The 72,089-nt window shown below is 32.9% G+C and overlaps 3 protein-coding genes, 2 long non-coding RNA genes and 1 pseudogene across 7 annotated transcripts; 4 read left to right on the top strand and 2 right to left on the bottom strand.

Moving 5' to 3' along the window:
- Window positions 1-12,008: 12,008 nt before the first annotated feature.
- Window positions 12,009-15,254, top strand: LOC115983192. 3 transcript variants are annotated; one of them, XR_004089904.1, is made up of 3 exons: window positions 12,009-12,160; window positions 13,817-13,871; window positions 15,080-15,254. It is a non-coding gene; the product is annotated as an uncharacterized LOC115983192 (long non-coding RNA). The 3 variants fall into 3 exon arrangements; XR_004089903.1 differs by lacking the exon at window positions 12,009-12,160 and adding an exon at window positions 12,572-12,607; XR_004089902.1 differs by lacking the exon at window positions 12,009-12,160 and adding an exon at window positions 12,684-12,735.
- A 2,228-nt stretch (window positions 15,255-17,482) lies between these two features.
- Window positions 17,483-21,520, bottom strand: LOC115984715 (annotated as a pseudogene).
- A 13,368-nt stretch (window positions 21,521-34,888) lies between these two features.
- LOC115984714 (probable LRR receptor-like serine/threonine-protein kinase At3g47570) lies at window positions 34,889-36,707 on the bottom strand. The gene is made up of 2 exons (XM_031107729.1): window positions 35,705-36,707; window positions 34,889-35,271 (listed from the first exon to the last, which is right to left on the bottom strand). Exons 1-2 carry the CDS (start codon window positions 36,705-36,707, stop codon window positions 34,889-34,891), a joined length of 1,386 nt encoding a protein of 461 aa, XP_030963589.1.
- A 140-nt stretch (window positions 36,708-36,847) lies between these two features.
- LOC115983191 lies at window positions 36,848-38,672 on the top strand. Its single transcript, XR_004089901.1, has 2 exons — window positions 36,848-37,050; window positions 38,469-38,672. It is a non-coding gene; the product is annotated as an uncharacterized LOC115983191 (long non-coding RNA).
- Window positions 38,673-58,309: 19,637 nt separating this feature from the next.
- On the top strand, window positions 58,310-61,048 carry LOC115984713 (receptor-like protein EIX1). The gene has a single exon (XM_031107728.1). The coding sequence runs from the start codon at window positions 58,310-58,312 to the stop codon at window positions 61,046-61,048; it is 2,739 nt and encodes a 912-aa protein (XP_030963588.1).
- A 3,515-nt stretch (window positions 61,049-64,563) lies between these two features.
- Window positions 64,564-68,856, top strand: LOC115984712 (pentatricopeptide repeat-containing protein At2g27610-like). Its single transcript, XM_031107726.1, has 2 exons — window positions 64,564-65,444; window positions 68,796-68,856. Exons 1-2 carry the CDS (start codon window positions 64,564-64,566, stop codon window positions 68,854-68,856), a joined length of 942 nt encoding a protein of 313 aa, XP_030963586.1.
- Window positions 68,857-72,089: the final 3,233 nt, after the last annotated feature.

Genomic DNA, 72,089 nt, shown 5'->3' with positions numbered 1-72,089 from the left:
TTTGAAGTTTTGGATTCCAACGCTCAATAAAAGATGATATGTATTCTTGTTAATTGCAATATACATGACTCACATAATCTAACTAACCGAGTAAGTCATATGTATTATACATAAGAGGGACACACAAATATCATCTTCTTATTGGGAATTAAAATCCAAGACTCCAAACATTTTTAGAGACAAACTTTCTCCGCCCCACGAACCCACCCCGACCCACATTTGACCAAATTCCATTTCTCATCAACCCACCAATGCGATAGGTAAATTCTTACCCCCATCAACTCCCCACATAGTGTCAAATTATAAATAGTATTAGTAGATCTAGTATTGCGTATTAGAAGTCAAAAGACCGATTTAAGAACCAAGTGTGGTTAGTACCTTACAATTCCTATCTCGTAATTAACTTGATTTATGAATCAAAATCAAGGAATGTAGATAGAGGTTTCCATTGTGTTTGAATCATATATTATAATTTTTATTTCTTCTAGATTGTAATTAAGGCCAATAACTATATAATTGATTTTTAAAAAATTTTATTTGTGATAATTTTTTTTAAAAAAAATTATTAAAATTTTTTATTTATTAATATTCTCTCTATTTAATATCCCAGCAAATTTTCCATCATAAGAGTTGCAATTGAGGATCCAAATATTTGCAGTCCATTGAGCAATATTCTCATAATATAAGATAAGATACTTGGATTGTCCTGTCTTTAAGCTTTACTCATAGCATGGCAATTCTCGAAAAGAAATACTAACGGCATGACCAAGAATAGCATATGTTTGTTTGTTTAGACCCCTTAAAGCAAATTGTTTAATCTAATATATTAGCTAAGTGATTACTTAGGTTAATTATGAGATCTAGGTTAAACAAGAACAGATTATATCATGCACAGCTGAGGAAAATAAAGAATACAATGATATGATGACCCAGGGAAACCAATGAAACCAACAGTTTCAACGTAAAAACCTGGGGATAATTTGACCTAGTTATCCTCAAGGTAAAACAAATCCACTATAGAGAATCAAAGTTTTTACAATCAGTTTTAACCCTAAATCTATTACTATCTCTAGTAACTTAACTGACACGACCACGTGCAAGAATCGACTCCATGAACTCCTTTCTTGGATTTGCACCACACAAGCACCCACGCTTGTAACTTTGAGATCCCGCTCAAAGGTTTCATATCAAGGCTTGTTGATCTTTGCTGCAACTAGATTCCACCAACACTTGATTGTAGATCTTGTTCTGGTAAATGCTTGTATAGTTAGAAAGTACAAAATCTCTCAGATCTCATAGGAGTAACTCACAAGTCTTCCAAGAGCCTTCAAAACATAGCTAGGGCTTTCTTTTATCCATAAGAGTGTTGGATTGAAACTCTAAACGTTTTCGCGGGCTTGAGCCTGTATAAAATTCTGTAGAAATTCTTTTTCTTCAATTTTCGATCGATTGAGCTTCACCATTCAATCAATCGAGCTTCATAGAAAAAATAATCTTATTTCTTGTAGTTTGTACATTCTTGAGTCTTGGCCTTTACAAGTTTGAGCAATGTCTAACATCCATGATTGTCAAAATCGCAATCCGGATTGTAAAATCGCACGATTTTACGATCCCACCTCACCAAAAAGTTTAAAATCATAGAAGGATCGCAAAAATGGTAGGATCGTGTAAGATCACATAGGATCGTAGGATCGTACGGGATCCTACCGATCTTACTGATCCTACCATTTGGATTGATTTTTTTTTTTTTTTTTTTTTTAAGTGGGATTCATTTGGGTAAGATAATCCACCTAAACCCACAAGCCCAACGGATTATCAAAAGCTCAATAATGAATTGAAGTCCCAAATTTACCCCTATGTCAACATAAAATATCAAAAAAACCTATAGTACTTAAGTTTAACGTTTTCAAAAACAAAACCTAAAATATTTAGATGATGAAATGGGATATGACAATGGCAGTGATTAGATTATAAGAACCTTAGAATGAGAATTCTCTTTTGGATTTCATATTTGTAATTAGCTAGTTTACCTTAGATTGAGAATTCTCTTTTGGATTACATATTGTAAATTTGTAGTTAGTTAGTTTTTATATGCTAACTAGCCTAACTTATTTTGGATTTGGAACTTAGAATTTGGAAAACATTTTCCATATGTGTAGATAATATTTTGGTACTTAGTTGCTACTTAAACATGTACTAAATTTTTTATGATGCAATTTTTTTTTAATGACTGGATTCATATTTTAAGTGATTATATAACATATAAAGTCGCTATCAATATATTTTTTGCTTAAAATATGAAAATAGGTAGGATCTTACGATCCACAATCCGATCCTACGATCCACGATCCTACCTACCTCCCACGATCCTACGTAGGATCCCGATTTTGACAACCTTGCTAACACCTATCCTAGACATTTTTTTTTTTCCCGGTTTGCCAACACATACAAGTTGAAATTCTAAACATTCAATCCTAAATATTTAGAACCTAACAGCATAGAACCGCATGGAATATAACATTGGCTGCATAGAAAAATCAATCTTTGGGTGTACTTGTTTTCATGCATAACTTTAGCCTTCATGTATCAACTTAAAATTTTCTTGAGCATGTAAATTCTATAGGTCTTGATTGTGAATAGCTTTGGATATAAACTTATTTAATAGTACATTAAAACATAAAGTTAATTATTTAAGAAGATATTACATACTTGATACAGGAGGGGAAAAAACAACATACATGAATCATGACTAGTCAATATATATATATATATATATATAACCGAAGCTTTTGAAGCTCCCATAAATTTCCACGTCAGCATAATATTAAAAAAATAAAAAAATAAAAAACATAATAAAACTATAAAAAAAAACATCCTTTCACGCCGGTTATCCACAAAAAAAAAAAAAAAAAAAAAAAAAAAAACGCAGATCCTAAACCCAAATCGACTCAAACGTAATAAAACTACAAAAGACACCCTTTCACGCCACTTATCCACAAAACAAAAAAAAAAAAAAAAAAAAAAAAAAAAAAAAAAAAAAAAAAACGCAGACCCTAAAACCCAAATCGACTCAAACTTGCGATTCTTCGCTGCACCTCCATATACACACAGATCGAAATAGAGAGGCGATGAAAGAGAGAGAGAGGCGACGAGGAAACGACAAAAGAAGCAGAGAAAGAGAGATGGAAATAGAGGGAGGTGATGAGGCTTGGGACACGGAGAGAGAAACTGAGAAGAGAAAGAGGCAAAACACGATTACTGTCAGATTTTCCGCCGCCATCCGTTCCCTCGCCAGACTCAGAACACCGAAACCGCAGGCACACACAGGAATTGAGATTGAGGAAGAGAAATCTAAGTGCCATTAACTCCGTTCAGGCCATTTACCTGCCATCATCAGATCGTCGAAATTGCCATCGGTTATTTTTTTCCCCTTTCTTATATCTGGGTTTTTAATATGACTTAGTTTTTGGGTATTTTGGTTGGATAGGTATAGATTTAGATATTTGCTTAGATGTTTTGGGATTTTCTGTTACGATTTGTAGATTTCAGATTTTGATATTGTTTGTTTGGTTCTTTCCTTCTTGCCCTAACTCACCTTTTCTCTCTTGCTTTCCATCTCTGTTTCTTTCCCAAGAAAGCTGTGATTATATATACTTTTTTATTTGTTATTTTTCTTTAAAGAGTATAACTCAAGGGATTATTCAGTTTGCGTAATTAGAAACAATGAGGTTTTTGATTGGTTGTTGAGAAAATGGAGGATTAAGTGAGGGAATGATGAGGGAAATTGGAATTTGTTTTTGGTTCAATTGGGGACTGATTGAATGAGCAAAGTTTGAGTTTTTGGTTTTGTTAGAAACTAAACAGTAAAAAATGTGTGAAAGGTTATTAATTTGATGCTTCATTTGTTGCTGGAATTGTACTGGAAAAGAAATAAATGTGAACAATATTAAGGCTTTTACTGTTGTTCTTATTTTGAATTTTATGCTTGGTATTTGATGCGACCTTTTTTTTTTTTAATTCAAATACTTATCTCTGTTGCCTATGACATTCACATCAAATGGTATTTCCTCATCCATCTATCATCCGCTTCTCTCATCTATATCTCCAGTCACGCTTCACTGCTCCTCCAATTTTCTCTCTCTCTCTCTCTCTTTTTTTTTTTTTTTTTTTTTTTTTTTTTTTTTTTTTTTTTTTTCCGCAAATCAAGCATAGATTGTTTCATTAGCTTCGAAATTCCTATCCACAATCCATCTTTTCTGAGTGAGTTATTTTCTTAAACAATGCTTACTCCTAAATCAGTTTTATATATGTTCATGATTATTGATATGCAGATTATTTATCAGTTTTAGTCTTGGTCCTATGAGCATTCGACATTACAAGCTTTTTTTTTTTTTTTTTTTTTTTTTTGCTTCTCACCAAATTCTGCACATGCATGTTTTTGCTGCATTTTTCAAAATTTTAAAAAGTGAAAGATACAGAGTTGTAGATATAAAGGGAAGGAACCAAATTGATTCAATAATGCCCCCCTGTTATAATACTAACAGTTAAGCTGATGGTTTATTAAAATGTTTCATGTTATGCCACGTAGGATAAAAACCCACTGAAACTTATACCTCATGTACAGTTAAAAAAGAAAAAACATGTTATTCTGCTTAATGTAATAGTAAGTTAACAGGTATTTCCTATTAGCGTAGGGAGCAGAGAGTATTTTTGGAAATGGTTATTTTGAATTCGTGTCTTTTGGAAATCCAAATTCTTATATGTGATTATTATTAATAAATATTTTTTTTGTCAATGGGTATCTTTGATCACTTGGTTTTTGTTAAATTTCTTATTCAAAATCTTGGTTTCTTTGTTTATGCTTACCTTTTTGTTAGGGCTTCCAAATTTCCATAGACATTGATTTCATGTCTAACATTGAAAATTTCATTGCAATGTGGCAACTGTGGAATGACAATGGTTAAACACACATGCAAATGTGGGTTTAGCCCTATAGATTTTTTTTTTCTTTTTTAAATGCTTGATGTAATTATTTCCCACCCCCTTATTTATGATGCTTTGATATTGAGTATTTTTTTTCCTGTTATCTGTTATTATATGCCTAGATAGCAAAGAGTAGATGAGAGAATCAAAAGCGTGTCCAACAAAAGTTACTAGAAGATCTAGGAAGCAAAAAACTCATTCCAAGTTCGCTGTATTGGACAAGGGAATCGAAATCTATTCTAATTTAAAAGAGATCAGTGACTCAAATATGTTGGCTCCACACCAAATCCAAGATAAGGTTCTAAAGGATGGCTAGAAGAAGAACGAGAAGACTATATCTAGGTAATACTAACTGTTATGCATGCTCGCATCTGAATTGGTTATGAATAAATAGTTTAGAAGAAGCTATAATTTTCGTATATATTAATAATTTTTTTTTTATAAATAAACCTGAGTGGTTCTATCATCTGTCACTTAGATTTGGAAACTTGATCCTATTGATACAGTTTACTGAATACATTTGACTACATTTGTTTCTCCTAAGTGGTACTGTTTGAAAATGTATGAAGGATTTGTCACTTTGTTAAAACTGTGAAATTTGAAAGTATAATGTTATTTACTTTTACGTTTTGATAGAGATTTATTTCTTAAAATATTTTTAACTGTTGATTTGATTGTTTACAATGCTCGATTTTATAGTTTTTTAAAGTTGTATTTCATTCTTAAAATTAGATTGGCAATTTGTTTGGTGCTAAGAATTAAAAAGTAAAACAAAGCTAACCAGTTCTCAAGTTTGTTTCATCGTACCCTTTTGTTATTTACTTTATTTTTTGTTTTCTTTCAGATTATGAGAGATTTAATATTCTATATTTAGGTTATGGTTTTATAATTGTTGGAGGATTTGTTTTAGTTTATTTATACCATATTTTTCATTAAATTTTCGGTTTTGTCATAGGATATTCCGAGTATCCTAAGACTTATATCAACATGAAATTCAAGTGATGTAATATTTGTGATTCCAGTTTTGAACTCAGTTGTAATTTAACCTAATTTTGTTTGCTTAATTGTAGTTATGGTTAGGGGGTTTTTAGGTAGATCTTGCTTGCATCTCAATGTGTTAATGCACTACAACAAAAGTGGGCTATGGTGACGAAATCTAGTGAGGATAAACAATTTCGTCACCAAATGATAACATTTAGTGAGGAAAAGAAGAATTCGTCACCAAATATTATTAAAATTTTAAAATTGGTGACGAAATCAATATTTCGTCACCAAAGATGTACAAATTGGTGACAAAATATTTATTTCGTCACTATAGGTCATTAAAAAAAGGCAAACTAAGGGTGACGAAATATTTGCATCACCAAAGACTTGCCAGAGGTGACGAAATTCTAAATTCGTCACTCAATATTAGGACGTAGGTGTTTTTGGTGACGAAATAAGTGTTCGTCACCTATTGTTTACAAATAATTAAGGATGACCATGGGCAGGATATACTCATATATACCTGACCCAATTAATTTATCCATGGATATCTGATTACCTTACCCAATTAGTATTCATACTCAATTGTTACCCAGTCTGTTTATCCATAGATATCTATACCCTACCCAAAGCCGATTTTTATAAAATCACTAAATATGCTCAAAAACCACTAAAATGACCAATATATCCTCAAAATCTCTAAAATAAGCAAAATACCCATGAAACCTTTAAAATGACCTAAAATACTTCTACAATCTCTAAAATCACCAATTATGCTAAAAAACCACTAAAATGACCAAAATATCCCAAAATCTCTAAAATGAGCAAAATACCTATGAAATAACCTTAAAAATGATCAAAATACCTCCAAAATCACCAACTATGCCCAAAAACCACTAAACATTACCAAAATATCCCCTAAACCTAATAAATGACCAAAACCCCCAAATCCTAAAAAATGACCAAAGTACACACAAAACCTAAAAAATGACCAAAATACCCCTGAAACAAAAAATTACCAAAATAACCCCTAAACCTAAAAAATAACCGAAATACCTCCGAAACCTAAAAACTTATCGAAATAGCCTTGATGCTTGAAAATTACCAAAATACCCCTAATCCTAAAAAAATGACCAAAATACCCCCAAAAACCTAAAAAATGACTAAAATATCCCTAAAACCTATAAAATGAAAAAAAAAATGGCCCTAAAACCTATATGATGATAAAAATACACCCTAAACCTAAAAGATGATCGAAATACCCTCAAACCTAAAAATGACCAAAATACCCCTAAATGACCAAATACTCATTTTTATAATTTTGGGCTATTTTGGGTTATTTTTTAGGTTTAGGGGGTATTTTGGTTATTTTATAAGTTTCAGGGGTATTTTGGTCATTTTTTAAGGTTTCGAGAGTATTTTCGGTTATTTTTTAGGTTTAGGGGGGTATTTTGGTAATTTTCATATTTCAAGGGTATTTTGGTCATTTTTAGGTTTCACAGGTATTTCAGTAATTTTTAGGTTTTGGGGAGTATTTCGGTCATTTCTTAGGTTTAGGACGTATTTTTGTCATTTTTAAGTCTCAAGGGGTATTTTGGTCATTTTAAAGGTTTCGAGAGTATTTCGGTTATTTTTTAGGTTTAAGGCGTATTTTGGTATTTTTTTTGTTTCTTACATCCGATTGGCATGAAAATTGGCATGCATGTTAAGACCATATAAAAGATGTAATCCAACGGTTGGATTTTAAAAATATGATTTCAATAATAAGTTATTGGATGGTGTAACATTTTTTTGAGTTACATCAAGTGTAGCTTGAACCCAACCCTATATTTCTTAATTCAATGTGAATTTTGAAAAATATACCATTACATTACATTATCTTCATATATTTCTTAGGATTACAAAATTTCAAGGTGATCAAAGATTAATAGTCATGTTATCAATCAATTGTTTAAATTCAAGTTTTTATAGTTTAAAATAATGCATAGAAGATGAGTTTATAGATGAAATGGTAAATTACATCCGATTGTCATGAAACTTAGCATGCATGTTAAGAACATATAGAACATGTAATCCAACGGTTGGATTTTCAAAATATGAATTCAATAATAAGTTATTGGGTGGTGTAACATTTTTAGAGTTACAAAAATGTGTAACTTGAACCCAACCCTATATTTCTCAATTCAATGTGAATTTTGACAAATCTACCGTTAGATTACATTATCTTCATATATTTTTCATGATTAAAAAATTTTAAGGTGATCAAAGATTAATTGTCATGTTATCAATCAATTGTTTAAATTCAAGTTTTTATAGTTTAAAATAATGCATAGAAGATGAGTTTATAGATCAAATGGTAAATTACAACCAATTTTCATGAAAATTAGCATGCATTTTAAGAACATATAGAATATGTAATCCAACGGTTGGATTTTAAAAATATGAATTCAATAATAAGTTATTGGATGGTGTAACATTTTTTTGAGTTACATCAAGTATAGCTTGAACTCAACCCTATATTTCTTAATTCAATGTGAATTTTGAAAAATCTACCGTTAGATTACATTATCTTCATATATTTTTCATGATTACAAAATTTCAAGGTGATCAAAGATTAATAGCCATGTCCTCAATCAATTATTTAAATTCAAGTTTTTATAGTTTAAAATAATGCATAGAAGATGAGTTTATAGATCAAATCGTAAATTACATCCGATTGTCATGAAACTTAGTATACATGTTAAGAACATATAGAACATGTAATCCAACGGTTGGATTTTCAAAATATGAATTCAATAATAAGTTATTGGGTGGTGTAACATTTTTAGAGTTACAAAATGTGTAACTTGAACCCAACCCTATATTTCTCAATTCAATATGAATTTTGACAAATCTACCGTTAGATTACATTATCTTCATATATTTTTCATGATTACAAAATTTCAAGGTGATCAAAGATTAATAGTCATGTCATCAATCAATTATTTAAATTCAAGTTTTTATAGTTTAAAATAATGCATAGAAGATGAGTTTATAGATGAAATGGTAAATTACATCCGATTGTCATGAAACTTAGCATGCATGTTAAGAACATATAGAACATGTAATCCAACGGTTGGATTTTCAAAATATGAATTCAATAATAAGTTATTGGGTGGTGTAACATTTTTAGAGTTACAAAATGTGTAACTTGAACCCAACCCTATTTTTTCTCAATTCGATGTGAATTTTGACAAATCTACCGTTAGATTACATTATCTTCATATATTTTTTATGCATACAAAGTTTCAAGGTGATCAAAGATTAATAGCTATGTCATCAATCAATTGTTTAAATTCAACTTTTTATATTTTAAAATAATGCATAGAAGATGAGTTTATAGATCAAATGGTAAATTACATCAAATTGTCATGAAAATTGACATGAATGTTAAGAATATATAGAACAAGTAATCCAACGGTTGAATTTTTAAAATATGAATTCAATAATAAGTTATTGGGTGGTGTAACATTTTTTTGAGTTACATCAGGTGTAACTTGAACCCAACCCTATATTTTTTAATTCAATGTGAATTTTGACAAATCTACCGTTAGATTACATTATCTTCATATATTTTTCATGCTTGCAAAATTTTAAGGTGATCAAAATTTAATAACTATGTCATCAATCAATTGTTTAAATTTAAGTTTTTTTATAGTTTAAAATAATGCATAAAAGATGAGTTTATAGATCAAATGGTAAATTACATCTGATTGTCATGAAAATTGGCATGCATGTTAAGACCATATAGAACATGTAATCCAACAGTTGGATTTTCAAAATATGAATTCAGTAATAAATTATTAGGTGGTGAAACATTTTTTTGAGTTACATCATGTGTAACTTGAACCCAATCCTATATTTCTTAATTCAATGTGAATTTTAACAAATCTACCTTTAGATTACATTATCTTCATATATTTTTCGTGATTACAAAATTTTAAGGTGATCAAAGATTAATAGCCATGTCATCAATCAATTGTTTAAATTCAAGTTTTTATAGATTAAAATAATGCATAGAAGATGAGTTTATAGATCAAATGGTAAATTATATCCTATTGTCATGAAAATTGGCATGCATGTTAAGAACATATAGAAGATGTAATCCAACAGTTGGATTTTCAAAATATGAATTCAATTATAAGTTATTGGGTGGTGTAATATTTTTTAGAGTTACATTAGGTGTAACTTGAAACGAACCCTATATTTTTTAATTCAATATGAATTTTGACAAATCTACTGTTAGATTACATTATCTTCATATATTTTTCATGCTTACAAAATTTTAAGGTGATTAAAGATTAATTGGTTTGTCATCAATCAATTGTTTAAATTCAGGTTTTAGTATTTAAAATAACGTATAAAAGATGAGTTTAAAGATCAAATGGTAAATTACATCCGATTGGTATGAAAATTGGCATGCATGTTAAGAACATATAGAACATGTAATCCAACGGTTGGATTTTCAAAATATGATCAATAATAAATTATTGGGTACTGTAACATATTTTTGAGTTCCATCGGTATAACTTGAACCGAACTCTATATTTTTTAATTCAATATGAATTTTGACAAATCTATTGTTAGATTACATTATCTTCATATATTTTTCCTGCATACAAAATTTCAAGATGATCAAAGATTAATAGTCATGTCATCAATCAATTATTTAAATTCAAGTTTTTGTAATTTAAAATAATGCATAGAAGATGAGTTTATAGATCGAATAGTAAATTACATCCGATTGTCATAAAAATTGGTATGCATGTTAAAAACATATAGAACATGTAATCCAACGGTTAGATTTTCAAAATATGTATTCAATAATAAGTTATTAGGTGGTGTAACATTTTTTAGAGTTACATCAGGTGTAACTTGAACCCAACCCTCAATGTGAATTTTGACAAATCTACCGTTAAATTACATTATCTTCATATATTTTTCATGATTACAAAATTTCAAGGTGGTTAAAGATTAATAGCCATGTCATAAACAGTTGTTCAAATTCAAGTTTTTGTAGTTTAAAATGTAACATTTAGTGACACTTTTCGTTTAAATTTATTTAATTTTCCTTAGAATGGACAATCACATATGTTTAATTGTAATCCTAAAAATAAATAAATTATTATATATAATTAATCAATTAATGTTTTATAAAAATTAAGTAACTTTTTAAGTTTATTCATTTAATTAACTAAAATTACTATTTTTTTCTAGTCATAATTATCACAAAAAGGAAAAAGAAAAAGAAAAAAGCTTAATTAAGGTGACTTTTAACAAAATATAGTATATAATAACGTTTTTGAGGACAAAGAAGTTTTATTTGTACACTCTACAATGTACAGTCATGGTGAACCTTGGTTGGACACGTAATAATTATTTTAATAATTTATTAATATAAAAATAATAAAATACATGTACAAAATTTAACAATTTTAATTAAAATTATACGTAAAGAGATTAAAACATATTTTAATTAAAGAAAATATGATATTTTTTGTAATTTATTACAAATATGATAAAATATCTTTTATATTATTTAAAAATTTTCAGAAAATTTGGACAAGATAATGAATTTTTTAACGAATTATGCTATGGGTACAATTTTTGGCACAATTTTGTATCACAACTTGATATATAACGAGTTGTGATTAGTAAGGATGTGTCATGTCCCTACATGACCCACTGACATAACTTTACTAATCATAACTCACAATTTGACAAATTATGGTATAAAATTGTACAAAAAATTGTGTTCCAAACATAATTCTTTTTTTTTAAGGATGTGTCATCTCCCTACATGACCCACTCCCCAAAACTTTTTCTCCTCATTCTTATCTCATTCACGTGTTCCCTTGTCTTGCCTTTTATTCTCTTTAGTTTTTTTTTCTTTTGGTTTTTTTAATTTAAATTGTACTCTCTAGTCTTATCAATTAACAAATCCCAAAATTCTCACGTACAAAACTTCATTCTCACCGTCAATTCAAAATGATCTCTTTAGATCTCTATCTTCTTTCTTCTTGTCTTTCTAATAGTCTGATATTTTTCTCCTTTTTCGTCTCTTTCTTCATTTTGGTTAGCTCCAAGAATGCCTACAAAATAGCTCTTCGAAAATGCATGATTCAACTTCTATTTCAGAAAATCTAATGCCAGCGTAAGTTTGCTCTCTACTTTCCATTACTATATTACTTCATTCTCTCTAATCTCTAATCTCTATCAAATGTGTGTGGTTCTCATTGATTCTAGATTAAAAACTATATATAAAAAAAAAGGGGTGTGGTTGTCATTGTTTTGTTTGGTATATTTTCACAATATTTTTATAATTAAGTGGTAGGTTGTTATTAGTTGTTATTGTTAAAGTAAAAAAATAATCTTTATATTATGATTTATTGTGAAAATATTGTAAAAATATTATAAACATGACATCCTAAATTTTTTTTAATTTCTTTTTGCGCGGTGCCCAATTTTCAGGCGCGTTCTAAATTTGTTTGATTTCCTTTTTTTTTTTACATTATTTTTTATTTGTGCAAACAAAACACTGTTACTCTCTCTTTCTCCTCCCACGTACAGACCCACGCCTCTCTACCTCCCAAAAAGACCGGTAAGCTCTCTCTCATCGTTGTCATCGATCCTCTCTCTCTCATCACTCTTTTTTCTTCTTTTAGGATTAGCATGATATTGATTTCAGGAGGTGTTGGTGTTAGGACATAAATTTTGGGATTGGAGAAGGTAATAGAGTCTTTCCCTTTTGTTTCATGGTTATGCGCAAGAAAAAATAACACAAATTAAAGTTTTTGACTTTGTCTTTGTATGAAACTTACATGTAAAAGTTAATTCCTTTGTGGGTTTGTCTAATCTTTTAGTCAAGTTTTTACATACCCAGTTGGATTTTCTCTTATGGGTCTTTTTTATTTGGATAGATTTAGTGTGTTTCTATGGATTCCCTAAAATTTATTAGGAAAGTGAAATAGAATTGTTTTTTTTATTTATTTTAATTTTGTTGGCATTGTGTTTTTAAGACTGAGGCTTTCTTGCATGTGTTTGTTACATTGTTCAATTGGCAGTGTGTAACCTAGGTTTCTTGTCCAAAGGGGTTGAATTGGGGTGAATTTGCATTGGATGGTTTTAGAGTCCATCTATTTCTCTTTATGCATTCAAGTTCAAGCATGCCTTTGTGTTAGAATGTAATGTAATCTCTCTCAATTTATGTCTTTAATAAAACTTATTGAACTTCGAGCTATATTGTATTATTAACAAATTCATTCATAAAAAACTAAAAACAGACAGGAATAAAGTTTCTCTTCCTTTATAGGTGTCAAATCCTTTCATAGGTGTGTATAAAGGATATCGTTTGTCTAAAGATGCTGAGGAGCACCTTGTACTGATGTGGGCTACCATATATATATATATATATATATATATATATATATATATATATATTTGTGTTTTAAAATTATTTAGCTTTTAGGGGCAACATGTTTGGCTTCTTTGTTCAACAACCACAGTTGCCCTCGTAGTAGAATGCCAAAATCTTTACCATTTTATATAACTGCATCAAGGTCTCACACTGAGATTGCCCCTTAAATACTTCCACACTTCTGTTTTACTTAAGATAAGTGGCCATAGAAAATGTCTGAAACTTGGTCTAGAGTTAGAAATTGCTTTTAAATATTTGTCTCTTTAACTGATTTGTCAAGTTTTTGGAAGTTGCCGTTTGTGTTCTACTTTAGCTTATTGTCCTTTTTTCATGGCATTGTGGCCTTTGTTATTGCAAGAGATTGTTCTAATTGCTCTCTATCATAATTTTCAGCTTCTAAGTGGGTCAAGGGGAAGCAATTGGAAGAAGTTGTGGCCATTAAAAACACGTGAGTTCTGCCAATATATGATTTGTTGCTCAGTTCATCTTGTCTGTGATTTGGGTTTTCTCATAAATGCTTGTTTATCCACACATTTTCTTGGCTTAGCTACTACCTATATGTGGTTTGCTTGTTTGTTCTTATGCTTGAAATGTTTTGTGTTTTGGGTTTTGGATAGCCAATATTTGGTGCTGTTGCAAGCCATATAGGAAAGGGACATTTGTTGTGCACATAAACTGTAACTTGATATGTAGATACACTCCCTGCAATATTGTTTTCAATTACATCAACATGGTCAATTCTAGTTAGGAACCATAACTCACTGAAATTAAAAGGGAAATAGAAACAAAAGCACACACCAATTTTATTGTGATGGCTGAGGTTTTTTTTATTTTTATTTTTTTTTATTTTTATGGTAGTGGCTGTGTTTTTGTGTAAATGGTGGTGACTGTGTTTTTTTGTTTAATGGTGGTGGTGGGTTTTTTGTTTATGGTAGTGGCTGAGTTTTTTGTTTAATGTTGGCGGTGGGTTTTTTGTTTATTGTGATGACTGAGTTTTTTGTTTAATGTTGGTGGTGGGTTTTTTGTTTATTGTGATGGTTGGGTTTTTTGTTTATGGTAGTGGCTGAGTTTTTGTGTTAATGGTGGTGGCTGTGTTTTTTGTTTAATGGTGGTGGTGGGTTTTTGTTTATGGTAGTGGTTGGGTTTTTGTATTAATGGTGGTGGCTGTGCTTTTTGTTTAATGGTGGTGGTTGGCTTTTTTGTTTATGGTAGTGGCTGGGTTTTTGTGTTGATGGCGGCGGCTGAGTTTTTTGTTTATTGTGATGGCTGGGTTTTTGTAAATGGTGGTGGCTAGTTTTTTTTTTTAATAGTGTTGGCTGGATTTTTTATTCGTTGTGGTGGTTGGGTTTTTGTTTTGGATTTCACTTTATTTGTTTTGTTTTAAATTGGGATTTTTCTGCATTCTTTATGATTCTCCATGGTTTGTAATGGGGGTTTGGTTTTTATTTGATGAGAGTGTTGTGGGTCTTCTTTCTTTGATAGTGATGTTGTATTATGATTATTTTGTCTAGTTAGTTATTGGGTTTTTTGTGGACATTTTTTGCATTGTCTTACTAATATATATATATATATATATATTTGGTGTTACATCTTACCAGGGATATAGGTTTGCAATCTAGTTTGTTATTGATGTATTTTCCTTTTTTACTTGTGCAGATATGGGATTGGTGGCAAAAAGATAGCTTTTGTTGGACTATTTGAACTCAAATAATTTTCTATAAAGTTTGGAAGCTAAGACATCATTTGTATATAAATGGTTATAATTACTTTGTGAACATCTTTATTGCATTTTGAGATTGTATGGATTTATTTATTTATTTATGGATTTGGTTAGAAATGAATGGATGTCTTTTTATTTTATTTTTTATTTATTTATGGATTTGGTTAGAAGTGAACAGGTTAAAGTAATGGAAAGTAAATGTAAAGAATATTAATAAAAAAAAAATTGGTGATGATAATTTTCGTCGCCATATCTGACTATAAGTAGAAATTGGTGACGAAATAATTCGTCACCTAATCTATTGAAAAAAAAAAAAAAAATCTGTGACGCAAAAATTCGTCACCTAATCTATTGAAATTGGAAAAAAAAATACATTTGGTGACGAAATATTCCGTCATTGAAAATAAGGTTTAGTGACGAAAATATTAGGTGATGAAAAATTTTCGTCACCTATCATTTTTTATTGGTGACGAAAAAATTTCATCACCTATCATTTTTTTGTTGGTGACGAAACATTTTCGTCACCAATACATTCTGTGATGGAGCTTAGGTGACAAATGCTGTTTCGTCACCATTTCGTCACCATATGTATTCGGTGACGAAATAAGGACGTATTGTGACGAAATGTTTCATCACCATAGTCCACATTTGTTGTAGTGATGTCATTCTTTTTAACTTATCATTTTCTGTGTCTTTGTTCAATTGAAGAAAATTTGTGTTAAATATTATTAAGGTTTTGTTATTTGTTAGTTTTTTTTTTAAAGATTTAATTTTGTGAAAAATAATTATTAATATAACTCATATTTGTAGTCTAATTATTGTGTTGATGGTTTAATTAGGCCGACAATTGTTCACAGTTGCTTATGCTTCACTGTCATCATTCTTTTGAACCCTTGGAAGGTTGAGCTTCAATAATTTGAAATAAAATGATTTAGAAAGAAGATAAAGTTTTTCACTTACCAAAAAAAAAAAAAAGGAAAGAAGATAAGGTTTTAGTCAATAGGCTTTCTATGTTGCTCCTATGGTCATAAGGCTAATCTTCATTTTCCAGTATTCAAACTAACATTATTGCTATTGTGTGTTGCTATACTAAGGCCTGGTGCTGCTGTTTGTGAAAATTTTTTGTTGTTGTTGTATATGCTAATATGCACTATGCTTCTATTGTACTTAGTGTTAGCTGTATTGTGATAATTGGTAATTGTTGGCATTGTACTAGGAATTGATGCAAAGTCCAGGATGTTTTGGTAGTTATTGGCAGATTCTTAAAAAAGCACTTAGTGAGAAATATTAACATAGGTTGTGTTTGTTTGCTTCATGTTAATAGAAGGTTGCAAGGAAATTCAAATGTTAATAAAAAGTTGGCCTCTTAAGAGTGTGCCACCTCAGCTTTGGAGTCTTCACAATTTTACACCTCAACAATATTTTTAATTTTTATTTTTAGCACGGTATTTTAGTTAAATATTTTACTTAGTTTAAACTTAGAACTACTTTGAACCCGATAATGCACTCCCCCTCTCTCTATCTCTGTAACCTCAATAGGCTATGGCTGCTACCATGATTTCAGATATCTCTAATAGCAACCTCTGAGGACAACCATCCAAAGGCAAGATGGAATGTGGGGTACTGCTGCAAGTGTTGCCTTGAAAAGAAAAGACTGCGGTTGATTCAAATGCTCCAGCTACTGCTTGCAGTGCACACAAGACTGAGACAGGGCTGATGAATAACTTTATATGCAATAACATTATAACCTTATTTCACAAAGATCAAGGTCCTTAATGTTTTTCTTTTAATATGTTTTTTTATTTATTTAAATGGATGTAGTTTATTTAAAGATATGTAAAGCATTCTTGTGTTTGCATGTTGTGCTCCCTTTCTACTGTTTATTAATTGCACCATATATGACTTTTCAAATGATACTCCTAAACGTGATTTTTAAAGCACATTGATGATGACAAAAATAAGGAATAAACAACTAGGATTACCAAGATTTTGCAAACAGACTGAATAATAGAAGGGATTATGTTAAAAAAAATGATAGAGACCTTAAATTTCATGAAAGAAAGGATGCAATTCATAATAGACGTAGGATGCCTACCAGTAATTTGAGGTTGTTAACTAAAGGTACAAATAAGTAATACAAAGTTAGATGTTGTTTTTAACTTTGTATTTAGGTAGAACACAACAATCAAATTTCTCATATTGGTGTAGTGTTTTAAGAGATTTGAACTTCGATAAATACTCATGTATATTTAACAATCTTAAAAATAAATAAATAACACTATTTTGGAACTTAGTTATTAATTTGCCCGTGCATCGCACGGGTTAGCGACTAGTGTTATATATAATAAAACTAGAAAATCATGATGATCACAACCTTCATGATAAATCATCATTCTTGTGCACCTATGAAGAAGGAAGATAATTTCAATATATTAGAATGATAAGCTTCGGAATTCATAAATGACAGTATGCTAAATGACCGTTTTCCCAAAAATAAATAGAATTAAAAAGATATTCATTATCAGTAACTTAATATTTATGTTTTACTAGTGAGAAAATTCATGATGGGAGAATCCTTACTTGCGGTATGAAAAAATCCCAACCCATTCAATAGTTGTGGAATTGGTGGGCATTTACTTGGATTTATTTAGAATTCTAAACAAGAAAACTTCTCCAACAAATTCGTTAACTTCAACTACACCCTTCAAATGTCTATGTTATTCATTCAGTAAAATTGAGATAATATAATCTTATGTTATCGATATGGAGACCTCCTACATCTTGTGGACCACTTCAACGATAGAAATCAACAAATAGAAAGTAGATTTTAGAGGTATATTATGTGTTTTGGTATTATAAAAAAGTAATTGGGCTTATTCCCCAACTAAATGCAACATAATGAGCTATATGATTAGTGACACCTTCTTCCCTTAAAATATTTGGACTAGCCTTATCATATTAGATCATGTAGTGTGGGGTGCTACAAAATTATAACATATACACAAAGGCAAACAATATATTACCTGTTTATTGAAGCCTTTGTCTGCGTCTATTAGTTCCAAGAAGTTTCTGTCGAATTGAATGTAGCTCAATTATAAGAGCACTCATGTTCATCCTTTCTCTTGGAAATTCAACCGAACAAGCAACCCCAATTTTTATAATCATAATCAAGCATTCTTGACTTGTTACACTTCCATTTTGACCCTCATTGCGAGTAATGTTGTTTGTACGTGTCTCTCCTTCTCTTTCATGCACACTCAAAAGGATAGGATCTATAATGTCAATTATCTGTTCTGGCAAAACTGCTTTAACATAGTCATGGAGGTTTAAGTTATCTTGAAAAATATTATCAGTAGGCTTTTTTCCCGTGAACATCTCTAATAATAATATGCCATAACTATAGACATCACCATATGTTGACACGTTATTTCCCAAACCATACTCTGCAATAAACAGTTACATATAACATATATGTAACGTGAGCATAGGTTTCTACTAAAAAAAAGATGGAAAATATATGTAACAGACAAGTATATTAAAAGAGCATTTTCAATGGTGCATAATAAGAATTAAGAAAAGCGGAAAATTTTGTTATATATCATTCTATTTTTTTGGCTACAGTACGTCCTTGTTAAAATCTTCCTTCAAAACTTTAAAATATAGTAAAAGACAAAGGGAAAAGGAACACAACTAAATTTAAAAAATAAAAAAAATATTTACCTGGAGGAACATAACCAATTGTGCCTCTTATTCCAATGGAGCTTGATTGGTGAATAGAACAATCTTGGGTAGCATCAAAAAGCAATCTTGCCAAGCCAAAGTCACTTACATGTCCAACCATTTCATCATCAAGAAGAACATTGCTAGGCTTGAGGTCACCGTGAATGATTGGTGTATGGCAATGATGATGAAGATAATTCAATGCATTAGCAACATCAATGGCAATATCCAGTCTCTGAAGAAGACTCAAATTTCTTGGTTCCTCAAGAGTCTCGCTTGTTCTTAGAGTTGGATGTAGCCATTCATCTAGGTTGCCATTTGCCATGAACTCATATACCAATGCTTTAAAATCATTACCTTGATGGTCAATACTAGAACATGATGTAAGAACCTTTACAATATTTCGATGTCTAATGTTTTGTAGAGCCTCACACTCGGCCATAAAACTTTTAGAAGCTCCATGATGCAAAAGGTTGAGCACCTTGACAGCAATCGTATGTCTACCTTGATCAAGAATTCCTTTATACACGGATCCAAAGCTACCCATACCAATTAAATTGGTAGAAGAGAACCCATCAGTTGCTTTAAAGAGATTTTGGTAAGATAGATTCAAAAGCAAATTCCCCAAGTCACTTGAGGTATTTTCTTTTCTTTTCTTTCTTAAAGAGGAAAGAAATAGAAGTAATAGAACCAAAGTTACTCCAAGAAGCCTAGAAAATATAGAGAATATTAACTTAAAGGTGAGGGTCAGCTTTCTCTTCTTAGATTTTTGGTATTTACATTTTGGAAGCTGAAACTTAGGTATACCCCCACAAAGCTTCCTATTACCCTTAACGAAAGTTGCACTTCCATTCTTAAAAACTCCGATTGTTGGTACCTCACCCTCAAAATTGTTGTAAGACAAATTCACAGATTGCAAGTAGACAAAGAGCTCCAGAAACTTTGGAATTTGTCCAAACAAATTATTGTTGGAAAGATCAAGATTTTCAAGACCTCTTAATGATTCCAAAGAAGACGGAACAATTCCTTGGAAGAGGTTTCCTCTCATGGCTAGAGTTTCGAGCTTTACACAACTACCAAGACTTGATGGAATTTTACCAAAAAACTTGTTTTCAGAAATATCCAAATATTCAAGATTCTTAAAATTTCCTATTTCCATCGGAAGTGCTCCAGTAAATTGGTTGGCAGACAAATCAAGAAAAGTTGGTGAGAATGAGAGACCAATGACTTGTGGAGATATTGAACCATTGAGATTGTTATTAGCAAGAATCAAAGAAAACAATTCTTTGCACTTGCTTAGACTTAACGGGATGTTTCCTTCAAGATTATTATCAAGTAAATACAAGTTCAACAAGACCGTTAAATTTCCAAGAGAGGATGGAATGTTCCCAAAGAAATAATTTTCATGTAATTCCAAAACTTTTAACTTTTGAAGCTGTCCAATTTCAGAGGGAATATTACCTGATAATTTGTTGTTCCACATGTTAAGTCTCTCCAAGTTGATCATGTTTCCAATTTCAATAGGAATCTTTCCATATATTTTATTATTATCTAGAGTTAAATAGATAAGGGTAGTTGAAAAATTTCCAACACACTTAGGCAACTCTCCCCCAAAGTTATTGAAACTTATCTCCAAATCAGTCAAAAAGGTGGAATTTGTCAAAGAACGAAGAAAACTCAAGTCATTCTCACCTCCATTTCCAAAATTGTTACTGCTAATGGAAAAAGAGGAAATTCTAATTAGCTTTTCCAAAGAATGAACTTTTCCACTTAGCTCATTTAGATCTAATTGAAATATCTCTAAATTTGAGGCATTAAATATTGCAATAGGGATAGATCCAGTAAATTGGTTGTTTGCAATAATAAATATTTCCATATTTTGTAGGGTGATATCTATGTATGATGGAAGATGTCCTTGGATTTGGTTGTCTGCTATATCAAATAGTATCAATGAAGAGAGATTGGATATTGAGGGAGGAATTGTACCAGAAAACCTATTTCCAGGCACACTGAATAATGTAAGTTTGGTCAATTGACCAAAAAATGGTGGGATAATCCCACCTAAGTTATTATCAGATGCTACAAAGGCGTCTAGAGAAGATAAGTTCTCGAAAGAAGGTGGGATACCTCCAATCATTTTATTGTTAACTATAAAGAAGGATTGGAGCTTTGACAAGGTGCCAAGCGTTGCAGGGATTTCTCCAGTCAGAAGGTTGTAAGTGACAAGAAGAGTTTTTGAGATTGGCGCAACTGGATAAATTGCTAGGAATTTTACCATTGATTGAGTTACCGTTCAATCGTAAGACTTGCAATCTATGCAAATAACCAATTTCAAGAGGGATTTCATTATGCAAGATGTTGTTTTGGAGGGTTATTTGCCTCAAAAAACTTAAATTTCCAATATGTGGTGATATGGAGCCTACTAGTTTTGAAGATGGCAAATTCAATACGGTGATCCTCTGATGTCGACGACCACAGGTGACCCCTCGCCATTGGCAAAAGTGGATGCTGTCATTCCAAGAGCTCATAACCTGGAGAGGATCATCAGCGATCTTCGCTTTGAACTCAAGCAATGCTAACCGGTCTGTCTCATTATTCCCGCCAGCAACAAAGGTGACCAACAAGCCACAACACAAGAGAAGGATAAAAGCATGCATGGAAAAAGAGAGGATGGTGGAGCTGAAATCCAGTGGGAAAGTCTTATATGCAATATGGTTGAAGAAGCAGTTGGCTTTTTGAAACAAGGCAGATAAAGAGGGTTTGATTTCGCAGCTTAGCACTCATGGGAAAAGCACATTTATAAGAATTTGGTAAAGATTGAAGAAGAACCAACTTACTGCATGTAGTGCGGACCCAGCCCGAAAGAATACAAGGACTTGGGGGATTCACCTAACTGGAATCAAAGCATGTAATAGTCAGTGACCTCAGTGGTCCCTTTACCTTTATAATTAGTGGAAAAATCAAAATATTCTTTGTGATTGAATATGAAAAATATTTAAATAAGCCTTATTTCCGAATGCTATATCGAACGAAAGTGTGTTTTGTTTGTTTGTTTGTTTGATTTTTTTTGTTTTTTTTGTTTTTTTTTTTTTTGGGTGTGTTGAGAAACTATCGAATCGAAGCTTAAAATTGCAATATGGAAATTGAGCAGATTCCACGTTCCAAGATTTTGTGTAGTGTTCAACACAAAATTTCATCAACGTAAAATAGATATGCAATAAAGAATTAAAAATACACCAAAATAAAAGGATTTATATATATATATATATATATGTAAGAACTCAATTTGTAATGACCCAAAATGATATTGGGTTCGCACGTAAAAAGGCCCAAACAATATCATTTGTAGAGCGTGGGTTTGAAAGGCTAGACCTTGGTCACCGGACGGTAGTTAGTCGTGGTGTTCATACAGAATTAAACCGTGTTCGCTCGAGGAGTCTTTCTCCTTGAGGCGGTCTGGGAGGCTCTGGTTCTTGGCCTTTTTTCCCCAGCCCCTTTTCCTGATTGCTTGCTTCTCCTTTTATATTAGCCTGTATTCCTTATCCTATGTCCATGTGTAGGTTCGACTTTTCAGGACTGATACTTGTCCCATCAGCCCATACCCAAAGTGGTTGGGGGTGGTTGTAAAAGCTGAAGAGCATGGCTCTGTCAGGTACAGAGTATTTAATGGCAGTAATGACAACTTTCCCTTTGTCCTTGGTCGTTATACTATCCAGCGTCCCCTTCTCTATTAACATAGATATTTTAGGTTTTTCCCAAAACTGTTCCTATACCGTTCTTGCCCTTTCTTTCAGGGGGACCTCGGATATGCCGAGGACAGAATTATCCTCGGTTATGTCTCAAGACTACTTGGACTTTTATTACACGTCCTCGGCTATACCCCTCCTCGGCTCGGGCCTTGGGCCCCAATGTAAAAATGGGCCAGGGCCACAAATTCTTGGGCCCCACAATATATATATATATATATATATATATATAGAGAGAGAGAGAGAGAGAGAGAGAGAGAGAGAGAGAGAGAGAGAGAGAGAGAGAGAGAGATTCACCTTTTTGTGCAAGCAAAATATGGATTGAATGGAATAGAGAATAGTAAAATTTCTAGTAAATAAAATGGGATAAGAAGAGTCAAACTAAAAGGAAGATGGAAGGATGGAGGAATTGTAACGTTAAGGCATTGAAAATAGGTAGATGATGTGACTCAATTAGAGTGTAGCAACAATAAATGTTACGCTTCAACTTTTATATATACTAGTGTTTAACCCGCGCAATGCATGAAATCGTTTTTACATATTAACAAACTTTACATCCAACATAAACTTAATTATCATACTTATACTACATATATTCAAACTTAAATAACATAGTATATTTAAGCATATAGTGTCCAATATCCCCTAAATTTTTTAAAAATTAGTTTTTTCAAATCACTCATGTGTTCTTCCTTGTTATGAGAGACTTAAAAAAAAGAATCTGACTTTAAACAGTTAAAACTTACATGACAATTTCAAATAGCAAGATCGCTATTTCTAGAAACCACAATGAATCACACCGAACTAAAACTTGCAAGACAATTTCAAATACCAAATCTACCATTCCTAGGAACCACAATGAATTAAACCATGAGATTAGAGAATTTTACAACCAAAAAGTTTAAAAGAGAAAAATGGCTACTAGTTTGTGAAACAAAAAGTCAGAAATATATTAGTCAAATAATAATATGCATAATCAATAGTACATTGGAATCTCAAATTGTAAAACCAAACCAATATATAACCCTTAAAAGGGACATTGAATCCAACTTTTTCATCGCAAAAGAAAATAGAAAAAGTTGTAGTGCATAATCAAGCCACAGTATATAAACAAAACAGAATTCAACCTGCAACATATAAAATGCATAATCAATAGTAGATGGAAATCTCAAATTCTAAAACCAAACCAATTCATAAGTCATAACCCATAAAAACAACATCGAATCTTAATCTTGACCCTAAATTTCAATTGCAAAACAGAAAAAGAAAAAAAAAAGAAAAAGAAAAAAGCTCACAATCCCCAAAATGCTGTAATGATACAGTGAAAATTTGTTAACAAACCTCATCGTGATAAATAAAACAGATATATTAGATTATACACACACCCAAGTTATGGAATTCATGAAACTTTTCACCCATTATTATGCAATCATCTATTCATAAAATAAATAAATAAAAGTAAATCATCTAGAAGTACTCAAATCCAAAACACTAAGACATACACAATTAAAACAATCATACTGTAGATTATTCTTTTAAAGGTAGTCATATATATATATATTTTTTTATTTTAATAATCTATAGGAAGTGAATCTTATGATTCACAATCTTTAGTATTGTGGAATTGACTAATCTCTGTCTTATTTACACTAAATGTATCACTTTTTGTAAATACAGGACTTCAAGTCCATTTTCTATTGTTAGTCCTACTCAAACTATGGAAGCTTTCCCTCCAAAAAGCAGCTAAGGTGGGATTCTGCATCTAGGAACTTGCAAGATGGAAAAGCACATGGAATCTGTCCTCATCTTAACTCACTATAGAAAAGCAAGGTTCCTATACAATTATAGATTCCACATAACACAATCAATCAGCTTTGACCTGAGGAAGAAAAAAAAATTGATAAGAGAATGATTGGAGGGAGAAAAAAAAAAGTTATCACAATGAACCAACTGCAAATTATCTACCACCTCAAGCATCAATGCTACATAATGAAATATTGCAGATAATTTTTTTTAGTATTCTCCTCAAAAAAATTCCAAATCTTCATTAAAGTAGAAGAGCCCAACAATCTGACATACATCATCCAAAATACGATGCCTATCAAACTCTAACATGCATACTATAAGCCAATTAACAATGTGTCTGTTACAAAACCAAACCACCTTTCAAACCCAAGAAAAACCAGAATAAAAGGCTTCCAATCAGACCGACGAAGGGTACATACAAAAAATGTACATAACTCTACAGTGGAGGAGAAGTCACTAAGAAAGTCCTCACAAATTTTGTACACAATCAAAATCAATCCCACTTCTATCTTAACATAAAATACTTCAATGCTAAATAACAAAATGATACCAAAAAGTATAAAAATATACCTTAATATAAAAATATAAAAAAAAAAAAATGCCATAGGAGACTATTTATTTTTTATTTTTTATTTTTTTGAGAGAAACCATTAAAGCCAATTTGAATCATTACTCTCCACTTGAAATGAAACTAAATGGAAATTAATTTGAGCTATAAATACTCTGTGACAATTTGCTGTCATTGTATGTGGGGTTTGATATAGGACACTTAGATTATTGTATCCGAATTCAGAGGAATATTCTTGAAGCTATTTTTTTACAGTGAGGGAGATTCGATTGTGTTATTTAGAACACAATACTTCAACTCACAGGTGAAAACATTTATCATAAAATTAATTAATAAACATAACAACATAGGTATCACAAGATCAATCAATAAAAATAACAATTTTTTATAAAATCAATCAATAATCAGAACAACATACACTGATAACCTGAATAACACAGCCCAACAAAGGGAGGCAGGTAATCTCAAAAGAATTATCACACAATCTTCAAATCAAAGGGTGGCCATTAGATGAATAATGAGTAATTATAATTAACAAATACTGCTATTAACTCATGATGATGAACAAACTTGGCTAATAAATGAACATAAATTATTATAAGACAGTTTATGGCCTGATGGGTTAACATATTGAACAAAGAGTGGTATTCTCTTAATATTAGGAAATTAGGCGATTGATAATTTGGTGATACAATGTCAGTGGTAATTTGCCAATGAGTAATAATTTCTAATTTGTCATTGTTTTCAGTTTATAATCATAAAGTCATAATAACTGGAAACTTATTGATATCTATAGCCATCAATAGAAATTGTGAGTTTAAAATTGCATCAACTCACTCAAACATTTGTAGGATAAATTCACATCAATTTTAACATGGGCCTAGTGGTTTTCAAGATATCTATTGTAGACGATCATTCATCTAATTTGAGAAACAATTACCAATATTTCCCTATGCATGCCATTATTAATGATTATAATAAATCAATATTAAAAATTTTTAAATAGAAGATTAGTTACATTGATAATCATGTAGGAGAAATTGTCTAAATAATGTAACTATGCAATTAAATCACTAAGCAAGCACAAATAAGAAAACTCTGTATCCATATAAAAGAATGGATAAATAAACCCATCAAACAACCTCACCCACATCTATGGTATCAACCTTCCCCAAAATGGCCCATTCATTCTTCCATCACCACAAAGAGGAAATCATCTATACATAAAATATATCCATAACAAAACAAACAATATCAGAACTAAAAAAAAAAAAACTATATCAGAACTAAATCTCCACAAACCATAACAGAACAAATAACCTAAAATAAAATTGGAAACAAAAAATATATAACAGCAAAATGTTCAATCCTATTCTAATAGGATCCCAAAAATATCTTCAAGATTAGTTACATATATAAATGTTTAAGTTCTGTTTCTTTACAATGAATAACCAAAACCATTTTCTTTCGTTGTTGTAATTTCCGTAATCTATAATAAGAAATAAGAAAAGAAAATATAATTGAAAAGGTTTATTGGCAAAAAAATCAAAACAAAATTGAATGCAATTCAAATACCTTAATATAAACCAATCCAACCAAAATATCCAAAAACTAAGTCATATTTCATACCTAGATCTAAGAAAAAAAAAATTACCAGAACTAAGTGATGCGGCTTATTTCACCATTAGCGAGTAACACAATTATTCCGATTCCGAAATGTAGAATGTGAACAATTGAGGAAGAAATACATTGAAATCGGAACATTCAAAGTTGAGTACTAACACCACCAATAAACAAAAGCAATATATTCATCCAAAAAGCATATGATAAACCCTAGATCCAACCAAAAAATAAAAATAAAAAATAAAAGTAGATCCAAGCGATCTGGAATCTAATCGATACGAAATTGGTACCTGGCTAAACTTGAGGGCGTGCTGTATTGTTGACGGTGGTAGAAGCTTGGATTGTCTTACATCTTGACACAATTGGCGTACATGTTTCTCAGTTTTTTGCTCTCTCCATCTTCCGTGCCTTCTTTGTTTAAAGGATCGTCTAGGTATGGGTTTGCAAACCGTTTTTGAACTTTTTATATCTTGTCTTTAGTGAAACGATAGTATAGATTAAAGGGTACTGAACCGGCGTACTGAACTTTTTATATCTTGTCTTTAAGATAGACGGTGTATTAGTGACACTGTAATTCAGTACTCAAATGATATAACGATCGCTTTTGTAACTCTTTTACTGTCAACGTGTCAAAGTTTTAAGTGGGCATTTTTCCTACATGTCACAACCGCCTTAATTGTAGGAAAAGGCTTCTGCTATTATATATATATATATATATATATATATATATATATAGTGCCTCTAGAGACTACATTAGACTAGCGTATGCTCATTCCCAACATGGTTCCAATTTGATTTCTATGTAACACCTTGGGTCGTCTTCTCTAGGTACCTTTCCTACAACATTCTGTGCTAACGTTTATTTATTCTCTTCTATATTTAAAATTATGCATCAAGCTTAATATAATAGAGCTTAATGCATTGTGAGTGTATACGCAGTGAGCCAAATTTGTCTCTGCATCAATTCAAATTTTTGGAAGGAAACAACAAGAAGAAGAGAGAGAGAGAGAGAGAGAGAGGACCCACATGAGCAATTTGCTATCCAGTAAATCCCACATTTTCAAATGCACCGGGACCAATAGCTTGGAAGCTATTGCAAGTGGAGTCTATCGAATCAGAAAGAGTTGGAAGTGTTGTGTAGCCAAAGACTTGGTGGAACATCGAGATGGACAGGTCTGCGTAGTCCCATCATTTTTATTTAATTAGCATCGTTAGTCACAACGAAGAAGACAAGAAATGGCTTGAACCTATATATGACAAAGAAGTCAGATTGCTTGGCTTGCCTACACTAGTCAATCACGAGTGTGGAATTTTGGCATAAAAAACAAAGCTTTGGCTCTGTTTGTCTGTTACAATAAGCAAGAAAGAAGATACTAGTCAATCACGAGTGTGGAATTTTGGCATAAAAGAGAAAGCTTTGGCTCTGTTTGTCTGTTACAATAAGCAAGAAGTTTTGAATTCTGAATATGACTTTGATAGTTATAATAGGGGAAAAGGGTTTGAATTCTGAGAGCCCATTTGGTACATGTGTTTAAACATATGTTTTCAGTTTTTAAATAATATTACAAGTATTTTCACACACTTTTTCACCCACACGTATTTCCAAAAAATACAAAAACATTATTAGAACAATATTATCAAACGGACCCTGAATGTCTCTAATCTATTGGAAATGTTATCACCTAACAATTGAGCTCAAGAATTAATTTACATAACTTAATAATATTTTAGTTGAATGCATTTTTTTTTTCTAATATATCAATGGGTAGAATTATGGATTATATTATCACTTTATAGTTTATACTCAATGCTTACAAAATATCATGATTTTAAAAAAATTGATAATTATCTCTTTCATAAAAATAAAATGCTTAAATTTCAATCTTTTTCATATTAAAAATTATACACAAATATGAATTTATGGATTAGCTAGTACTTAGTACATAACATCTACTCCAATAGACCAATTGATAAGAAATTTAGCATAGGTGTGAAGAATAAGAGAAATATATTCTAACTATGAGATTTTCAAAATATGAATTAATAAAAATTTATTAAATAATGTAAAGTTAACAAAGAATTAACATTAAAAATTTACAAAATTATGGATTTCGTAAAATTGAATTGAGGTTTGTTACATCAGAATAAACTGAAGACAAGTAATAACTCAGTCAGACCCCCCCCCCCTTTCCCCTTCTGAAAAAATGCCTAATTAAAAAAAAAAATTCTAAATGTGATGATATAATAATGTTTGAGTTATATTTAGAATTAAAAAACCTATAGATATTATTTTTCAATTTTTATTCTCTTTTGAAATTCTTTCCATAATAAAAGAACATCCCTTTTTAGTTGTAATTGAATTTATAGATTATATTTGTCCTTTTAATCTCAATTTACTCTTAAGTATCCATATTAATTTTTTTAACAAAATATTTTAATTTAATTTATTAAAGATTATATAGATATTTGTATATCTTTTATATTTATTATACATATATTTATTGAGATTATGAAGTAACATTAACATAATAAAATTGTAAAGTCTCAAATGAACTAGTTCGTACAATAATTAAATATTTGCTTAATTATGTAATTTTTTAAATTAAATTTTGCGCTCTGATTTAAAATTTAACTGCATCATAAATCGGTATAAATTAAATTATGTTAAAGTAAAATTTCTATCTTAAATTAAAAAAAAAAGATTAAAAATGATTAAAAAAAAAAGTAAAGTATTATTATTTGCAAGATTGCAACAAAATTTTTCTCCCCTAGCCTGGCTGCAAGATTCCAAAAAAGACTTGGCCTTGTTGAATGCTAGCTGGTGGAAGTGATGGGTGTCTAGTCTAATCAAGATTTTTTTTTTTTTTTTTTTGAGAAAAAAAAAAGTTAGGCCTTCTGTTGTCTGCATTAAACAAATAAAATACATAAATAGAGTTGTGCATAACTTAGATAGGTCATCTGTCGTTTTTGTTTTTGTTTTTTTTTTTAAAAAAAAAACTCTTCCTCTATAAATATCAAATTATCAACAAACAAACAAAAAATTGAAACATGTATGTAGTCCTCGTCCATATAGTTCTTAAAAGAGAAGGGTTTGGTTTATTTCTAGAACTTTTTAATTGGATATGTTCTTTTGTTTTAAATATAGAAGGGCAAGTGATAGTGAATTTTAATCCTCACATTTTATTTAATTAGTGGGTGATGTGACAGTCTCTTATTAAAACAAAAAAGTGATTCTTTTTAAAAAAGTACTAAAAGTAAGTCAAACTCATATATAATATACATTTATATATATATATATATATATATCATAGACTTATATTTGTAGAAGGTATATTACAATTTATTCCTTGTACTTGACCCACTCATAATTTAGTGTATAAATTTTCAATGGTTATATTTTTCCTTTAATGTTTTAATATTTTAATTAAAATGAAATTAATTAACCGATCATATTAAAATATTTTTTATTTTGTGAACAAATAAAGTACACCTTCACGTTTTGTATATTGAGCTAGGCATTCTAGTGGATTCTCTTATGCTTGGTATGAGTAATATATTGACTCAATCTACTTAATTTTGATTTTGATTAAAAGGGACAAATTATTTATTTATTTATTTTTTATTATATAAGATAAAAGTTTTACTATAGTCTAATCTAAATGTATATATATGTGAATCTTTTCTCTGGAGACTTGAACCCAGTCTTTACCCCCTATTCAAAAGAAATTTGTTCTAATATGCATGGTTGAAATCCATAGATGCAAAGCTACATGGAGAAAGACTTACAATATTTGATGTCTGAGTATTATAGCTCATCAAGGTATAGAATCCAACAAAAGACTAAACTAAGTAAATAAACAAAAACATGTAAAGAGCTCCAGTCGAGCAAGGTGTCACACTTAGGTGCTTATGGTCTCACAAGTGCCGATTCAGTCGTTGATAGTCTTGTAGCAGGGTTGTGGCTCCACGGAGTATATCACTTGGTTGGGACTGCTTAGCTTTAAAACAAAACTGGTTCCTGGTGTTCCAAATGGATCAAGCGACAATCACCCATATCTCCATCTTATTTCCCGTGAGCTTCCCCTTCATCTGCCTAGCAAGGAGATGAAAGTTCTGCAATATCGCTGCACATTTCTGCAATTTTCCTTTAACCATTGCCCAAACATTGGTAGCCAAAGGGCGCTCCCATAAAGCATGATAGACCGCTTCTTCAACCTGGCCACAGATTGCATAAAGTGAGTCAATGGGTACTCTCCTGCAAGCAAGGTTTGCTTGAGTAGGGAGAATATTGGAGCATGCTTTCCATGGCCAAAATGGTCATATACCACTGTTTGGGAAAATATATATGGACCTACTACTATTTGTAAAATATTTAGCAATTTACCACCTCTTTGAAGCTCAAGTTTGCCAGGTAACTCGAATTTCAGAAATTCAAGTTCTTTAAAAAAATAGCCTTCAAATTTGTCATGTTATTTTTTTATGGAATTTGAGTTCCATAAAAAAATTTCAAAAATTTTCCATGGAACTTGAGTACCATGAAAAACTTGAGTTCCCAATTAGTGGTATATCCTTATATATTTCAGAAACAATGGTAGATTGCAAAATATTTTCAAAAACAATGTTATTTGATCATTTTAGCCCGCTCTCCATAGAAAATTATGGACCTTCGGTGGTATACCTAGTTTCCACAATTTGTTCCAGAGCCGTTTGTCATCTTGAGCTAGGGAATGCTCGACCATAACCACTTGGTTCAAGCGAAGTGCGACTTGATAGGTAGTTCTAACCGTGAACCGTTGGGCCTTATTCTCTTTCTAGCATATCCCATCCCGTGTCTAAAGGTTGCCAAGTTTAATGCTCAAAATATCGTCTTGTGTAGACTATGTGAAAGTGGCTTGTATCAAGGATCTGTTCCACTGCTTGGTTTGATGATCAATAAGGTCCCCACCTTCATAGTTGTGTCAACACCTAGTTTGAAAATTGGTGAGCAGGGCAGCCACCTGTTGTTGCTAATCTTGATGCTCTGCCTATTACCTATCGGCCATATCGATCCCTCAAGGATGAGGTCTCTTGTCGACAACAAACTACACCACACAAAGGATGGGTTTCGACCTAACTTGGCCTCCAAAAATGAACACCGAGGGAAGTATCAGGCCTTATATACTCTATAAAATAGGGAGTGTGTACTAGTGACCAAGCGCCATGCTTGCTTGGCTAACATAGCATGGTTGAAGGCATGGATATCCCTAAAGTCCATGCCTCCTTTATTCTTTGGGGTGTACAATCTTTTCCAATTTATCCAATGTATTTTTTTCTCATTATGAGTTTGTCCCCACCAATACTTAGCTAACATTGAGTTAATACCCTCACACACCTTTGGAATTTTGAAAACACTCATAGAGTAAGTGGGTATTGCTTGAGCCACCATGTTGATCAAAACCTTCCTACCTGTCTTCGATATTGATTTTTCCTGCCATCCAATCACCCTTTTGTTATCCTCTCTTGTAGGTCCATAAAAGTGCTCACCTTAGATCTTCCCCCAACCATAGGGAGTTTGAGGTATTTTTCACAATTGGTCATGACCTGCGCTCTCAACAAATTCTGAATTTCCTCCTTGTCCCTTCGGCTAGTGTTTTTGCTGAAGAAGATTGTGGTTTTTTGCTTGTTAATGGCTTGTAAATGGAGAAAGACTTAATTCAAGACAAAATTCACTTAATTGATCAGTTAATCATTCTAATTAATTGACGTTATAATAGAGACCTAAAGACTTGAGATCTACCCCCAACTCACATGAAAAAATACTTCGGATCATTCAAAGCTACATCAGTAACAATCTGCATCAATCATCCATTAGTTCCGGCTTCCCAAAGATCTGAGTTCTCATTCAATAGCAGTTGGACCAAAATCATTTTATAGCCAACAAGGGCATATAGGCCCAACTCATGAACTCGCAGCAAGGCCAATCGGGCTTAGACCTAGAAACATAGTTTTTAGTTTAAAATAAGATTGGGCCCGACTCAAAATGAGCTCAGTTTATACGAAACTGGCTCAAGCCTAAAATTATACCCAACCCAAAATGAGCTAAAAGTCCAATTATGACCATTTTTGTTTTTGGTACTGCACTCTCGGACCATGATGATACAACTAGTGAAGTTCTCTTTAAAAAACTAAGTACACAAATTAAATAAAATTGGATGATTAGTGGAGGTTCGGTTTAATAAAATAAATAAAAGTGGAATGTGTTGTGGGGATGAGTAAGTATCATTACAAAATAGCCCATGATTAGGTTTACTTCGAACCAGAGCACTTCAATTTAGTTTGTTTAGGAATAATTTGCTTTGAATCACTGGCATTGGAAATAAGAGTACGTTTAGTACACTGAATATGGATTACAGCATGAATGGTAATCTTTATTACTAGGAATAAAATGTGTTGTAATGAAATAACTAAACCTATTCATTAGTTTGGTTATGAGTTGTAACATTAGAATACAACTTATGATCTATTTTAGAAAATATCTCATTCATACAATTATATTTCCTAGAAAATAATATGTTTTAAATTTTAGAGGGATGAGTTATTTTTTGATGATTTTTTATTTCCATAATTGTTAGGTGGATATGGAAAGTTTATTTATTTGGAAATATATTAATGTTAGAAATTATTACATCTACTAAGGAATAACTATTACAACTCTTTTAGAGAGGAATAGTTATTTCTCATTGTAAAGAATAGATATTCATAAGGAATGACTATTCCCTGTAATGCCAAACTATTGAATAGCTAAACTATAGGAATAATTATTACATTACAGTGCCTATTATAGTCTACCAAACGTGCCCTAACTTTAGATTTAGAAATTGGACTTAACCATTTGGTAACTGTAGTCAATTAGAGTTTCTTGTATTTTGTAGCATGCAGACACATATGACACCATAATCGTCAGTTCTCTCCAGGGCTGCGTTGATGCTCATGATGTAGACATGGCTGCTGCAATTGGTAGCTCATCGATACACCTATCTCACCAATACTAGATCCGAGTCATGTATATATGAGTCGACTTGATTTCAAACCTTTTTTTTTTTTCTTACATATTCTCAAAAAATCTAAGGTTGCGTTTGGAAACTTGAATTTAGATTTGGATTTGGATTTGAATTTGAAATTAAAGATTTGAAATCAAGGGATTTCAAATCCATTGATTTTAGGAATTATTTCAAATCCAAGCATTTTAAAAGTTTAAAATTCTTGGTAAATTTGTCAAATCTAAATCCTTGACCTTTATTAAACTTTCCAAACAAATTATTTGAATTTTAATCACCCAAATCCAAATTCAAATCCAAATGCCTAAATCATGTCATCCAAAGTCCAAACACACCACAAAAAATTATTCGTTTTACTTTTACGTGCATGTGAGTATTGGATGAAATAATTGGAATTTGATGATAGTATTGTATGTTACAAATAGAAGCAACTGAGGCATGAAATGGCGGCAGAGATCAAGAAATTAGTGCATTTTTTTTTATTGATCTTGTAGACCCTATAGGTGTTGATATATTGGGTTGGGAATCAAGCTCGATGCGGTGTTTTCGATGATAACATCATAATCTTATTGAGACTCAGGAACCTATGAATACACAAGAAGTTGAAGTTACTGGGGGGGAACAGGTCGGTTTGAAGGCCAAGTGAATTAGTTTAATTAATACGATTACTACTTTTAGGAATGACTTTTTCAAATTTCAAGAGGTACTAAACCGAAGGAACAAGGTAAATATAGCAGAATGACCTTTACAGTATCAAGTGGTACTAAACAGAAGATACAGGGGGAAGACTAATGTCCCCCAAATTATTAAAATCAACAAGAGTCTTAACTCTTAATAGAAAAGGAAAAAAAAAAAAAGGATCTCCCCAGCTTTTATTCTACACAAAGCAGCCAAAGCATCAGAACATCTATTCGCTTTCTTGAACCAATGTCTGTCTTCTATGTGAGGGATTCCCCTCAAAAGACACCTGCAATAATCCATACGAGAACTCAAACTAGGATAACTTTAAACGCATTAGGGAGAGGAAACCGCAACAATGGTACTAATGTCTTTTCAGTTTAGGTTAACAAGTACTAACATAAAGGTATGTGGCTTTATGATTTCTATATAATGCCCTGTCCCCCTCTTAAAACATTTGGAATAGCCATATAGATGGTGTGGAAGCACATGTTACCAGATAATAACACCTACGAAAGACTAACAAAACTTATCTGTATCTTGAAATCTTTGTTTGTGATATTAATTCTATCCAATAAGTTCTTGCCGAATTGAATGCAGCTCAACTATAATAGAACTGATGCTCATCCTTTCTCTATGAAATTCCATGGAACAAGCAACCCCAATTTCAAGTATCAAAATCAAGCATTCTTGAATTTTGGTACTTCCTATTCGACTCTCACTGTGAGTTTCATTCATCACAGTCTCCTCATCCCCTCTTTCTCGAAGGAGAATAGGATCAATAATGTGAATTATTTGTTCTGACAAAGTTGCTTTAACAAATTCATGAAGGTTTAAGTTATCTTGGAGAGTGTTTTCAGTTGGCCTTTTTCCAGTGAACATTTCTAACAATAATATACCATAGCTATAAACATCACTATATGTTGACACTTCATTTCCCATACCATATTCTGCACTTGCACATTATATTCATTGTAATATGAGTATGCTTTCATTTAATAATTTGTGGGGGGGGGGGGTAATAATTGAACAAATCTTAAATGATATTTTTCAATGAGATGTAACTTAAAATTAAAAAAAAAATTTAAAAAAAAAGGAAAAAAAGAAAAAAGAAAAAGAAAAAGAAAGATAAAGAGAAATGGAACATTTTGTTACAACACATCTATCTCCTAACTATAATGCATCCTTAAAAAACCATCTTTCATGCTCGAAACTATAGTATTAATCACTGGGAACTGGGAAGAGACAATTAAAATTAAAAAATGATAAAGATATTCACCTGGAGGTGTATAACCAATTGTTCCTCTTATTCCAATAGAGCTCGGTTGATCAATAGAACAATCTTGGGTAGCATCAAAATAAATCTTGCCAAGCCAAAATCACCTACGTCTCCAATCATTTCATCATCAAGAAGAACATTGCTAGGCTTGAGGTCGCAGTGAACGATTGGCGTTTGGCAATGATGATGAAGATAATTCAAGGCATTAGCAACATCAATGGAAATATTCACTCTTTGAAGAAGACTCAAATTCCTTGGTTCCTCATGACCCTCATCTATTCTTGAAGTTGGATGTAGCCATTCATCTAGGTTTCCATTTGCCATGAACTTGTATACCAAAGCTTTAAAATCTTGACCTTGATAGTCAATACCAGAACATGATGTAAGTACCTTTACAAGATTTTGATGTCTAATGTTTCGTAGAGCCTCACATTTAGCTATGAAACTTTTGGAAGCTCCATGACGCAAAAGGTTAAGCACCTTAACAGAAACTGTATGTCTACCTTGATTAAGAATTCCTTTATACACGGATCCAAAACCACCCACACCAATTAAATTGGTAGAAGAGAACCCATCAGTCGCATTTAGGAGATTTTGGTAAGATAGATTCAAAAGAAAATTTCCTAAGTCACTAGAGGCGGTATCTTTTCTTTTCTTTATAAAAGAACGAAGCAATAGAACTAACAAAACCAAGGTTACTCCAAGAAGCCTAGAAAATATAGAGATTATTAACTTCAAGGAAAGTGTCAACTTCCACTTCTTGGATTTTTTGTATTCACATTTAGGAAGCTGAAACTTAGATATGCCCCCACAAAGCTTATCATTTCCATTAATGAAAGTTGCACTTGTGTTCTTGAAAACTCCTTTTGCTGGTACCTTACCCTCAAAATGGTTGAAAGACAAATTCAAAAATTGCAAGTAGACAAAGCTCTCCAAAATTTTTGGAATTTGACCAGAAAAATTATTATTAGAAAGATCTAGATATTGAAGACCCTTTAAAAATTCCAAAGATGGAGGAATTGTCCTTTGGAAGAGGTTTCTTCCCATGCCCAGATATTCCAACATTACACAGCTTCCAAGACTTGCAGGAATTTCACCAAACAACATGTTTTCGGAAATATTCAAATATTCTTGTAACATCCCAGTCAGACCCCAAAAAAAAAAAAAAAAAAAAAAAGGGATAAAGATCAGAATTTTTTAAGTCACACGTGCCTCACCTAACTCACTAACCCCCACCACACATCTCTCACATTACCTCTTATCCTCTTGGCCGGCCATCCTCTCTTCTTATTTTCTTTTCTTTCTTTTCTTTTCTCTCATAAACTCCTCTCTATCACTCTCTCATCCTCTCACCGGTACCTCCTTATCACCATCTCCACCATCATTTTTCCGGCAATATCACCAGAAAATCCTTAGGAACCTCTAAGCACATTCACATCTTTTATTTGAGGTAAATATTTCTAAAATTTTTGGTGGGTTTATATGCTTTTACTTGAGATTCTTTAGTCTAAGCTTTGATAATGATATCCATGTGATTTATGAGCATTGGAAGTGATATTTATGTGTTTATATGTATGAGTTTTGTATTGGTGGAATTATTTGATGAGTGGGTTTATGGTTTGTGTTAATGATGACTATCTAGTGCCCGTTTGGGTAGAGCTGAAACTTGCGTTTCAGCTCTACGTTTTCCTACTTTTTTTTTTTTTTTTTTTCCTCTGCACGTGAACAGTAAAAGTACTGTGCAGGGGATAAAAAATACTATTTACACACTGTTTATGCACTGTTTACGCACTATTCATAGGTCCCACGACATTATTTACACATTTAAAAATTATTTTACTACAGTGTTTTCAGTTTTTAGTTTTCAGTTTCAGCAACAATAAGCTCAATCCAAACGGACCCCTAATGTTTATTTATGGTGGAAAATTTAGGGGTTTTGAGTTATAACATGTGATGGTTGGAAAATCTAATTTTTCCATCGCCATTGGGTTTATTTGGAATTAGTTGAAGTTCTAAATTTCTTGTCTTGGAAGATATTTTGATTTTGCTTTCATGGGTCGCTTAATGATGTAGTGTAAATTTTATGGAAGCTAGTCATGATGTTGGAGATGATATTAAATGGGTTAACATTATAAATTGGAGTTTATGCCTTGTGAATCAATTTGTTGAGAAACTTTGGAAGTGGAATATATTATTATTGATGAGGTTAAATACTAGGCTTGTCTAATTAAGTGTTTATTTGGCAATTCCTAAATTGTAGCTAGATACAATTTTAAGCTTTATGCTTATTGTGTTAGGTTTGCTTGATATTGTTGAGGTTCTAGCTAATCTCCTTTGGAGTTTGGAGAATTAGGCTTTTTGTGGGTTGCAAGGTAAGTAGCTTTTTAATGGGATTTTTGAAAAATAATCATGTTGTATAAATGTTGTTTTTGGGTTAGACACGCTTTTGGTAACTACCTATGGAAACTATTTTTGCTAAAAACTATTGTGTCGTAACCTTAATATATATATATATATATATATATGATTATATATATGAAAATGCTTCATATTTGGTATCTCATTTGGGGAATGTATGAATTGTTGACATGGAAAATATGAGCATCTTTTATTTAATCTTTGATAAGGAAATCATAGATTTTATGGTATATTAGAAAATTTAAAAATGTTCATCTTGTCTTGTATTATTTGGGAAATTGATAGTAAATCTCTTGACAAGAATGAAGTTGAAAACCTTATAAACTTTGTAGAAGTTAGATTATTTAAGGTTTTTCTGAAACTACCTGGTTATAAACTATATATTTGAAAGGAAATGTATACGTGTGAGCTGTATGTGGTTTTGACACTATGTCATGTGTGATTTCCCAGTGATCACCCGATTTGGTTTCTGTAGTCTTTGTGACAATGGAATCAAATCCAGGTTAGTGCCCTTTTACTTTGGATGACGCGTTCTTCCCTGCTACCTATAGGGGAAAGAGGTTCCTTGATTGCGTGTGAGTGAGGCTGCTGCCCATGGGGCCAAGAGACCACATGCAAGAGAGGTCCTATTTGATGCGCTCTCTCTGCTACTCATGGGGGGAGAGAAAAATCTTGAGGGTATGGGTGAGGCTACTGTCCATGGGGCCAAGAGTTTGCATACCAGAGAGGATAATATCATGCCAGTTGTGAATGGGTGGATCTCCTGACCGGTCTATATGGTAGCATGGTAGATTTGTGATAAAATTACCGTATGTAGATTTTATGGCTTTGGAAATTATATTATTAGTGCTCACAAATTATAATATACAGTTTCATGGTATTATTTTGAGAAATTTTGTATTTCATCATTTAATCATTCTTGTTACATTATTATTGAAAATGATCTTGCCATATTCAGTTAACAATTTCCCAAACTAAACATGTTTTGTAAACTATTCATTATCATGAAACTTGCATTTCCCCCCACCCCCATTAATTATGCTACTTACTAGGCGTTAGCTCATCCCACCCTCTAACAGTTTTTCAGATTTACTAGCTATACCTTGGGTATGGAGCTTACTTCTTTGGTGATGATTAGAGTGCTATATTAAATTTGGAGACTTTTGTTGTAAATGGTTGATGACTCGATCTTGCTATATTCAATGAGACCTTGATTAATTCTATTGGAGGTGGGCCGCTTGAGGTTTGTTAGCCTTTGGCGTGGTAGGCCTAGACTCGATGTTAAGGTCCTTAATCTTGATAAGATTGTGACTTTGTGTAATTTAATGAGTTTTGTAATATATTCATGTATTATGTGGAGGTAAATGATTTTTAGTTATTGTTTGTAAATGTGTTATAGAGCTCTGACTTGTAATGTGGAGATTTTAGTATGGTTATAGATTTTTATCGTGTGAAAAAGAAAGGAAAATAAACTAATAAAGATCTCCTATAGTTTGATTTGCCAAAAGGAAAAATCTACAAGTACCCTTGGGATGTTTTTCTCATGTTTTAGACCCTTTTGGGTTTGGGGCGTGACAATTCTAGATTTTTGAAATTTCCTATTTCCATTGGAAGGACACCAATAAATCGGTTGCTAGACAAACCCAGAAAAATTGGTGAGAATGAAAGACCAATGACTTGTGGGGATATCAAACACCATTGAGATTGTTGTTATTAAGAAACAACTCTACCAAATTTCTGCACTTGCTTAGACTTAAAGGGATACTACCTTGAAGATTATTCTCTTCCAAATACAAGTTTGTCACAATAGTTAAATTTCCAAAAGAAGATGGAATATTTCCAGAGAAATTATTATGATATAAATCCAAATATTGTAATTTTTGAAGCTTTCCAATTTTAGAGGGAATATTACCAGATAATTTGTTCATCCACGTTTCTAGGCTCTCCTAACTTATCAAATTTCCTATTTCAATAGGAATTTCTCCAAATATTTTATTATTATCTAAAAGCAAGCTGTAAAGAATAGTTGAGAAATTGCCTATGCACTTGGGTAACTCTCCCCCAAAGTTATTGGAATTTACATTCAATATACTCAGGTTGCTGGCATTTGTTAAAGAACAAAGAAAACACAGGTCATTTTCTCCTCCATTACCAAGACTATTATTGGTGATGACCAAAAAAAGAATTCTATTTAGTTTCTCTAAAGAAGGGACTTTTCCCCTCAACTTATTATCATTCAGTTGAAGTGTATCTAGATTTGTAGCATTAGAGATTGAAACAGGGATAGCTCCAGTAAATTGATTGTAGGCAGTGGAAAAAAATCGAATATTAGGTAGTGTGATACCTATGTCCGACGGAAGATGCCCTTGGATTTGGTAGTTGAATCCTACATCAATTATTTCTAATGAAGACAGATTGAAGATTAAGGGAAGAATTGTACCGGACAACCTATTTGAACTCACATCAAACATTTTAAGCTTGGTCAATTGGCCAAAAGATTTTGGGATACTCCCACCTAAGTTATTAAAATTTACGGAAAACTTTTCTAGTAACGATAAGTTTCCCAAAAAAGGTGGGATACTTCCTGTCAGATTATTGTTGCGAATAGCAAAAAATGAGAGCTTTGACAAGGCGCCAAGCGTTGCAAGGATTTCTCCAGTGAGAAGGTTGTGAGAAAAATAAAGGCCTTTGAGGTTGGTGCAACTGGATAAATTGCTTGGAATTTTGCCACTAAGTGTATTATTTTCCAACTCTAAGGATTTCAATCTGTGTAAATGGCCAATTTCTGGAGGGATTTCATTATGAAAGTTGTTGTTTCCAAGGGATAGATTCCTCAAAAAACTTAAATTTCCAACATGGGGTGATATGGAACCTATCAATTTCAGAGATCGCAGGTCCAACATGATAACTCTTTGGTGTCAGCAACCACAAGTAACTCCTTTCCATCGGCAAAAGTGGATGCTGTGATTCCAAGATGTCATAACACCGAAAGGGTCATGAGTGATCTTGGCTTTGAATTCAAGCAATGCCAAGCAATCCGTCTCATTATTCCCGCCAGCCATAGAGGTGACTAACAAGCCACAACATCAGAGAAGCATAAAAACATGAATGCAAAAAGACGAGGGCGGTGGAGGTGAACTCCAGTGGGAAAGACCCATATGCAATATGGTTGAAGAAGAAGTTGGTAAAAGTGTGTGTTAACGAGTGGGTGTTGTTTTTTCGAAACAAAACAGAGGGTTTGATTTTGCTAATTAGCGCTCTAGGAAAAGCACATTTATAAGAAGGTTAAGGATACTTAGGATCGAAGAAGACTTTCTGCATGTAGTGCCGACCCAGACTAGATGGACTTAGAGAATCGAATTGTAATCAAAGCATGTAATGGTCAATGGTCAGGCCAGTAGTGGGTCAGTAGTGGGTATTTACTATTGAGTGGGTCAGTAACGTCAATAGCCTGTAAGTGCACTACCCAAAAAAAATTGTCCTATGGCCCGCGTTTTTTTGTAGTGGTGGATGAGTATCGAGAAGTGAAAAAGTTATCTCAATTGGAGCTAGTAGATCTAAATAAGAATCATTAAAAAAGTTTTACAATAATTATTTATAAAAATGTTATAAAATAGTTTGTAATTGTATAACTAAGAGTTGTAATACACAATTTTAAAAATTAAAATTCATATGTTAATGATTTATTAGTTTCCTTGCCCAAATTCATCATAGTTTTGTGTTTTTTTTTTTTTTTTGGTTGATATATAGGTATAGTTTGACTTTATTTTTTTGAAAACAGTATAAAAATATAATTTAATAGGAAAGAGTCAATGGATAACCTAATTGCACTGGTTTATTAAATATATTTTTAAAAAAAATTTATGAGAAAATAAAAAAAGCAACTGTTTTTTTTTTTTTTTTTACAACTTTGGGTAAAATACTATTTCGGTTCTTAAACTTTACCAAAAATTTATTTCATCTCTCAACATTAAAAAAGTTCATTTTTTTTTCTCTAAAAACTATTGAAAAGTTCAATTTTAGTCCTAAACTATTGAAAATGTTTTTCTTTTAGTCCTTAAATTATACCAAACACTTGAATTTTGTCCCTAAACTATTGAAAAGTTTTCATTTTTCATCCCTACTTTTGTATCTAAACTATTAAAAATTATTTACATAGTTTAAGGATTTTTTTTAAAAAAATTAACTTTTAAAATTTAGAGACTGAAAACAAACTTTTAATAAAGTTTAGAAACCAAAAATAATATTTTACCCTATCGAACTATCAAGAAAAAAAATGTAGTTGTATTATTTAAATAAATATTAGTTATTGGACTGATATTTTACAATATATTAGTAAGTATTGGTACTTACTCTTTCCTTATAAGGCTTTTAAGGGAGGGAGATTTGAACTTTAGATGTTTTGAAAATGAAATCACCAACCAATTGAGCCACAAGGCTCTTGGCGTGTGAAGGATTATTATACATTGTGAGCTTATGACCGCCAAAATAGTGGTATACTAAAACCTTTATTACATCCATGTGATGATTGGAGTAATAGTGCACTATGCCTTCTGGAAAAATTTACCATGCATTCGGTGCATGTAATAACACCTTGTGCCTTACTACCTTGTGTTTTGGTTTGGAAATGCATTATCCTTTGGAAAACTTCTCTTGGTATAGATTTTTGAGATCTAGTGCCAAAACCGTAGTCATTATTTATTACGTGGGCACTAAGTACATTTGTTAGCATACATTCTCCGTACATATCATTCATTTTACGTGTAAATGTGGATATGTTTAAAAATAGTGAACATCGCATATGAAATTATGAATATTTTGTGTATAGAGTGTACATTAATAATTGTGTAAGAATAATTATTGTTATTCTTTTGACACTCCCCATTCTTCTCATGCCATTTAAAATGATAGTGCCTCATAACACTATGTTGGATTAGCATTGCCCATTCCCAAAATGGTTCTAGGCATGAAATAAAGGCACCTAAGGAATCTTTATCCAATTTGATTTCTATGAAACACCTTTGATTGTCTTCTCTCATAATTTTTTTGGGTGTACATGTGAGTGAAGTCTCACATTATATAATAATGAGAAGAATGAGTAATTAATATAACATACTTGAGCTCATACCCATTGGGCCTAGGCATTTTGGATTAAGTATGTCTTTATATGTTATATTAACTACTTAATGAACTTGCCTAAGATATTTATCTCCTGAACAAGTAGTATTAGAGTCTATGGTGGTGTTTGGCAAAGGTGGTGAGGTGTTCAAGGTCCTTACTCCACATGGACAAAACAAGCCAAAATGACCCACAGAAAAGATCCAAGAAAAGCCCAACAACATGTACGCGCAAAGTTCCCATGGATGTGCATGCAGGGTTGATACGTGGTTCCCATGGATGACGTACGAGATGCCCATGGATGATGTGTTAATGAAGAAAAAAGCCCATAAGGCTAGAGGGAGCAAATTGGACTTGCTCATGACCCATAGAGAGGTCTTGAAGTCCACCGAGATGTAGAGACTCACACATGAGGGGATATTGTTGGGTGTACATGTTTGAGTGAAATCCCACATCAAATAATGATTAGAAGATGAGTAATTAATATAACATAGTTGAGCTCAGCTTATAACCATTGAGATTAAACCTTTTGAGTTAAGTGTGTCTCTATATTTTATATTAACTAGATTGTAACTCCATACATATGCATGGATACACTTAAAGATATACAATAAGATGCATAATATATTATATATATATATATATATATATAATTTAATACTATTGATAGTCATTTTTATATTTTGTTAACTCTTTAAAAAATTTTGAAAAGATATTATTAGGTAAAAAAATGTAAATTGTCCATTTAAAAAAAAAAAATTTTGTGAAAAACTTTTTATTTTTTATGTTTCATTTATTCTAGATTATTTAGTTTTTATACTTAATAACTTACTTGGATGAATATTTATGATATGGTCCCACATTTGATTTAAAAATTAAGAAATAAAACTCTTTAAGAATAAAAAATTTATGACACATGACGCAAAATTGGAATTCTAATTTGAGAGTTTTTCTTAGCTTCACCTATTATTATATATAGAGAGATTACTCAATGAGTCTCTCTCCCCCCCCCCCCCCCCCCCCCCCACACAAATTTCCTACAACTTTCTGTGCTGCATCATACATATCCAATTCTCCACATAATCAATTCAGGAAATACGGAAAATAAATAAATAAAGCTAGGGACCTACATGAGAAAATTATTATTTTTGAAAGCTACTGCAAGTGAAGTCTTTCGAGTTTCGAATCAGAAATAGTTGCAGTTTTCTATGTCCAAAGACTTGGTGCAGCCCGTGCAGGTCTTTGAGGTCCCGTCAGATTATTACACCGACGACTAGAAATAGAAATGGCTTGAATTAATGTTAGGATGACTGGGAGTCAAGATTGGTTAGTTTGCACTAGTAAACAACATATCACCATTAATAGTAAGGACCGAAACGTGGGCATTGGTTAACTTTACGAGTCTGTTTGGATAGAACTTATTTTACTGAAATTGAAAACTGAAAACTAAAAACACTGTAGCAAAATAATTTTTAAATGTGCGAATAGTACCGTAAGACCCATTTTTAATGAAAAAGTTGCTAAAAAATGAAGTTTGTGGGACTCGTGAACAGTACATAAGTCACTGTTCACAGCTGAAAAGTCAACAATATGCGGCTGAAAAAAAAAAAAAAAAAAAAAAAAAAAGGAAAACGCGCACGCAGACGTGAAACACGCTATCCAAACAAACACTATAGATGCAATAAGATTTGAATAATTCTTTATTAATATTACATTATATGGGGAAAAAAAAAATTTAACTAATACACTAAGGCATTGATTTAGGAAAATTTTTTAGAAATTTTTTATGAGAATGGAAAAATGTAATTAATTTTTTTTTTATAACCTTTTATATTTCTTATTATAGTGGTATTAAAACTTTCTTAAAAAGGTCATTTAACAAATGCACTAAAAGTATTCGTTAACCGAATTGTTACCAAACATAACTTAAGGTTTCAGTTTTTCAAAACTGTTTGATGACTTGATTATTCACCCGGTACTTGTGTATTCCACCATCCCACATACCCTACTACACCAAATAAATACAATGTGAAATTCCTTGAGGGGCAATTATGATCCTATTCCACCTACTCAATAGGTTAAATCATCTTCTAGAGGAAATACAATGATATCGGCCAAAGAATGACCCAATGGCAAGAATTCCAGTCTCGATCACTTCAGTAACTCTAGATGTAACTATATACTTACCAAAATTCAAAAGTCCTTTAAGCATTTACTTCATCAACCATCCACTTTGTTATTTTACGAACGTATGTAGTACTTCATCAACCATCCAATCAAGACTTCATTTTCAAGACCGTGTGTGGTACTTCGTTAACCATCCACCTTGCTATTTTATTAAAATTTGATCTCCACTAATAAACCCACTTTGCTAATTTTCAAAAAATTAATGAAACCTCCATTGGCTTTCTCATTAGTCCACACAATTTAATCACCCCGATGTATACTCCAGGACTAAATGGTGTGGTATTCGAAGTTAGCAAAGACTATAGTGTTATAAAGACTTGGTAATATCATTGCTGCCCAGAATTTTAGTATAGTCAATGAATAGTTAATGATGACTCATTTTGAGGTCTCTTAATGTAAAAGATTTTTCTAAAGTATATTGTTTTAATAAAGCAAGTGGATTTATGCCCATTTATGTCAGTTGAGTACTCCGGGACTTTCAAATGTTGGTACTGGAAGTAGACAAAGACTAGTGTTAGTGTTATAAAGACATGGTAATGTCACTCATGGATGCCCAGGATTTTAATATAGTCAATGAATAATAATGAGTCAGAGGTCTCTTAATGTGAAAAAGTTACTAAAGCCAGATAAATTCAAATTGGGCTCATTTTGGATAGGACCTAATCTTATGTTATTTATTTTTTTTTTTTTGGATAGGAAACTATAGTAGTTTTTATTTAAGAAAATCATGTTATACAATAGGGAAGAGGAAAGAGGGACATTTTTCTAACTGAACAATGGCCTCATCCTCTTTTGCAGCACGATTACATCGCAATGGTATACTATCAAAAGAAATAAAAGAAAAACTATCTCTAATTAATCTAATGTCCTCAATGATCCAGGCAGCTTCTAAAGAGCAAAACTCTATCCAAATTCAAGTGATTCAACAGTTCAGCAAAATTGCATTCCAAGATCACTTGTGAGAAGCTGGTACTTTGTCCAAATTCATTGAGTTTTGAAAACTAGAAATTAAAAACAGTCTTTTGCATGTTTTCAGTTTCCTTCACAAATTTAGTTTTGAGAACAGTTTTTGTTTTCTATCTATTTTAGGTTGCCAAACAAGTTTTTTAGTTTCAAAAATAGAAAATTGCTTTTGAAAATAGAAAATAAAAGGAAAAAAAAGTTACCAAACATACCCTTAGGTTTCTCCAATTAAAACAAATCATATGGCTGCATATTTGCATTGACTAATAAACCACAAGATTGAATTTAATGGTCAATACAATTTTGTGGTTGAATAAGTTTAAGGAACCTAAAAATCTGCGTATAAGGAATTGTATTTTCTAAACCACTTGTGAAAAAAAAAATTGTAAAAATAAAATCTTCTTTAGTTTTAATTAGTTATCAAAAAAAAAAAAAAAAAACACAAGAAAAAAAAAAGTTACAATGAAATAGATAACTAACAAAAAGGAAGGTTGTGTATTTTTGCATTTTTGAGCTAATCTTATATAAAATATTAGCGGACATTTATATCTATATAATATCAAAAAACTAAAGCGTAACATTTACTATGCTCTAATTAGTGTAGCATTTCAGTACATTGTGGTCCATTTCAGTCATCTTTGGTCCATTCAGTTCGTTAGGTCTAATTTGATCCACTTTGGTCCATTTCGGTCCATTCAGTTCACTTCTATCCCATTTGTTTCTTACTTCTTACGGTCCATTTCAGTCCACCTTGATTTACATACACAATTCACTTGTTCTGATTTTGTAAATTTGTAAGCTCTTTCGGAAGAAGAAGAAGAGAAAAATTGCAATCCAATTAATTCTATAACGTTTGTCATTTACACAATATTATATTAGTTGCGGATAAACACCAAAAGTAACACACTTTTGAGTCCATATCCTCACATTTTGAAGGCATGCCACTGTCAATGTTAAATTGCCACACTGTGTTTCTACAAACTATGAGTGGTAGAAGGATCACTGAGGACTTAAGAGTAAGAAAGTTACATTGTCTTTTTTTTTCTATTCCTTTTTATTCTTGTTTAAAACCTTAACAAAATATAATTTTTTTTTTCTAATTTTTCATACCATCATTTACTTTTTCGATTTATGTTAGTTTGGGATGTTGAGAATCATAGAATTTGAAAAGAAATTTTTAAAATTTTTGAGTAAGCATTGTGATTTTTCTTTTCAGGCTCACTCTAGCATTCAAATGTAACATATTAGAGCACTCACAGCAGTGATGCTAAAAAGCTATATTGGTATATTTTAGCTCCCTATATACAAAAAACAAGCCCTAGCAGTGGAGCTATAGGTATTTTTTTTAGCTGATTTGCTACAGTGCACATCTATAGATAGATGTGCACTGTAGCTGTGAGCAAAAAAAAATATAATTTTTTATTCTGCCAGCTCCTTTTTTTTTATTCATTCTTTCACACCGTGCCTCTCTTCACTCTCGTCTCATCTCTCTCTGAACTCATCTCTCTCGTTCACTCTCCGGTCTCTCAAGCTCGTCAACGTCGCCGGCCCATGAAGCTTGACTCATCCTCATCTCTGAACTCATCTCTCTCATTCACTCTCCGGTCTCTCAAGCTCATCAACGTCACCGACCCTGAAGCTCGACTCATTCTCATCCACGACGTCACCGAAGCTCCCTCATTCACCGCCGCCGATTAGCCTCATTCACCGCCGCCATCTGCCTCAGACCCACACCATCACCGAAGCTCTCTCTATTCTTTTTGCTGTGATTGACTTTTTTTTTTTTAAAAAAAAATTTAATGTATTTTCATATGGGTTTGGTGGCTGTGGTGGTGGTGGTTGATTTTGGCTATGGTAGTGGTGGTGGATGATTTTGACAGTGAGTTTGTGGATTTTGGTTGTGGTGGTGGTGGATGATTTTGGCTTTGGCAGTGGGTTTTGTGGATTTTGGCTATAAGTTTTGTGGTTGTGGTTGTGGCAGTGGCAGTGGGTTGTGGTTGTGGTTGCCATGGCTGGTGGTTTGTGGTGACCGGTGGTGATGGGGTTGTGGTTTTGTTTTTTTTTTTTCCTATGTTGTGTTGTGGTTGCCAAAGTAGAGTGGTGGTTGTGGCTGGTGGTGGTGGTGGTGGTGGTGGTTGTGGGTGTAGTTGTGGCTGTGGCTGATGGTAGAGGTGGTGATGGATGGTGCTATGGATGATTTTTTGTTTAGTGGGATATATTATTTTATTGTAGGATATATATTATTTTATTGTGATGTTTATATTATTTTATTGTGTTAAAAACTAAAATAGATCCACTGCTGTAGCATGTGTGTAGGTAAAATAGATAAAGTAACTTTTATTGATGCCAAATAGCTAAAATTATAGATCCACTGTTGTGGATGCTCTTAGTAACCCCTTTTTTTTGTCTTATTTGTAGGGTTTGGGTTGTGCTTCGCCAGATTATCAACGACACATCCTCTTCTTTTCTTCAACTTCTTTTTACCTTGATAGGCTTTTGTTCTTATATATGTTGTGTTGTTCTTATATATGTCTGTTACAAGCTAAAAAAAAAAAAAAAAAAAAAAAAAAAAAAAAAAATTCATACTTTTGACACTCCATTTTGTAACCTGCATTTAACCTTACATGAAGAGTAAAAGGGTAATTTCACGTTGGAAATATGCATTTTGATTCTAATCATTAGATCCTTAATCTCATTTCACCAAAATGATATTAACGTTGTAACGATCAAATCAATTGGTCATAAACCCTAATTGGAACATCAGATTGAAAGTTATCATCAAATAAAGTTTTAATGACCGAGATGCAATATCACAAATTGAGTCCGACTATATGTGATTATGAACAATTGATTCTAATTGATTATAATTATAATTAATTTGAGATTAATGATGTGTCATAATTTGATTGGCTAGGACTATATTTTATGGTAAGGTTGCACACACTTAATTAATTAGATAGTCAAACATTAATTATTCAATGAGTAATTTGTGTAATTATCTTTTAATTATGGTATATTTGGAACTAATTATGTCTTAAATGGGAGTGATTGGAGCCTATTAATGTTAATTGAAAACTAATTTGGGACCTATTAATGTTAGTTGTGCTGAAATTATTTTCTAATAAATGACTTCTGCTCACTATTTCGTTGATATATCTCAAAATAATTTGAATATGTGAATGAGGTTAATTTTCCCAAAAACTAGACATCCGGGGCTTCAATTTAAGCACAAGAATGAGACAATTCCGATCAGAATTGAGTAAGATATGATTTTTTGAATTTGGCTCTACAGGCTGTTACAGTAGCTACTGGAAAAGCGAATTTTGCTTGCTCCTCACTCTAACTAATCTCTACATTTAATGCACCCGATTTCCCCAAAGGCTAAAATGAGGTCTAGGTTCATGATTTTTTGTCAACCCCCATTAAATGACATTCCATTCATATCTTCTCCACCTTTACTATATAAACCCCCCTCTCCTCCATTTCAAAACACATAAAAAACCCCTCTCTTCTTCTCTCTTGAGTTCTAGTAAAGTAGAGTAGTCTTGTCATATCTTGATCTTCTTCAGACCCAAAGTATTGAGTGAGACTCACTCTCCCTTTTCTAACTCTTTTTTTCCTTCACCCTTAGGACCTCCACTAAGAGTCTCCTCATCCACCGTATGGATCTTGTATGAATGTATAATCCCTTTTCCTAACTTGTTTTTTATGTTGTCATGATGAGAATTTAAGATTAAAGCATGATAGTAATTATTTAAATTCTCTTGAATATATTTTAATGTTCTTAAATGTTCTTATGTGTCCTCACATGTTCTTGGTTATTCATCACATGTTCATGCATAACACTAGTTTTGATCTTAAATCCAAGTCAAAAATATGAAAAAAAAAATGTTTGTTTCATAATTCTTTCAAATCCTTGAATCTAGGATATCATCATCCACACATATTCACTAATTTATTTATTTATTTTCAATCCAAATGCAATGCTTAATAAATTGAATTAGGATTTATCATAAGCACACACATTAAATTCAACATGCAAATTGATTGATAACATCTTGGATGATGTGATATGAATGTTTGCTACCATAGTCTAGAAGATCGGTTTCACCAAGCAAGGTGGGTGCCTAACACCTTCCCATCTTGTAACATAGCCTCTGAGCTTAGATCAAGGGTTGATAGATCAATGCTTATCCTTGTAATTTTCAATTTCTAGATTGTAACTAGAAAATAAAGTCACGTATTTCATCTTAGATTGTATCTAGGACCAAAGTTATGTAATTTCCTATGATCAATGTAAATTCAATTTCAAATTAATAAAGTGAGAAATTTTTCAATTTTGCTTTTCTTATTTCTTTCAACAATTAAATAAGTGGCGACTTCATTGTAAAACTTTTAATCTAAAGGGGAAGATATAATCAGTCAAACCTTCATTTTGAGAGGCAATAACACGACTACACCTATTCACATGAGTTTGGCCCAATATCCAAAAAAAGGACTGGGGGCGTGATCTCTCACATGTGTATGTCTATATACATACATACATATATATATATATATATATATGAGATCAAGTTATACCTGGTGTAACTTTATAAGAGTTACACATTTTTTTTAACCATTAATTTTCATTAGATCTAATGGTTAAAAAAAATACTAGTGCCATGTCATACCTAATATCATTAACTCATTAAATTTTTTTCTAAAAATAAACAAAAAGTCAGTAAAGTCTTTCACCCTCCACGTTGTCTTTTTCTTCTACCCCTCTCACTCTTTCTCACATCCGCCTAGATCTCCATAAACTCCCCCAATGAACCAAATAAATCAACAAGGGAATCGATACATTGTACTTTTATTGTAGTACAAGCAGCAGATTTGAAAACATGCAACAACTAGAAGATCCTTTTAAAAGACTTATTAGAAGTACCAACTATCCAAATCCCAGATATAACATCGTGTAACATGCAAGAGCCACTACAATGCGACATCTTCTCTATAGTATATTCATATTAGGAATACTAAAGAGTCAAGGAAAAATGCACCAACATCAGGACCAGAGCGAAGGGTGATGAGATTGGCGTTTCTGTTCTGTCAAAGTACCAGCTTCTCAGAGGTGATTGCGGAACGCAATTTTGCTGAACTATTGGATCATTGAGGACATTAGCTTAATTAGAGATAGTTTTTCTTTTATTTCTTTTGATAGTATACTACTACGATGTAATCGTGCTGCAAAAAAGGATGAGACCATTATTCAGTTAGAAAAATGTCCCTCTTTCTTCTTCTTTATTGTACAACATGATTTTCTTAAGTAAAAACTACTAACGTTTCCTCACAAAAAAAGAAAGAAAAAAAGATTAGGTCCTGTCCAAAATGAGCCCAATTTGAATTTATCTGGCTTTAGTAAATTTTTCACATTAAGAGACCTCTGACTCATTATTATTCATTAACTATATTAAAATTCTGGGCATCCATGAGTGACATTACCATGTCTTTATAACACTAACACTAGTCTTTGTCAACTTCCAGTACCAACATTTGGAAGTCCCGAAGTACTCAACTGACATAAATGGGCATAAATCCACTTGCTTTATTAAAACAATATACTTTAGAAAAATCTTTTACATTAAGAGACGTCAAAATGAGTCATTATTAACTATTCATTGACTATATTATAATTCTGGGCAGCAATGATATTACCAAGTCTTAATAACACTATAGTCTTTACCAACTTCAAATACCACACCATATAGTCCTGGAGTATACATCAGGGTGATTAAACTGTGTGGACTAATGAGAAAGCCAATGGAGGTTTTATTAATTTTTAAAAAATTAGCAAAGTGGGTTTATTAATGGAGATTAAATTTTAATAAAATAGCAAGGTGGATGGTTAACGAAGTACCACACACGGTCTTGAAAATGGAGTCTTGAGTGGATGGTTGATGAAGTACTACATACGTTCTTGTAAAATAACAAAATGGATGGTTGATGAAGTACATGCTTATAGGGCTTTTGAATTTTGATAAGTACACAGTTACATCTAGAGTTATTGAAGTGGTCGAGACTGGAATTCTTGTCATTGGGTCATTCTTTGGCCGTTATCATTGTATTTCCTCTAGAAGATGATTTAATCTATTGAATAAGTGGAATAGGATCATAATTGCCCCTCAAGGAAACTAAATATTTTCCATCCTCCCACTTTTCCACTCCTCCAACTAAACGGACCTTAGGTGTCGTGTGCAGTAATGATTCTCCATCAGTGATGTGCTCGTGATTGGTGTGTCATTGCTAAACTAGCACTAATGTGCCGTGTGGGACTTGAATTCCCTACAATTGTGGGAGTTGCGGTCTTAGATCCTTCATTAATGGGTACACTGACTAGGTTGACTTCCATAGGTGCCATGTGGGGTAATGGTTCTCCATCATTGATGTGCCCATGTTTAATGGGATGAGATATTCCCATATTAGTTTGTGCCGTGTGGGACTTGAATTCCCCGCAATTGTGGGAGTTGCGGTTTCAAATCCTTCATTAGTGGGTACACTGACCAGGTTGACTTCCTTAGGTGTCATATGGGGTAATGATTCTCCATCATTGATGTGCCCGTGTTTAATGGGATGAGATATTCCCATATTAGTTAGTACCATGTGGGACTTGAATTCCCCGCAATTGTAGGAGTTGCAGTTTTAGATCCTTCATTAATGGGTACACTGACCAGGTTGACTTCCATAGGTGTCGTGTGGGGTAATGATTCTCCATCATTGATGTGCCCGTGTTTAATGGGATGAGATATTCCCATATCAGTTAGTGCCGTGTGGGACTTGAATTCCCCACAATTGTGGGAGTTGCGGTTTCAGAGCCAACATTTCAATTCATTATATTTTTATTAAAAAACAGAATAATGCAGTAAAGAGATGTAATTCTAAAGATTCAAAATTTTACAGAACATGAACATCTCAATATTACTAGATTTTATTTTCTAACTCTAACAAAATTAAGAGTTTCATATCATTTAAAAATAGAAAGAAAAGGGACCTAGATGAGCAATTTGCTTTTTAGTGAATCCCCCATTTTCAAATGCACCGGGTCTAACTTATTATTATTGGAAGCTATTAATTGCAAGTGAAGTCTATTGAATCAGGTAAAGTTGAAGTTTCTGTAGATAAAGACTTGAGGCAATATCTAGATGGACAGGTCTTTGGGTGGAGGATTTCAAAATAGACTTTGGGTTGCTTTACTGAAAGCAAGCGGGTGGAAGTGGTACGTGAATTAAGGGTAACGAAAACTGGTCTTCTGGGATTGAGATGATGCAATTGTTCTCAATCGTTGAGATTGAGAGTTGAAAAAAGCAACTTTTAATCTCAACTGTTAAATAAAATAAGTGAGAATCATAAAAACTTTTTGTGAGGGAAATATGGAGTAACCTAGGTATTGCACTGGATCTAAATCTAGTCTTCTACCATAAGTCCTTTCCTTCTGTCCTCATGATGGATATACACTATTTCTTTTTCTTTTTCTTTTTTTAAAAATTTTTAAATTTTTTTTTTCTTTTTACAAATAATACAGTAGTTGACAGTTGCCTTAGGCTTGTTATGAAAATTTCAAACATGCAAGTAGTCCATGAATATAATAGACTTATATATAGGGTATATTATACCCTTTTTGTGGTTGGATCCGGTCGCAATTTAGTTTACAAACTTTCAATTGTTATATTTGTCCCATATAGTTTAAATTAAAAATGAAACCAATAATTCTGTTTAAATTAACAGATTTTGTATTTTTTAGACTAATAAATTACTCATTTCTAGTTTGATAACAATGGAGAGCGACACATTCCATTCGATTTTGTTATGCTTGGTATGAGTAATATATTGACTCAATCAACTCAATTTAGATTTAAAGGCCCATGTTTAATACAACTTTGTTCTAATATGCAAAGTTGGAATCCATAGACCCCAAGTTCTTCAAGTCTTCAAATCTTCATGAAAATAGACCTACTTCATGATAAAATTCACTCCTTGTTTCTTCTCATGCCATTTAAAATTTAAAATGATGGTGCTTCTTAGTTCTTAACACCATGATTTTTAGACCCGAACCGTTCAATAAATCGTAAAAGGGAGAGGTTCAAGATTTTTAAGGTCGGACTGAGGTCGAATTGAGGTTGAATCGTGATGACATGATAATTATTTTAATAATTTATTAATATAAAAATAATAAAATACATATACAAAATTTAACAATTTTAATTAAAATAATATATAAAGAGGTTAAAATATATTTTAATTAAAGAAAAGATGATTTCAGCAAAAAATTAAAAATAAAGAAAATATGATATTTTTTGTAATTTATTACAAAAATGATAAAATATCTCTTATATTATTTAAAATATCTCAATTTTCTTTCATTTTATCTACCCGGCCCCACTTCTAGTACTTTTTCTTCTCATTCTTATCTCATTCACGTGTCCCCTGTCTTGCCTTATTCTCTCTAGTTTTTATTTTTTATAAATTGTTCTCTCTAGTCTTATCAATTAACAAATCCCAATATTCTCACATTCAAAACTTCATCCTCACCGTCAATTCAAAATGATATCTTTAGCTTTCTATCTTCTCTCTTCTAGTCGCCCTTCCTAATAGTCTGATATTTTGGGTGCGTTTGTTTCAATGTAAATTGAATTTCGAATGTAAAATGAACGCAGAGGAAAATGAATTTCCGTAAGGAAAATGAAATCCGGATGATTGATTCTGCGATGGAAAATAATCCAAAAAACAATTTCTGGTGTTTGGTAAAATTCTGAAAATGCTATTTTCATACAAATTTTTCACATTTTCTTAGCTCCCAAATAAATTTTATAACAGAAAAATTCAAAATATACACTTAACACAACCAAAAATCAAAATAAAAACATCTTTTAAACTCGTTGAGAGGAGGAAGAAAGAGTGAGAGATTAAGGGAAAGAGAGAGATCAGGAAAGAGATGGAGATCGGGTCAACGAGATCAGTCTTCAGCTGCGGCAATGATCTTTAGCGGCGACAATGAGATCGGTCTTGGGTTGGTCGAGATCGAGATCAGTCTTGGGTGGATCGGGTATTGTAGAGGGTAGGTTTGAGAGAAGCGTTTCGCCGCCGACGTGGGAGCGACAGATCAGAGATGTTGGAGGTGAGATGGGCTTCGATGGCATGAGGGAGATGTTTTCCTTGTTGGATCGGGTACATGCAGACCCCTGTGCATGGGGTGGAGCTAAGGGGAGATGGGTTTCGGACCCCTGTGCTCTTTCTTCTCTCTCTCTCTCTCTCTCTCTGTCTCTCTGTGAGTCCTGGAAATCATTTAAAGGTAAAATGAGTGTGTAATTGATTTTATGACTGAAGTGGGTTCTTTTTACAGTCAACGGAAATGTTTTTCCGTTTGACCAAATTTTCCATGCGCAACCAAACACATGGCAGGGTGTAAAATGATTTCTTGAAATGCTTTTCAGGAGAAACAAATGCAGCCTTTGTTCATTTCTCTTTTCTTTCTTCCTTTTGGTTAGCTCCAAGAATGCCTACAAAATATCTCTTCGAAAATGCACGATTCAACTTCTATTCCAGAAAATCTAATGCCAGCGTAACTTTGCTCTTCATTTTCCATTACTATATTACTTCATTCTCTCTAATCTCTATTACTCTCGCCTTTTTCTGTCTCCCTCCCCTTTCTTGGTCTCTCATTAAACGGTGAAATCCAGTGATGTAGTTGACAAACGAGATGAAAGCTAGAGATTTTTAGCAAAATTATGCGGGGAAGAAAACTGGAAAACTTGTGCCCGGTTCCACAAACCAAACGGTTTGAACAGTTTGCTGCAAAACAGAGAGTTTCGGTTTTTTATGTTTAAAAACCCGAATTAATGGCCAGTTTCCAGTTAATCTGGTCTGACTGTACGATCCGGTCCAGATTTCAAAACCATGCTTAACACCACGCACATTATTAGATTAGCATTTACCCATCCCAAAATGTTTCTAGGCATGGAGTAAAGGCACCTTAGGAAGCGTTATTGATCCAGTTTGATTTCTATGTAACACCTTTGGTTGTCTTCTCTAAGGATTTTTCTACAACTTTATGTGCTACCATTTATTAATTCTCTTCTATGATTAAAATTATGCATGCATCAAGCTTGAAAGAGTTTAATCTATTGTGAATGTATATGCAGTGGGCGAAATTTGTCCCTGCATCATACATTCCCATAATCAATTCAAACTAACCACGACCAAAAAAAAAAAGATGTACATGAGCAATTTGCTATCCAGTCATGAGTCACCAATTTTCAAATGCATTGGGACCAATTTATTATCGTTGGAACTTCGAAGCTATTGCAACTTGCAAGTGAAGTCTGTCGATTCAAACATGGTGCAACATCAAGATGGACAGGTCTTCCTAGTCTCGTCATTCTTCTTTACTTAGCCATCATAAGTTACAAGTTACAACGACTTAGACTTGGAATGGGCCAAATGGTTAAGAAGTCAGGATTGCTTAGCTTGCTTCCACTAGTGATCAATCTAACATGAGTGCGGAAATTTGGTATAGAAAACATAGCACCATTAATAACAAGGACTAAAACATGAGGATGGATTAAGTTCCACTAAACTCTTTGTTTGTTGTGAGTTCGAGTTAGCTTAATTGCTAAAAATTCCTATAATCGAATAAAAAAATCTGGGGTTCGAATCTCCGTTAATACCAAAAATTAATGGGTGTTTTAGCTTGATGATAAGAGTAATTTTTAAGAAGTGGTTATAGGTTGAAATGCCCTATTTATCAAAAAAAAAAAACATTTGTTTGTTTGTTTAAAAAAAAAAAATATTTCAATGAGAGGGAGGGTTAAACCCTACCTAGACACATCAAGAGATACGGTGTAAACTCTTAATTAGCTAATACTTAATATTACATAATTTTATAATTTTTTTTTATTGAATTTTTTTTTTTAGATGTTTTTTTCTTTTTTATAATATTATGCTTACAAAATATATTGGATTATAAAATAATAAATATCTCATTTAAAAATGTTTAAATTTCAATTTTTTTATTTTAATATTATACACAAGACTGTGTTTGGATGGTTCTTATTGATAAGTAATTTGGTATGTTTATTAAGAAGAAAATACCCTATAATCCAATTATTTGATTTCTAAATTAATCTAAATTAATCCAATTACTATAGTTTAAGATTATGCATAAAATATAAGCTTATAAATCATATAATAATATTCGATTAACACAAAATTTGATATGTGTATTAAGAGTGTAAAGAACATGTAATTCAATGGTTAGATTTTCAAAATATGTAGTAATGTTTATTTTATTAAGAGGTTGTAGCCTTAGTCTATAACCAATTTTTTAGCTAAACTTTGTTTAAATAAACCGTTACAATGATCAAAATTTAATTATCAAAAGTTTCAAGAAATTCAAAGGCAATTATTATTTATTGTTTTAAATTATTTTATAATCTATTAGAAACTTTGGTTTTTTTTATTTTTATAATATATAAAAACTTAGTCCCAATCGATGTACATTCTTCATGTAACTTAAACTTTGTTCCATTGAAAAAAAAAAAATAACTTTTTTTGTTTTATTTTTATCATCTATTTTATTATTCAAATGTAATTATACATGCGTGTGTGTTTCTAATGAAAAGCATAACAAAATATAAAAGACATTAGTATATATGTTGATTGATTTAATAAAAATTAATTTCATATAACCTCTTACAGTTTTTTTTTTTTTTTTTTTCCCTTTTTTACTGCTTGTTCACTCAGAAAACAAATGCTTTTTTAACAATATAGTATCCATTGATATAAGTAGAAGACTAATAATTTAGCAAATAAAACAGAAACAAAATTAATTTATATTTATTTCTTAAACAAAACTATTCTATAATAAACAATATCCTGCAAATTCTAAGCACCAATAATTCAAGTGAAAAAAAGAAAAGTTAATAGACAATCCGCATGCTTATAAATAAGCATCTATAACAACGATCCTTGTAAGGAGATAAGGGGAAATGGCCAACATGAATACCACCTTTGTACTTCTTCTTAATCTTCTTTACCTTCTTTTGATAACCGAATCTATTTCACTTGAAGCTGTACCATCCAATTCTACTCCTGATCAGCCTAATTGTTTGAGTGGTAAGTTACATCCTTCTTTACAAAATCTGAAATATTTGAGTTACTTAAACCTAAGCAACATCAATTTCCAAGGATTATCATTCCCATATTTCCTTGGCTCTCTCAAGAAGCTGACATTCCTTGACCTTTCCTTTACAATGTTTTCTGGAGTAGTGTCTCCCAGTCTTGGAAATTTAACAAATTTGAGCTATCTTAATCTCATTCCATCTCAACTTTCTGAAAGAACTCTTTCGGTTTCAAATATATATTGGCTCACCAATCTCTCTTCCTTACAATACTTGAATTTGCAAAACATAGACCTTAGCAAAGCTGAAACTCATTGGCTGCAAGTTGTTAATATGCTTCCTTCACTATCAGAGTTGTATTTGTCAAGTTGTGGTCTTCATCATCTCCCTCAAACTCTTCCATTTGTGAATTTAACGTCCCTTTCGGTCCTTGATCTCTCAAATAATGGCTTCAACTCTTCTTCTATTCCCCCATGGTTGTTTAATCTTACTGCCCTCATTAATCTCAGGATGAATTTATGTGACCTAAAAGGCCCCATCCCTAACATAGCAAGGGCTAGCCTATGCAATTTGAAGAATTTAGATATGTCGTTCAATTTTTTTATCGGTGGCCCAATAACTGAATTTATCCAAGCATTATCCGGATGTGGCAACCATAGACTAGAACAATTAAATTTGGGATCAAACCAACTTAGTGGTGTTTTGCCTCATTCCTTGGGGTATTTTACACATTTAAGAGAGCTCCATCTCACCAACAACTCATTCTCAGGCCCAATTCCATCAAGTATACAACATTTATCACGTTTGGAGATACTAGAGCTCTCTTACAACTTGATGAATGGAACCATCCCAGAATTTATTGGACAACTTACTGAGTTGAGCACTTTGGATCTCTTCAGTAATTCTTGGGAAGGTACCGTGACTGAAACTCATTTCCTAAATCTCAAAAAACTAACTTGGTTTTCCTTGTCATCAACTAGGAAATCCTTAGTTCTCAATGTGACACATGATTGGACTCCCCCATTTAGTCTCCAAAATGTCCTAATCAAAGACTGCCAATTGGGTCCTGCATTCCCGGCATGGCTCAAAACTCAGAAGAATCTTCTTGAGATCTCCCTTGTAAACTCGTCAATTTCAGCTAAAATACCAAATTGGTTGTGGAATTTGTCTTCGTTGCCTTTGAAATTAGATCTTTCTCATAACCAATTGAGGGGAGACCTTCCTAAGTCATTATCTTTTGAGTGGGTAGATCTAAGTTACAATAATTTAACTGGTTCACTCCCACTGTGGCCTAGTGTGTCATATCTCTCATTAAGGAAAAACCTTCTTTCTGGACCATTACCAGTAAACATCTTCCAACGTATGAAAAAATTGGTCACCCTAGATCTTGCAGGAAACTTTCTAAATGGTAGTATCCCCTCATTGACCATTGGGCCGACGGGTTTGTGGTTTGTTGATTTATCGAACAATCTTTTATCTGGAAACATCCCCAGGCATTGGATGAGTATGCAAAATTTAGAGGCCATTGATCTGTCGGGAAACAATCTATTGGGTAACATCCCAACCTCATTGTGCTTACTCCCTACTCTTAATTGGCTGCAACTAAGCTACAACAATTTTTCTGGAGATCTCTTTTCCACCTTGCAAAACTACTCGAGCTTATATGCACTTGATGTTGGAGGTAATAGATTCTCAGGGACTTTGCCAAAATGGATTGGAAAAAGGCTACCTTCAATATCAGAATTGCGCCTACGAGGAAACATGCTCTCAGGACCCATTTTGGAACAATTGTGTTTTCTCGCTCATCTACATGTTTTGGACTTTACACATAATAATTTTTCAGGATCTATCCCTACTTGTTTGGGCAATTTGGCTGGTTTGAAATCTTTGGTCGAATATTCTACATCACCAATCCGAAGTCTCCTTCTTCCACTAACCTACTTAGAGCATATGGATTTGACTGCAAAGGGTGCCCAACGTGAATATTACAGCCAAATTTTCTTGATGAATAGCATAGATCTTTCAAGAAACAATCTAACTGGAGAGATTCCAGAAGCACTAACAAAGCTCTCATTACTATTTACCTTAAATTTGTCATGGAATCAATTGACCGGAAAGATACCAGAGAATATGGGAGCATTGCATGGTTTAGAAACTCTTGACCTCTCATGCAACCATCTTTTAGGTCCCATTCCTCCAAGTATGTCTTCTTTGACTTTTTTAAGTCATTTTAACTTGTCATATAACAACTTGTCTGGACCTATTCCATCAGCCAACCAATTTCAAACTTTCATTGATCCGTCCATTTATGAGGGTAACCCACAACTTTGCGGGCCTCCATTGATAACAAATTGCTCATTATTGCCAAGTGATGGGGATACAGAAGTTGTAGATGAAGACAATGAGGAATTCAGTTCTGAAAAGTTATGGTTCTATGTAAGTGTTGTTTTGGGGTTCATTGTGGGATTTTGGATTGTTTGCGGTAGTTTGGTGATAAAGAAGTCTTGGAGACATGCTTACTTCAATTTTGTTGATGACAAGAAAGATAGGCTTTTTGTGCCTGTCAAAGTTAATATGGCTCGTTTGCAAGGGAAGATTGAAGCATAGAGACGGAAAGATTGAAGGTAATCCAAAAAAGAAATCACTTTGTAGCTTCTTTTTTGTGACTTCATTTCTTCTTTTTAATTTCTCTTTATTATTTATTGGTGCAATTATGCTTCATTATCAGGTGGAAGTCTCAGTATTTGGAGATCCTATGATTTACAGTACGTGTTTCTTCAGTTCATGCTTGTGGAGAAGTACTTTGTTAGAGATTAAGTTATGTTAGTTTGTTTATTGTAACAAAGATAGTTGTGTAGTTGTATCAATGGAAAAGCTCAGGCGTGGTATTTTGATTGAAAGTTCAAAAACGTGTAAAAACACCTTTGAACGTTTAGACCCCCAAATTACAACTTAATCAATTCAAGCAATATGACAAACAACTAGTGTGCGGAAACTAACATATGCTATAATATGAAATTGATTAAATACTATCTAAGCCATAACACATTAAAAACCACAGCAGATAAATGAAAAGGCAAAGATAGAGAGGAAGGAAGATGCAAACACAAAGACAACACGCGATGTGTTATCGAAGAGGAAACCGAAGCCCTCGGCGTAAAACCTCTCCGCCGCCCTCCAAGCGGTAAGCAATCCACTAGAAAATAAAGTTGGGATACAAGGACAGCAATAGACCCTCCAAGCCTAATCTACCCAGTGCACCTAAGCCCTCCAAGTTTCTTGCTCCAACGAGATTGCGCCGAACCTTTTTCTTTTCTAACTTCCCGGATTCCGCTACTGGACCATAGCATCAACCAATGAAGATTGGTTCCTTCCTAACTGCTTCCCAGAAATCCAAACGACTGTCTCACAGTGATGATGATGGTGAGAACCAGGTTTGGTATAATGCCTCTCAAGGATTTAACAATGGAGAGGAAGAGAGTTGAGGAATTTGAAGAGATTCTAAGATAGAGATTGTGGGTGAAACAATCTGGTTTTTCTTTAGGGTTTCTCTCTCAAAATTCTCTCTGGAAGCTCTCTTTCAATCGTAGGTAAAAGGGGTATTTATACTGGAGTGGGAGAGGAATGTGAAACGTCAGGTTTTACAAAACAGGGGTGGCTCGCGGCTTGACCTCGCGGCTTGACCAAGTCGCGAGTTCCAGTCGCGAGATAACCGTATGGCCAGTTGTCCTGTTTTGTCCTGTAGTGCTCCAGCTAGCATGACTGTTCATCTTCCAGCATGCTTGGCACGTGTGCTGCTTCTGGCGGCTTGCAGCCGCGAGTCACCCGCGAGTCCCAGCCGCGAGTCTCTGTTTTCTTGCACACTCTTGAGCAATCTTCACTCTATCTCACTCACTACCCTTACATCAAACCCACCTAAATACAGGGTTACTAAATGCTGAATTACAAGCAAATTTGGCACGGAATAAAGCCAATTAGATGGTTGAATAAATTTAACCTTACAGATTAGTATAAATAGATAGCTCACTATAATTAATGAAGAGTAATTAGTTGTATAATTTTTCTCAGTTTGATCCAATATTGCGAGTTTCTTCTCTTCTCTCTCTCTCTCTCTCTCCTCACTTGAACATTGATAAACATGAAAAATAAATAAATCTTTCAAACACAAGATGAATCTTACATGTTTGATTGTACTTCTATAATATTTTTTGAGCATTCACTTGCAATCAGCTATATTTTAATGGAAAATACTAAAGCCATAAACTATTTTAAAATTTTTTTTACGAATTGCTGATGTGATAAGTGGTTATTAGTATGTAAAAAAGTGACGTTGATAATGGGCACAAATAAAACCATTAATAATTTATCATATTAATAGATTATAAAAATATTGTAAAACATTGGCGGAGCCAAAGGGGGGTGAGGGGGGGCACCTGCCCCCCTGACTCCTCCTAAAATTTTCTAACATTAGTAGTCTAAAACAATTACTTACTGACATGGACGAAAAAAAGAGAAAGAAAAAAAGGACTTCTACTTGGTTGAAAGTGACTTTGACACAGGAAAAAGAAATGAAAAAAGAGTTCTCAAGCACCAAACCATGCTTTTGTCTTGTCCTACGTGAAAGTGAAAGTTTGAAACTTGCACCTATTTCAATATTTTTATTTTATATCATTATTTACACTATTTTTACTATTTATGATACTTTTCACAGTATTTTATTCTTGAATGATGCTAGAGGTATTACAAATTTTACTACTTATGTCTTACAAATTGGCATGTCACCAATTACAAAAAATAATTCAAACATTTATTCATTATATTTTTTAAGTAACACTAATCACATTTTTACTCCATCAGTTTGTAAAGTTTTTAGTAGCTATGAATTGGATATTTTTTTTTTATTTATTTTAATAATATGAAATATATTCATATTTGCTTACAATTTTTTATGTATTTTGTTATTATTGTTGATTAATATTTTTTAGATTAATTTCACTTTTAATATCTTCTTTTAATTTTTCCCCCTCTAGAATAAAATCTTAGCTCTGCCACTATTGTAAAATAGTTTGTGATAACTATAACATTATTCTTTTACCATGGACTATACTAAACATTACGGTGAATAGGGACGAAGTTACGGTAGTTTGCAGCAACTGTACATACTACACACTACACAGATGATTTTTTAAATATAGTATCTATCTTCTATTTAAGGGGCTTCCTTGGTTTGGATGCCTCATTTTTTTTTTTCAAAAATACACATACACGCCTATGTTTAAGTAAAGAAAAAACTAAATGATAATCCAGTAAAAATGTAACTCTAACTCCCACTAAAATATTGTCTAAAAAATAAGGTTACTCTGCAGTTAGATTTTCAAAATAGAAAAAAATATATACACACACTATATATATATATATATATATATAAAATAAAAATTATGACTCTATTGTCTTTACTAAGAAAAAAATTATGACACTATAAAAAAAGTCACATCGCACGCACAAATAGCTAGTTAATAATTAACTTATGCCTTTGCTACTATTTACTAGTATAACTTATTATTATTATTGACTTCAAAACTCAAAATTATTATTATTATTAGGCGTAAATGTACTTTTAGTCTCTACATTTTGACTTTTTTTTTTTTTCATTTTAGTGTCAACATTTTATTTTTACTACTTTTAATCCCTAAACCAATTAACGCGGAACATTTAAGTCCTTGAAGCACCATTCCATCACCACACTAATAGAGAAACTGACAGATGAATAAAATAATAATTTTTTTTACACGTGGAAACAATAAAATAACGGGAAGAAATCAGACTCATCAAGCAATAAAATTAACCTCATCCCCTGTTTTGGGATATATGAAACAGGGGATGAGGTTAATTCGGTTTGAGAGGTAAAAGAGGGAAAGATATATGAAACAGGGGATGAGGTCATGTCCACACAATCGTTGGGGATTCCTTGAATAGAAATATGTTTGTTTCTCTGTTTTGCACCCTAAAGCGGGTGTCGAGTGAAGTGAAGAAGTGGTGGCCAGCTGGTGCTGATCGTGGATTTACGTTTCTTCGTTATAATCTTACCATCGCATATCATTGAACAAATCTTTTGGCGCGTTATGGTAGGTAAGGCATTATCTCATGATTTTGGAGCTTTGGCAGATGATGGTATGGTTAATAAGGGAATTCAAGTCCACACAATGGTAATAAAGAATGGTTTTGAGTCTACCGTGTTTGTGTGCAATTCTTTAATTAATATGTATTCAAAGTCAGGGATGGTTAGAGATGCTAGAGTTGCGTTTGATAGTATGGAGAAGAGGGATGAGGTTTGGTGGAACAGTATGGTTGCAGGCTATGTTACAAATGGACTTGATTTGGAAGCTTTTGAAATGTTTTATCAAATGCGACTTGCAGGTGTAATTCTTACACAGATGATATTTGCTACCATGATTAAACTATGTGCTAACCTTAAAGAATTAGGTTTTGCTAGACAGCTTCATTGTCAGGTTTTGAAAAATGGGTATTGCTTTGATCACAATATTAGAACGGCACTTATGGTAGCTTACAGTAAGTGCAGTGTTATGGATGGTGCATTTCAACTGTTTTCTATGATGCATGGGGTTCAGAATGTTGTGTCATGGACGGCCATGATCAGTGGGTACTTACAGAATGGTGGAACAAGGCAGGCAGTGAATTTATTTTGCCAAATGAACAGGGAAGGTGTTAGACCCAACCATTTCACTTATTCTACCATCCTTACGGCTGATCATCCTGCCATTTCTACTTTCCAACTACATGCACAAGTCATTAAAACTAATTATGAGAAATCATCTTCAGTAGGAACTGCACTTTTAGATGCTTATGTTAAGATGGGCTGCATTGATGAAGCTGCAAAAGTATTTGAATTGATTGACGAGAAGGACATTGTGGCATGGTCAGCAATGGTAGCTGGGTATGCTCAAAGAGAAGACACAGAGGGAGCTGTTAAAATTTATCTCTGGTTGGCAAAAGAGGGTGTCAAACCAAATGAGTTTTTTTTTTGGGGTAAAAAACCACCTTCTGTAGTATCTTTCTTTTTCTTTTTTTTTTTTTTTTTTTTTTAGAAAAATGGGGGCTTTATGGCTATATTTTACCCCGGACAAGGCGCCGATCTGACATAGGTTCAGGCCGTTCTAATCAAATCGTGCAGGGGGGTTAACCCTACTAAGGATACCCACCAACAATTGGCACCGGAGGTGACTCGAACCCAAGCCTGACAAGCAGGGTCACAAGCTCCTTACCACTAAACCAACCAACGTGTTGGCTTATGTAGTATCGTTAATGCCATATTTTTTTACGCCACATGTTTTTACACGTTTATGAGGACTGGGCCAAGAGCCATTTTTTAAACATAAACCTTCCTCATCTGAAATTTCTCCACCGAGTCCCCCTCAAGTCAACTTAAAATCTTCTAATGCATTCCAAATTCTCCAATCTGACGTGAGTGAAGTGGTGGCCCCCATTGAGTTCGCTGACCAATGTATTTCTCCAGCTATATCTCCTAGACTGACTGAGGTGGACACTCATGGTAAAACCCAGTTTTTACCTTCGCCAGCTAGCTCACACACGGACTGCATGCAGGCCTCTCTCAGTGCCAGCTGTCCAAGTACAACCTATGCATGTAAATGTCCTTTGCCATCGTTTACCTCTCAAACCGAATTAATCTCATCTCCTGTTTCATGCTATGAAGCACGGGTGCGTTTCGGGACTCGGGTGCGGGTGCGGGTGCGGGTGCGGGACTCAGCAATTTTTGAAAAAGTAGGGTGCGGGTGCGGCGGGACTCGGCGATTAAAAAATTATTAAAAATATTTTTATTTATATTTTCTATATATTTTTACTATTAAAATATTCTTAAAAAACACATTAATATACTTGATTCACAAAACAAAGAAAGAATAAGGCAAGAAACGGATCTGAGGCCAGAATTTCGGCCTCTCCGGCGATTTTCACGGCCGATTTCGGCCTGTTTCGGCCGATTTCGGCCTGTTTCGGCCGTATCGGCCGTATCGGTCGCCGGCCGATATGGCCGATACGGCCGATACGGACCGATTCGGCCCGATTTCGGCCGCGTCGGCCCGCGTCGGCCCGAGTCGGGATCCGCCACGTGGCGCGACGCGGCACGACGCGGGACGGACGCGCGGTCTGCGGCGTCCCTCCCGCGTCGCCGCGTCCCGCCGCGTCGGACGCGGGTGCACTGGCCTGGGAGCCGCGTCCGTGCATCCTTGGTTTCATGTATCTCAAAACAGGGGATGAGGTTAATTTTATTGCTTAGTGAGTCTAATTTCTTCCCATTATTTTATTGCTTCCACATGTAAAAAAAATTATTATTTTAATGGTCCATCAATTTTCCCGTTAGTTTGGTGACGGAATTGTGCTTCAAGGACTTAAATGTCCCACATTAATTTGTTTAGAGACTAAAAGTGGTAAAAATAAAATATAGGGACTAAAATGGAAAAAAGTCAAAATGTAGGGACTAAAAGTGCATTTCCGCCTTATTATTATTATTATTATTATTATTATTAATGCGTGTTCCAATTAACTTAGTTGGTAAAATCTCATGTCATCGAATAAGATTCAAAATATAAACTCTATCTATACCAAAAACCAATTAGTGTCTTAACATAATGATAAGAGCAATCATCATGGAATGAACCCCATAAATTAGAAATAATAACATCTCAAATAAAAAAGAAAAATATTTACTTAGTATTATTATTTTTTTGATAATGGTAATAATTAACAACTAAAGTATAATTATTTGTGAGATTGCTACAAGATTTTTCTACCTTGGTTGGCACGCTGGCTGGACCACTGGAGGATTCCAAAATAGACTTCTGCTTTGTTGAAAGCTAGCTGGTGGAAGTGATGGGTGTCTAATAAATGACTTTAATCTAATGACTTAACAAGGAGTCAGTATAGATCTTCTACCGTGATTTACTGTGATGGAATAGGAATTTGGTTCTGGTTTGGTTTTTTACGTAATACCTTTGTTCATCTTCTATCAAAGAGCAACCACATTAGTTAGTGCAAAATTTCCATCTATTTTGCAAGAAAAAACATACTTTTTCTATTATACACACTCACTTTTACAAAACTCCCACATCAATTTATCTATTCTACACATTTATTCAATAAAATAATAATTTCTTTTAACACTGTCATCTCTCAACACAACCCCCATAGCCACCATCATCAAGCAATCACCATTATCAACCCAGCCTCTGGCCTCCCACTAAGCAACAAGATTGACACCAACATCCAACCAAAAAAAAAAAATGTAAAAAAACTAGAAAACCAAAAAAACAACCCATAGAACAGATCGGCAACCCACCGACTCACACCCACAATCACCGATACCATCAGCCCACACCCATAATCACTATCACCGTAGCCTCAAGCTCAACCAAAAAAAAAAAAAAAACAAAAACAAATTAGCAATCAAGAGAAATAGCCCACCACAACCTAATCGGCGATCAAGATAAAACTAGCAACCGTTATCTGAGAGAGTTAATTTGACCCACAACAGATCGACGACGAGGCTTGAGTTAGTGGCGTGGGTCAGCGAGAGTGAGGTGATATGATGAAATCAGAGAGTTGATCTGATGGCATGTGAGAGAGTTGATCGGTGAGAGAGGACATGAGAAAAAGAGAGAGGTGAGAGTTAGGGGTAATGAGAGGAGAGAGAAAAAAATCTAAAATAATAGATAGACAACGAGCTACAGTAACCATGTAAATATATACAGTTACTGTAGCTAATGTGTATATTTACACATTTTTAAATCCACTGATGTTGGTGTTTTTTTGCTTAAAATGTGTAAAATTGGTACTTTTTTCTATTTTAGAATACTATACAAGGGCTGATGTGGTTGCTTTAAGGATTTTTCTTACAACTTTTTGTCCTAGGGTTTATTAATTCTCCTCTATGGTTAAAACTATGCATCAAACTTCAAAAATTTAATCAATAATTTTTTAATAAAAAGAAAAGTCACATCATTTAAAAAATGTTAAGTCATTATTTAGTTAACCACTTTAGCAATACTACTAATGGAAGTTAACCAAAGGATTTAAACGGCTTATTTTTGAAAATTTGAGGGACCAATTGTGCTCACTTGAAACTTGAGAAACTAATTGCGCATACAGGATAAACTTCAGGAACTAATAGTATAATTTCGCCATCTTAATTTAATTCTCCTTTGTATTTAAAATTATGCATAAAGCTTTAAAAATTTCAATATGTTGTTGTGAGTGAATACGCAGTGGGCGAAATTTGTCTCTGTATCATACATTACCATAATCAATTCAAACTTGGCAGGAAACAAAAACAAAAAGAAAAGGGGCCTACTGAATCAGAAAAAGAGTTGAAGTTTCTATAGCCAAAGACTTGGGACCGCATCTGAATGTTCAATTAGTGTATAAAACACCTTGAACGTTTAGACCCCCAATTTACAAATTACCAATTCAAGCTTAATATCAAACAATATATGTGCGGAAAATGAATATAAGCTTATAACATAATTGATAAACAATCTAAACCAAATAAAATCACATCCACAAAAAAATTAAATGACAAAAATTAAGGGAAGAGAGATGCAAACACAAGGACAGCACAATGATATGTTATCGAAGAGGAAACCAAAGCTCTTGGTGTAAAACCTCTCCGCCACCCTCCAAGCGGTAAATAATCCACTAAAACATGAAGTTGGGATACATGAACAACAGAAGACCCTCCAAGCCTAATCTACCTAGTGTACCTGAGCCCTCCAAGCTTCTTTCTCCAATGAGATTACGTCAAACATTTGTCTTCTTTAGCTTACCAGTTTCCGCTATAACCCATAGCATCAACCAATATCAATTGGTCCCTTCCTAACTACTTCACAAGCACCAAATAGCCTTCTCACAGATATGGGTATGATGAGAAAATGTTTTGGCTAATGTACCTCTCAAGAAAGTAACAATGGAGAGAGTGAGAGTTGAGGAATTTGAAGAGTCACTATGTAAAGATTGTGGATGAGTCAATCTTGTTTTTCTCTAGAGTTTCTCTCTCAAAATTCTCTCTGGAAGCTCTCAATATTTTGTGGGTATAAAGGGTATTTATACTGGAGTGAGAAAGGAATGCGAAGAGTTAGTTTTTCCATAACAGAGTGGACTGGCGACTTGGCCTCGCGACTTGACTAAGTCGCGAGTCCAAGCCACGAGCTAATTGAATGGCCAGTCTGGACTTTTTGTCCTGTAATGCTATAACTGGCATGACGGTTCAGTTTCCCTGCATGCTTTACTCGTTTGCATCATCTGGCAGCTTGCAAGCCGCGAGATCCAGTCGCGAGTCCCTGCTTCACTGCACAATCTTGAACATTTCTTCACACTCTCTCACACACTACCCTTACATGATACCCACCTAAACACAGGGTTACTAATTGCTAAATTACAAGTAAATTTGACACGGAATAAAGCCAACAAAATGGTTGATTAAATTCAACCTTACAACATCGAGTAGGACAGGTCTTCTTGGTCCCATCATCCCTTGTGTAAAGCCGAGATACAAGATTTTTGACAATTTTCTATTATTAAAAGTATTTTAAAATATGGTACTAACTACTAAGTAACAAGTTGGTACTATTTGTGAGGTCGATAGAAGATTTTTCTCCCATGGCTAAGCCTGTAGGATTCCAAAATAGACTTCGGGTTGCTTTATTGAAAGCAAGCTGGTGGAAGATGGAAGTGATGGGTGTCTAACCTAACCAAGATGTTTTCTAATTTCTATGAAATCTGTAGCAAATAAATGTGTGAATTATTCATAACAGGGACAGGTCTTCTGTCGTGTAAGCCCTTTCCTTCCGTCCTCATGATGGATATGTGTGATGTCTAATTTACTGGGTTGCTTATCTCTGCAGTCATAGAAAACGGAGTTAAAGAATACACTAGTTTTTTTTTTTTTTAAACAAATAATACACTAGTTGGTAGTTGGCTCAGGTTTGTTATTGAAATTTCAAAAATGTATATGGTCCACAAATACAATAGACTCATATATGGGTATATTATACTCCCTTTGTGGTTGGGTTTGGTCGTCATTTAGTTTACAAATTTTCAATTGTTACATTTTCCATTTATTGTTTGAATTAAGATGAAATGATTGGTTTGGCCCAAATCTATAGATTTCGCATTTTTAAAAAAAATAAATTACTTGTTATCGGTTTGATAAAGAATGAGGAGCTACACATTCCGTTCGGTTATGTGAGTTGGAAACAGTTGAACAAAACTCACTCATACCTAACTCTAGAATCTGTGTAGCTCTTGAATCATATGAACAAGTATCTCCTGAAACACAACAACACAATATGATCATTGTATGTAGAAAAACTTGTAATGCATATGAGGCAAGCACAATGCGATCAAGCAAAATGGAATTAAGTAATAAACCATGGCTTGACCATACAAGCAATAACTATAAAATAGTGATCACAATGCTCATTTACACTTGGAATGAACATCTGGACATACAAGCTAATAAGCCAATGCAAATCACTTGCATGTCCAACACTCAACCAATGCACAATACATGAAGTATATACATCTAGGAACAAGATCCTACTAGGGCACAAGAGTGAGAGTACTTAAAGAAAATGCATAACATTTAGCCAAAAGTACTAGGCTACAAAGCATAAAGGCTGCATAAGTATGGTACAAACCATAAAAGCCTACAAACACATGGAAAGAAACCCTAAAAGCTTACAAAAGCAACATGGGTACAAAAACAAAAGCTACAAAAGCAAAGGTACAAATGAAAATAACCCTCATTGTGCAAAAACACGCAATTTTTGTGATTGAATCGAGTCGCGAACAAGTCGCCAGGACAAGTCGCCAAACACCTGTGACAAAAATTTAAAAATATTTGTCTAAGTGTTTTTCGCGACTGGAAGTTCCACCTGCGAGGAAGTCGCGAAAATTTCTGTGTAACCCCTCGCAACTAGAACTTCCACCTGCGAACAAATCGCCAGACTGAGCCGTGAGAAACATTAAAAGCCCAAATTTTGAAAAATATTCTAAGTATTTTTCGCGACTGGGACATTGATCCGCTAGTGAGTCGCGAAAAATCTCTGTGTGGGCTCGCAACTGGGGCATGCGACTGGACCAACCCGCGACTGAGTCGCCAGAATAGGGCAACACTATTTTTGAAGATTTTGACAATTTTTGCAAAAACAAAATACTTTCCAAAAACAATAAAAACACTTAAAAATATTTTTGTGTTTGATCAACAAAGATTGAGCCTGTGAAAACACATTTAATCAAGTACAATCACACAAATGAATATGGCATTCATTGAACATAGACATGTATGATGTGTGTGGGTATCAACAATGAGATAATCCTTAGTCTAACGTGAAGTTTCAATGATCAATTCAACAAAGCCATACACAATAAGCACTAGATAAAATGACTCATCTCAATTATAGAAATATGCATATATGACCTCCCACATAGCTTGATAACAAAACTTCAAAACTTTTCATTTGCTTCCATATACATCATATCATTTGATCTTTTTGAGTCATTACATCTTATTATGAGATCAATGCTTGAAATTTTTGATATTTCAATTGATGAGCAA

This window comes from Quercus lobata, chromosome 4, assembly GCF_001633185.2.
Source record: "Quercus lobata isolate SW786 chromosome 4, ValleyOak3.0 Primary Assembly, whole genome shotgun sequence".
In the NCBI taxonomy this organism is placed as follows: domain Eukaryota; kingdom Viridiplantae; phylum Streptophyta; class Magnoliopsida; order Fagales; family Fagaceae; genus Quercus; species Quercus lobata.
This window is presented reverse-complemented; position numbering and strand designations above follow the sequence as displayed.

Excerpts from the sequence above, each read along its gene's own strand:
- LOC115984713 (XM_031107728.1), top strand. The coding sequence starts at position 58,310 with ATGGCCAACATGAATACCACCTTTGTACTTCTTCTTAATCTTCTTTAC.
- LOC115984714 (XM_031107729.1), bottom strand. The coding sequence starts at position 36,707 with ATGTTGTTTGGTGAAATTCCTGCAAGTCTTGGAAGCTGTGTAATGTTG. Across the intron at positions 35,272-35,704 it reads TGAAATGATTGGAGACGTAG|AATATGGTATGGGAAATGAA; the intron begins GTGATTTTGGCT and ends GTGCAAGTGCAG.
- LOC115984712 (XM_031107726.1), top strand. The coding sequence starts at position 64,564 with ATGGTAGGTAAGGCATTATCTCATGATTTTGGAGCTTTGGCAGATGAT. Across the intron at positions 65,445-68,795 it reads GCTGTTAAAATTTATCTCTG|GAAACAAAAACAAAAAGAAA; the intron begins GTTGGCAAAAGA and ends CAAACTTGGCAG.